The 72,089-nt window shown below is 43.9% G+C and overlaps 1 long non-coding RNA gene and 1 other non-coding gene across 7 annotated transcripts; one reads left to right on the top strand and one right to left on the bottom strand.

The window, feature by feature from the left end:
* Positions 1-40,247: 40,247 nt before the first annotated feature.
* TRNAG-GCC (transfer RNA glycine (anticodon GCC)) lies at positions 40,248-40,318 on the top strand. The gene has a single exon. It is a non-coding gene; the product is annotated as a tRNA-Gly (tRNA).
* A 7,430-nt stretch (positions 40,319-47,748) lies between these two features.
* Positions 47,749-50,352, bottom strand: LOC123106072 (uncharacterized). Of its 6 annotated transcripts, none has more exons than XR_006451189.1 (3): positions 48,463-50,333; positions 48,182-48,380; positions 47,749-47,965 (listed from the first exon to the last, which is right to left on the bottom strand). It is a non-coding gene; the product is annotated as an uncharacterized lncRNA (long non-coding RNA). The 6 variants fall into 6 exon arrangements; XR_006451190.1 differs by lacking the exon at positions 47,749-47,965 and having other exon boundaries at positions 48,096-48,380; positions 48,463-48,581; positions 48,718-50,339; XR_006451191.1 differs by lacking the exon at positions 47,749-47,965 and having other exon boundaries at positions 48,096-48,380; positions 48,463-49,336; positions 49,691-50,338.
* Between the last annotated feature and the right edge of the window lie 21,737 nt (positions 50,353-72,089).

Here is a 72,089-nt window from a genome sequence, read left to right as displayed (position 1 = left end):
TATCGTCCATGCTAGGCGGGTTATTCTCAAGAGGAGTGGACTCTGCTCCTCACTCACGAGAAAATGGCTGGTCACCGGGATGCCCAGTCCCATGCTTTAAGCAAATCAAATCAAAATAATTGCAAACAAAACTCCCCCGGGACTCTTGTTAGTTGGAGGCACTCGTTGTTTCGAGCAATCCATGGATTGATGCTTGTTGGTGGAGGGGGAGTATAAACTTTACCATTCTGTTTGGGAATCGCCTATAATGCGTGTATCATGGAAGGTATCGAGATCTCTCAGTTGTTATGTTGACAATAAAAGTATACCGCTCAAAATATTATTTATATCTATTTCAAAACCGAGCTCTGGCACCTCTACAAATCCCTGCTTCCCTCTGCGAAGGGCCTATCTATTTACTTTTATGTTGAGTCATCATCCTCTTATTAAAAAGTACCAGTTGGAAAGCACCACTGTCATTTGCATCCATTACTGTTAGTTTACATTGAGTATGACTTGACTGGATCTCTTTTACCATGAATTACAATTTCTAGTCAGTCCTTGATCTTTAAAGGTGCTCTGCATTTATGTTTTGCAGTCTCAGAAAGGGCTAGCGAGATACCATCTTGTCATATCATATCATGATTATTTTGAGAAAGTGTTGTCATCCGAGATTTATTATTATTGCTCGCTAGTTGATTATGCCATTGATATGAGTAAACATGAGACCTAAATGTTATTGTGAATATGGTTAGTTCATAATCTTTGCTGAAAACATGAATGCTGGCTTTACATATTTACAACAACAAGAGCAAACAGAGTTTGTATAAGTTTCTCTTTATCACTTTTAGTTTATCAACTGAATTACTTGAGGACAAGCAAAGGTTTAAGCTTGGGGGAGTTGATGCTTCTCCGTCGTATCTACTTTTACAAACACTTTTGCCCTTGTTTTGGACTCTAACTTGCATGATTTGAATGGAACTAACCCGGACTGACGCTGTTCTCAGCAGAATTGCCATGGTGTTATTTTTGTGCAGAAATACAAGTTCTCAGAATGACCTGAAAATCAACGGAGAATTATTTTGGAATATATAAAAAATACTGGAAGAAAGGTCCACGTCACGGGGCCCACACCCTGTCCACGAGGGTGGGGGCGCGCCCTACCCCCCTGGGCGCGCGCCCCTGCCTTGTGGGCCCCCTAACGCTCCACCGACCTCAACCTTGACTCCATATATTCACTTTCAGGGAGAAAAAAATCAGGGATAAGGATTCATCGCGTTTTACGATACGGAGCCGCCGCCAAGCCCTAAACTCTCTCGGGAGGGCTGATTTGGAGTCCGTTCGGGGCTCCGGAGAGGGGAATCCGTCGCCATCGTCATCATCAACCTTCCTCCATCACCAATTTCATGATGCTCACCGCCGTGTGTGAGTAATTACACATAGGCTTGCTAGACGGTGATGGGTTGGATGAGATTTATCATTTAATCGAGTTAGTTTTGTTAGGGTTTGATCCCTAGTATCCACTATGTTCTAAGATTGATGTTGCTATGACTTTGCTATGCTTAATGCTTGTCACTAGGGCCCGAGTGCCATGATTTCAGATCTGAACCTATTATGTTTTCATCAATATATGAGAGTTCTTGATCCTATCTTGCAAGTCTATAGTCACCTATTATGTGTTATGATCCGTTAACCCCGAAGTGACAATAATCGGGATACTTACCGGTGATGACCGTAGTTTGAGGAGTTCATGTATTCACTATGTGTTAATGCTTTGGTTCGGTACTCTATTAAAAGGAGGCCTTAATATCCCTTAGTTTCCAATAGGACCCCGCTGCCACGGGAGGGTAGGACAAAAGATGTCATGCAAGTTCTTTTCCATAAGCACGTATGACTATATTCGGAATACATGCCTACATTACAATGATGAACTGGAGCTAGTTCCGTGTCACCCTAGGTTATGACTGTTACATGATCGATCGCATCCGGCATAATTCTCCATCACCGATCCAATGCCTACAAGCTTTTCCATATATTGTTCTTCGCTTATTTACTTTTCCGTTGCTACTGTTACCATCACTATAAAACCAAAAAATATTACTTTTGCTACCGTTACCATTATTATCATATCACTTTGCTACTAAATACTTTGCAGATATTAAGTTTCCAGGTGTGGTTGAATTGACAACTCAGTTGCTAATACTTGAGAATATTCTTTGGCTCCCCTTGTGTCGAATCAATAAATTTGGGTTGAATACTCTACCCTCAAAAAATATTGCGATCCCCTATACTTGTGGTTTATCACACTACTAGGTAAAAGCCTAGCAGCTGCACGGGTTTTAGGCCTATCAGTAGCGTGGGATGGAGCATTACTGGTACGGCGCTACAACTAAAGGTTAGCAGTAGTGTGGGTAAACCCACGCTATTGCTATATCGACTTAGTAGTAGTGTTTTCTCCAAACAGCGCTACTGGTAACTAGTAGTAGCGCTTCTCCCAGCACGTGCTACTACTATTATTTCATATTTTATTTCTTTTTATTTCATGTTTTATTCATACACCTTTATAGAAGTTTTCATACAGCAGCATACACCTTTATACAAGTTTTCATACAGCAGCATACACCTTTATACAAGTTTTCATACAACAGCAATTTAGAGATAGTTTTTACATCATAATGAGTTATTACATCACTGGGTGAAAGAACCGTGGACTAGTTCCAAGTGGATGGACATCCACTTGAAACTAATCCGTGTTTCTTTCACCCAATGATATAATAAATATCATCGTCATCATCATCATCATATCATTAGCAACTTATCGTCATAATACATCATTGTCATATAATACCTCCTCATGATCATCGTTTTCATCAATGAGACATCACATAGCAAGTTGGTCACTAGTCATAATCACAACTACTCCTCATCATCAACTCTAACACATTGTACCACATAATAAATATTGTACCTCATAGGACCTACTACATTCTCTTAGGACCTACTATATTCTCTTAGGTAAAATAGCATAAAACAAGATAGCCCCTGACTCTCATTATGGAGAATGGAGATTATCCTATCTCCAATTCTTGCCTTTCGCACAATGTTGCTTCCAAGTAGCTCCTTACGACTGTCCATACATTTTTTCCATTATGTGATTTTCATTTCTCCACCTCTTTTAGAAATCCGATATGGACAGGTGAGATTCGTAGGATGACCTGGCTGTATGTTCAAAACATTAACGCGACCTTTCTGATACATCTGATGAGGCACACAATCATCCGAGATTTTCTGTTGAAAAACATAGTAATAACTTCGTAGTTAGCAATGTAGTTAAGTTTTAAAAGAATTTATGCAAAAGATGCACGGATGTCGTAATAATAAAAAATCTTACCATGGCATCTCCATGGATGTTACCGTATATCAACACGTGCACTAGTGGCACGTATTGACCATAATGCGGATGAGTTTTATTATAGATATTGTAATTCTCAAGATCAGTACAAAATGCGACCAGATAATTTTTCTCCTGATAAGTTAACTCAGAGCCATCGGTGTAGTAGGTTCTGTCTACCATGTTCCGCACATTGTTTGAACAATTAAAATAAGCTGTCAATGGAAATAAGCTGTCAACTATTTTGAAATGAACAATATAAATTAGTTAATAACTATTTTTGAGAAACTCACATAGCGGTAGAATTGGAAGCGTATCAACAAGGACCCAAATGTCCAAATTGTCTTGGTCGATGTCAGGATCACCAAGATCCATGGTGACAAACATACCCTCTTGAAAATCGTACATCTTGCAAAGTGCTTCCCAACCCGGGCAACCAAAATGGGACACACTCTCAGAATTGTATAGATTTACCTCAAAATCCATACCATGATGGGTCCTTAGGTTAATTTTCTTTGTTTCATTCCTCTCATGATCTTCAAAATCCATCCTCTCCAAGACATAGCGTCTTGCATGGCATGGGATAAGCTATTCGAATTGTAAAAGACGAAAATTACACGTTGAAGTAGTAGAAGTTGAGCTTAATTACGAAAAAACACTTTGCGTTGTAGCTTACCGTATCACAATCGAAGGCCTCCTCGAGCTTAATGCTGAAGCGCCGATCTTCGTCCAGGTGAGGCCTGCCGCAGAAACCCCGGTCGTCGTGGCACCAGGACCACTCCCTCGGGAGACTTTCGTCGTCCGAGTACGACATTTCCTATGTTCATAATTCAAATATTAAACTTGTACAATTAAATATATGTACTAAACGAGTACGACATTACACCCCACGGCAACAGTCGGGATTCTTCGGCCTCAACAGACTTAAAGTCAACCCGAAATATCATTTAATTATCTTTCTAGAAAATCCAGGCCACTCGATATTTCCTACATATTCTTGCACAAGTCATGCCAAAATTCACGGAAAATTCCGGCATGACCTTTGCTAAAACAAGACATATCGAGCGCCTAAAATTTGCCGTAACGGAAATTAATCAACACTCCGGCAAAACATAGGCCACTCAGAGTAACATGAACATGAACATGAACATGACCGGCCACTTGGGAAACCACATATCCTATTTGAGCAACACAAGATATACATGTTTTTACCTACATCATATCTTATAGGACTCATATTAACATGGAGATTTGGCTGGTCTCACCTTGAGGTTGGAGGGGGTCGGTGACGAGGACGACGGCGGGGATAATGGAGGGGCTCCTTGATTTCTGCAAAAACAAAAGCCCTATAAATAAAACCCTAGCGAACATCGATGCGGGAATAATTGCTTAAACTAAAAAAATAACAACAAATATGACATGTTCAACTAGTTTTATTAATTCAAATAGTTCTTACTAAATATAAACTTACTATAAATATAAATAAACTAAAAATAAAGTAGTTCAACTAGTTATATTAATTTTCTTACTAAAAATACATTAGTTCTATTAATTCAACTAGTTCTTACTAAAACTAAACTAGTTCAATTAGTTTATTAATTTACTTACTAATTATTTTAAACACGTACTAAAATAGTAAAAAAAACTACATTATACAAAGTAGGGAGGAGGGGAAGGGAGGCGGAAGAGAGAGGAGGAGGGGGAGGAGGCCGGTGGGATCGGAGGAGGGAGGGAGCGGCCAGAGGAGGAGGAGGGAGGGGGCGGGGGGAGGAGGGGAGGGGGCGGCCGGAGGAGGAGGGAGAGGGGCGGTGGGAGGAGGGCGATCGGAGGAGGAGGGAGTACCTCGGTGAGGAGCAGCGCGGCGGCGGCGGACCACGTATAGGTTCAGCGCGGGCGAGAGCGACTGAGAGGGAGTGAGTGTCCAGGGTGAACCGCTCCAGGATAAGCTAAGTAAGTAGTAGCACGTTTCAGAGAAACGCGCTACTGCTACGGGCCGTAGCAGTAGCGCTGGTCAGCGGTACGCGCTACTGCTAAGTGGGACTAGCCATCTGCGCCCAGTACAAATATAGTAGCAACACGGTTTCGTGGAACGCACTACTGCTAAAGTAGTAGTAGCAGCGCGGTTTATTTAAAAACTCTACTACTAAGTAGCAGTAGCGAACTGTTTTGTCCAGCGCTACTGCTAAGATTCTATGTATAAGGTTTTCCCTAGTAGTGTAAGTGTGCACATCTTAATTCTTGGCAACTTTTTCCTCACCTCGAATTCAGATTCCAATTCCTTTGTTCTTTTTACTTCCACCGTCCTCTCAAAATGCATTGATGGAGTCCTAGATTAGGGGATCTCTGGACAGCCGGACTATATCCTTTGGCCGGACTGTTGGACTATGAAGATACAAGATTGAAGACTTCGTCTCGTGTCCGGATGGGACTCTACTTGGCTTGGAAGGCAAGCTAGGCAATACAGATATGTATATCTTCTCCCTTGTAACCGACCTTGTGTAACCCTAGCCCCCTCCAGTGTCTATATAAACCGGAGGGTTTTAGTCCGTAGGACAACATACAATCATACCATAGGCTAGCTTCTAGGGTTTAGCCTCTCTGATCTCGTGGTAGATCAACTCTTGTAATACTCATATCATCAAGAACAATCAAGCAGGATGTAGGGTATTACCTCCATCAAGAGGGCCCGAACCTGGGTAAACATCGTGTCCCCTGCCTCCTTTTACCATCCGCCTTAGACGCACAGTTCGGGACCCCCTACCCGAGATCCGCCGGTTTTGACACCGACATTGGTGCTTTCATTGAGAGTTCCACTGGGTCGTCATCATAAGGAGGATGACTTGTCTTGTTGTCAAGGACAACATCACCTCTAGGGGAGCCCTGGCTGTAGGCCAAACTCTCCGACTAGGCGGCTTCGTCATGACCGCCCGCTCGGCCGCTGCGCCGACGATGACTTCTCGGGTCATCGAAAATAGCCTCCACATCGTCTCGAAATTTGCCGAGCAGATGGATCCAATAGAGCTCTCCTCTTTGAACGAGCTCTTGGATCGCATCGCCGCTCTGGGAGTCACTACGGACTACGATCGAATTGGGCTTAAACCCGACCAAAGGGAGATTAACTCTCCGCCGACCGCCCATCAGATAGCGGTGGTGGAGGAGCAATGCGATGATTCTCCCTCTATCCTGAGGACGAGCTATGTCCAGATTCCCGAGCTCTTCGAGTCAGATACTCGCTCATGGGAGGACACCGCCTTAACCCTGAACCCAGAATCAGGCCGCATACCGAACCCACAGGCAACATCTCGGAGCCCGAACTCCCAAGATCAGAAACTCCCCTGCCCCGGGATCACAGATTGGGTCAAGGTCTGGACTTGAATCCACCCACCCACCCAGATACAAACGATCTTTCCCACATTAGGCAAGCGCCCCAAGAGACAGTACATCACTATTGTGCCAGATTCCTCCTTGTAATGAACAAGATCAAGGACTGTTGCGAGGAAGACGTAATTTCGTTCGTTTGCAACAATTGCACGGACAAGGGAATCCTCAACGCCATAAGTCACCGTGACATAACACACTTCACTGACTTGGCGGCCATAGTACGGAAATACTGTGTGATGGAAAGTGCCTGGAAAACCCAAACGCAATTTTGGGATAATCTGGCTCTGACAAAACCCCCAGTCCGAACTAAAAGGGTGTACTCTCATAAGTCGCCTGACTCAATTACAAAGAAGCAAAAGCCCACTACAGGGCATGGAACTGTATTGGAGGGATGGCTTAACGGGCCCTGCAAAATCCATATTACAGCGGGTACCATATCAACACACAACCTTAGAGCATGTTGGGTACTCCGGCAGGTGCCCAAGAGCGGTGAGGATCTCCTCATCCAAAATACCTCAGAGCACCTTCCCATGGATAATAATACAGTATTAACGGTCTTCGAGACCTTCGCCTCAAATAATAGGCGTAAGCGAGCACTCCGCAGCCTTGCCGAAGTCTGCCACGTGGCAACAATAAATCCATGGAGCGACACGACTATTACCTTCAATGCCAGTGACGAACCTAAATTCCGAACAGCCCGAGCACCAGCCGCTTTGGTCCTTAGCCCAATTGTAGACGGCTTTCGGCTCACTAAAGTGGTCATGGATAGCGGCAGCGGATTAAACCTCATTTATGAGGGCACTCTTCAAAAAATGGAAATAGACAACAACCGTATTGAGCAAAGCAGTATGACCTTCCGAGGAATCATCCCCAGTCGGGAGGCACGTTGCGCTGGGAAAATCACACTTGATGTGGTATTCGGCACTCCGGAGAATTACAGGTCTGAAGAAATTACATTCCAAGTGGCCCCGTTCAGTAGCGGATACCACGCCCTTCTAGGGCGGGAGGCATTCATGATTTTTCAAGCCATACACCATTACGGGTACATGAAGCTCAAAATGCCCAGACCCAATGGAATCATCACTCTAGTTAGTGACCCGGACATAGCACCCCACCCCGAGAACAAAACAGCCGCACTGGCCCTCGAGGCACTATCCGAAGCCCTTGTGGCGGAGGAGTTAACCGTGCTGCGCTCCATGGTGGACAGGGACGACATGATACTAGACAAAAAGATCCAAGTCCACCTCCTTTAAACCAGCGGATGAAATAGTCAAATTCCGAGTCCATCCAACGGACCCCGCAAAAACAGCATCCATCGGGGCACAGTTAAACCCCGCTGTTGACGCCGCACTACGGGAGTTTCTGCACGATAATTGGGACATATTCGCCTGGCATCCTTCAGACATGCCAGGAATCCCACGCAGATTGGCCGAGCATAGCCTTAATATTTTAAAAGGATTCAAGACGGTCAAGCAGACTCTTCGACGTTTCTCTGAACCTAAGCGACAAGCCATGGGAGAGGAGCTAGCCAAGCTACTGGAAGCCGAATTCATTAGAGAAATAAAACATTCGGACTGGCTAGCAAACCTGGTGATGGTACCAAAGAAGGACAAATCCTGGCGCCTATGCGTCGACTTCAAAGACCTTAATAAGGCTTGCCCAAAGGATCCCTTCCCACTCCCTCACATCGATCAAATCATCGACGCTACCGCAGGACACGAATCATTGTTCTTCCTTAACGCATACTCCGGTTACCACCAGATTAAGATGGCGGAGTCTAATCAAGTCGCAACGGCATTTATCATGCCATACGGCCCTTTCTGTTTTAACACAATGCCCTTTGGGCTCAAAAACGCCGGTGCGACATATCAGCGGATGATCCAGACATGTCTGGAAAAGCAGATCAGCAAGACTGTGGAGGCATATGTAGACGATGTGGTCATTAAAACCAGACATGTCGACTCCTTAATAGACGACTTGAGGCTCACGTTCGCCAATCTCCAAACATACAACATTAAGCTCAATCCGGAAAATTGTGTTTTCGGTGTCCCCGCCGGAAAGCTCCTGGGCTTCATCGTCTCCAGTAGAGGAATTGAAGCAAATCTGGCTAAAATACGAGCTCTGTCGCAGTTGGCTATCCCAACTGACATCAAGCAAATCTAGAAATTAACTGGATGTGTGGCGGCTTTAAGCCGCTTTATCTCCCAATTAGGAGAAAAGGCACTCCCCCTTTATCGCCTTCTTCAGTGCACCGAACACTTCGAGTGGACGGACGCAGCCACGGCCGGACTGGAAGAAATAAAAGCCATCCTGGCCACCAACCCAATCTTGGCCGCGCCAACTATTGGCGAACCAATGCTATTATATATAGCGGCAACTCACCAAGTTGTAAGCGTAGTGCTCGTCGTCGAACGAGAGATGGACGAACATAAATTCCCACTTCAAAAGTCGGTATATTATGTATCCACCGTCCTCACTCCATGCAAATCACGATACCCACATTATCAAAAGATAGCATACACGGTATTCATGGCATCCCGGAAATTACGACATTACTTTCAAGAGTGTTCAATTACGTGACCTCCGAAGTACCACTCAATGACATAATAAACAACCGTGATGCCACGGGCCGGATTGCCAAATGGGCTATCGAGCTCCTCCCGTTCGACATAACATATAAACCACGACGAGCCATTAAGTCGCAAGTACTGGCCGATTTCGTAGCCGAATGGACAGAAGCCGAACTCCCTAAAGAGTATGTCGCATACTCTAATTAGATCATGCACTTCGACAGCTCTAAAATGCTGGTTGGTCTGGGGTCTGGCATCGTCCTGACGTCCCCCACCGGAGATACAGTGCAATAGGTACTCCAAATACTATATACAGACTCCAATAACGCAGCCGAATACGAGGCCCTATTACACGGTCTCCGGATGGCAGTCTCCATGGGCATTCAATGCCTGGAGGTGCGTGGGGACTCGAACCTTGCAATATCACAAATAAATGGAGACTTCGATGCCAAGGATCCAAAAATGGCGTCATATCGCAATGCCGTCCTCAAAATGTCAGCTCGGTTTGAGGGGCTTGAATTCCACCATGTGGCTCGGGAAAAGAACCAGGCAACGGACATCCTTGCCCGTATCGGCGCTAAACGCGACCCTGTCCCACCGAACATCTTCCTGGAAAAACTATTTAAACCATCCGTGGTATGGGAAGGGGACACCAACAACAATAGTCTGGATCCGGCCACAACCCCAGATACCGAACACTTTGACACAATCGAAGGCTCGGCCATCGAAATAACACCTTCAGCCCACGTAATAATGGACATTATCGCCCCATGGACAGAACCATTCCTGGCCTACCTAACCAGGCATGAATTACCCGAGGACCAAAATGAGGCACGCTGCATTGTGCGGTGATCTAAAGCATACAAGGTCCACGAGGGAGAGCTTTATAAGAAAAGCACTACCGGAGTCCTTCAAAGGTGTATCTCCAAAGAGGAAGGGCGGAAGCTTTTGGCAGAAATCCATGCCGAACTCGGCGGCCATCACGCCACAGCCCGGGCCCTTGTAAGCAAGGCCTTCCGTACATGTTTTTATTGGCTGACGACCCGGGCAGATGCGCAGCATCTGGTCCAGCATTGCGTTGGTTGCCAGCTATTTGCAAACCAAAGCCATATGCCGCCTACCGCTCTCCAAACAATCCCCATTACTTGGCCCTTTGCGGTCTGGGGGCTTGATATGGTCGGACCCCTTAATGGGGGAACCCATAAGAAAAAATACTTATTGGTCATGGTGGACAAATTCACCAAATGGATAGAAGCCAAACCTATCAAAACGGCTGAATCCGGACCGGTGATAGACTTCATATCCGGGGTTGTACACCGTTACGGCATCCCTCACAACATCATCACTGACAACGGCATGAATTTTACAACCGACGAGGTGAAACTTTGGTGCAGCAACATGGGCATCAGGCTCGATTATGCTTCTGTCTATCACCCGCAAACTAACGGTCAAGTCGAACGTGTGAATGGTCTTATCATGAGTGGCATTAAACCCAGATTAGTGCAGTCCTTAAAGGAATCAAACACGCACTGGGTAGAGGAGCTCGACTCCGTACTATGGGGGCTGCGGACCATGCCGAACCGCACTACCAGATACACACCATTTTTTATGGTGTACGGCACCGAGGCGGTGCTGCCTTGCGACATAATTCATGACTCACCTCGAGTGCGCATGTACAAAGAAAGAGAGGCTGAGGTCGGTCGGCAGGACAGTTTGGATGCCCTGGAGGAGGAGCGCGACGTGTCAAAATCCCGTTCTGCATTCTATCAGCAACAGGCTCGAAGGTATCAAAGCAGAGAAGTGCAGGCCAAAACCTATAATGTTGGCGAACTAGTTCTACGCCTGCCGGAGAAGAAAAAGAACAAGCTCAAGCCCAAATGGGAAGGTCCATTCATTATCGACCAGGTTCTGACCGGTGGAGCGTACCGTCTGCGGGATGCATCGGACAATCGACTCGAGCCAAACCCATGGAACGCAGCCAGACTCCGAAGATTCTACGCCTAGCGCCGGACTCTATGTTCGTCTCCTTACCTCCATCATTTTTTTGCACATCTGTTTTTCTCTCTTTCTTTCTTTTGTTCTTCTCTTCAAGGCCCTAAAGGGCTAAACTTGTGTCTTGGTTACACAATCTTGACGCGCTAACCGCGCTCATTATACCTGGGGGCTTCTTATATAGAAGCTTAAACTAATTATTTTTCCGGCTTTATGCCCCGCACATGTGTTATTCTTCCGCATGTACCTTTTTTCGCCATTATATGCATCGATATGACTTAAGATTTGGCCAAGCTGGGTTGCCTGGCTCTTGTATTTATGCCTTACGTTCCTGTTAATTCGGCTAGGGCATAAGGGGAGCACCTCTGCGATTGTTACTATCGGGTCAGCTGGATGTGTACCTCAGACTGGGTGAAGCCAAAAGCTAGCGTTCTTAAGGAAATATTCGGTCGGTGAATAAAAGATGACTTTCATTTAATTTACTACATGCCCCCAGATGTTTTTAGCCTGCGTCTTGCAGTTCGGACATGCAAATTAGGACATGCGTACCTAGGGAAAGGAACCCTTAACGGAACTATTCTCCCTGGAAGATGTTTCTTACTATCCATGTAATATAACATAGCTAGTTGGGTACTTGTCTGTTCAAGCACTTATGACCCCTACGCCTGGTTTCCATGCATACCCCGGTTTTTACATAACCGAGCGGGTATTTGGATACACTCCGGACTATCGGGTCCAGAGGTCGAAGCGAAAAGGTCCGCCATGACAAATGATTTACAATCCGGCTAGGGACATTACATATGTCACTTGAAGTACACAGTCAATAAGACTGGTTGAATTCTTCTTCTATACCATCCAACAGGTTGTCTAGCCTACAATCCTGTTGAGAATACTATGCGGCTAATTCTACTTGATCATACACTAAGCTGACAGGGATCTCTTTCCCATCGGGTCCCACAGGTCCGACCTCGGCCATGTGGTTTGGGTCCGCTTTGGTATATCGTGTCTTCACCATAGCCCAGGCTTCCCTTGCACCTTGTCGGCAGGCTGATATCTTCCATAATCGGAAGCGCCGCCGTGCTCCCTTAAGCTTCTCTATAAGCTCCCCCATGCCTACGGGTGGGGACGCGGATGGCCACAAGGCTTGGGCAATACCCTGCATCACCTGCCGAACTTGCTTGTGCAGTTGTGAGAGCTCTAGCAGAAGATCACCCGAAGACCCGTGCATCTCCTCCGCGGGACGACCCGTCAGCATACCTGCAGACATAACGTTGTTAGCCGACTTCTTCGCCGAACTCCTTTAAAAAAGTTCGTTCAAGCACTTACTAAAACTGTCGCGCCGAAGCCGTTTATTCTCCTTCACGGAGTCTGCAAGCTGGGCTTGGACATCTTTCAGTTCCACGCCCAGCCGGATATTGGTGTCTTGGAGATCATTTTTCTCCTGCCTGACTCACGTCAGCATGCGTTCGCCAGCATTTTGCTGTCGATCATCACGTGCCGCAATCGCCATCACGGCCTCCGGATTCACTCCGGGGCCACCTGCAACATCTATTGTTAGGTTTGCACACATGCCGCATACTACCTGGTACCCGTATTCTTTGCATTATATACAAATGTTACCAGGGGGACCCTTCTCGGACTCCTTCAACGCGGCAACAGCGGCCCCTAGCTGGGCCTTACACTCGTCCAGCTCTTGAGACAATTGGGAATTCTTCTCTGTAAGAACCTGCACAAATAATGATCCTTAAATTAGTTGTGTCAACTGTTTCAAGTCTCGGGGGCTACTGATACATATAATCGTTAGATTTGCTTACCCGTATATCCCTTACATACTGGTCCGTGGCTCTAGCTAGACCATTTTGAGCAGCACGGATGTACGCATCTCCGGAATTGAAGGCATCAAATGCCTCTGGTGAGAAACAAGCGTCACAGAGTATGGCCCGGCGATGCTTGTGATTCATGGCGCTCTCCACTTCTGAATTTGTAGCGGATAGTCCATCCACATCCTCTGTAGGAGGAGCATCCGAAGTCCGCCCCGTGTTGGCTTCCGCCTCTATGTCCGGCCCTGGAGCCCGACTGGTGGAGGCGTGATCGGCAGCCTCTCCGGATATAGTCCGGCGAGCGTTTTTTCTATTAAGAAACATGGACGTCAGTATATTTTGAGAAAGATGACAACCACGGAGCGAGGTTTTGTGTCATACCTCTGCACCGACATCTCCGTCCTGACCGCCTTCCTTTTCGGCCTACCCGGCCTCGGTGCCTCTTGTTGGCGAGTTGCTGCGGGTTCGGCATGGCGTCCCGAATGCCTTCCCTGTAAAACACCATATGTGTATGGTAGGTGAAGTGCATAAAAGGGGATCCTATTTTTTGGAGTTGGGATTTTGGTTTTTCTTACGTGCGACGCAGGGAGTAGTCTGGGATAGTCGGCCGTTATGGCCACCATGGCGTCATCGCAACTCAATTGATAGAATTGCCTGTCTATCAGCTCCACAAATATGTCCGGATCCTCTTTGAGTCCGGGATCGAGGGCTCGGTTAGGGTCCTCCGATTGTGGAGGTGGGCTGTTGACCTCCCTTACAGATTTTCGCAGTTCCTGCCATGAAATGGCAAGGTGAGTACCTACGACGAAGAATGCGGGAAGGATGGGAGTAAAGAGGTACAACTCACCCAGGTTGGAGGGTTGTACATGGAGAATCCATCTCGTGGCTTGATACGGATTAACTCCTCTTCTTCTCCCTTGAATAACTCAGACATAATTTTGCTAAAGCAGCAGCGGAGTCCGATCCCTTACGCCTACAATGGGTGGCATCATCTTCCCCGTTAAAACACCACAGGGTGTGCCCTCGATATTGAAGTGGCTGCACTTCCCGCATTATGCATATTGACATAACCTCGATTATTGTCAATCCTGACTGAGCCAGTTCTTTAATTCGATTCATCATGTAAAGGACTTCTCCGTTGCCTTCCTCCTAGGGGCTCCGTGGGCGCCAGCTTCGACGTTTCTTCAGAGGAGCATTGTTGAACTCAGGAAGACCCTGCCGAACAGGATCTGGAAGGGGAACGTCCTCCATATAAAACCACTCCGAAGGCCAGTCTTCAGACGTCTTCTTCGGAGTACCGGACGGGTATCCGGTCTCGGCAATGCGCCATATTTCAGCTCCACCCACCTGATAAAGTGACCCCTTCTGTGTGCGGGGCACAAGGCAAAATAACCTTTTCCACAGCTCGAAATGAGCCTCGCAGCCCAGAAACAGCTCACAAAGGGCAACATAACCAACGATGTGTAATATGGAAGCAGGGGTGAAATTATGGAGTTGGAGGCCGTAAAACTCCAGGAGCCCGCAGAGGAACGGATTAATTGGAAATCCGAGTCCCCTTAGTAAGTAAGGGACAAGGCATACCCGCTCCCCCTTAGAGGGGTTGGGGAAGCTCTCCACTTGCTCCCCGCCATTGTAGGTGGCGAGCCCGGCTCGGACGGGGACCATATACGCTGGAGGGAGAAATCCCTGGGTTTGCAGCTCTACTAATCGACTGTGCAGGACGGAACACCTCTCCCAATCACCGGGCTTAGGGCTACGGGGGCGGGAGGAGGAGTTGCGGTGGTCGGCCATGATGGAATGGATTTTTTCAAAGCGCGCTCCGATGGATTCTCGCCGTGGGAGGATGGTGTGGATTGGATCTAAGAATCCCCTTCCCTTTAATATACAACTTATTTACCTGGCTAGGGGGGCGAATGTAAAAATGCCCTAGCTCCTCGCATTCGCTCGACGCATGGAAGATGGCCTTTATTGGGCACAGAAGCCAAGAGGTCCAACATTTATGGGAGCCGGACACTAATTAACAGATATTCAAGATTTAAAGAAGAACCCGCCTTGCAATGCCGAAGACAATACTGCGCGTAGGACTCATCGTCATTGAAGCCTGGTTCAGGGGCTACTGAGGGAGTCCTGGATTAGGGGGTCTCCGGACAGCCGTACTATATCCTTTGGCCGGACTGTTGGACTATGAAGATACAAGATTGAAGACTTCGTCTCGTGTCCGGATGGGACTCTACTTGGCTTGGAAGGCAAGCTAGGCAATACGGATATGTATATCTCCTCCCTTGTAACCGACCTTGTGTAACCCTAGCCCCCTCCAGTGTCTATAGAAACCGAAGGGTTTTAGTCCGTAGGACAACATACAATCATACCATAGGCTAGCTTCTAGGGTTTAGCCTCTCTGATCTCGTGGTAGATCAACTCTTGTAATACTCATATCATCAAGAACAATCAAGCAGGACGTAGGGTATTACCTCCATCAAGAGGGCCCGAACCTGGGTAAACATCGTGTCCCCTGCCTCCTGTTACCATCCGCCTTAGACACACAGTTCAGGACCCCCTACCCGAGATCCGCCGGTTTTGACACTGACATGCATCAAGAATCGCACAATATGAAAATTTGATTTCAAATGATTCTTCAACGCATTGTTGAAGCTCTCACTTAATTGTGTGCTTCTCACTCCCAAACTAAAGACATCTCTAATATAACATTCAACCCACTTTTCTTTGACCTTGTATAGATACTATCCAGCCAGGTTTGCTTATGCACTTTTAGCCTCATATTGCCAAACGCTTCTTCAAATGCTATCTTGTCCTCATAGCCATACATACAAGCACTAAAATCAGTGAGAATATGTGACTCTTCTTCTTCTTCCTCCACTTCATCTTCCTCATCACCCTTCACTGGAGATAAATGCTTGCAAGCATTCTGCATTATGTGAAATGTGCACAATCTGTGATATGATTCCGTGAAGACTATATCTATGGCTTTTCCTATTGATATATCTTGATCTGTATAGATAATCCTAGGCTGCCTTCCATTATGTGCAGCTAGAAATGTCTCAAATAGCCATATAAATGAGTCACGGGTTTCATCAAACATCAATGCAGCACCAAAAATGGTTGTTTCTCTAAACTGGTTGAGCCCAAGAACAATATCAAATGGCCTATACTCTTTATTTGTGCCAAATGTAGTGTCAATGTGACAACATCTCCGAAGTGCGCATAGTCAAGTAGCATTTTAGCATTAACCCAGAATATGTTGGCTATATTCTCCTCACTGATTAGATCGATTGGTCCTTTAGGAGAACACTTGTATGCAACCGGATATATATGCTAGGTAGCCGATTCAGTATAAATGGCTCATCGTACACGCACAAAGAATTTTGGTCCGCCTCCAAGAGTACATGCACGTATAGACATATGATAGCAACACACTCCTAGGATTGTATTACTTCAATCTAGTTGATTAATGAACTTAAGTTGCCACATGCTCTTGATTAATCATGCACCCCATGGTTAAATTAATCCAGCCATTGAAGGCCAGCTGATCGATCTGTTTCTTGCGCCTGCCTAGTTAGCATAGCAGTACGCAAATGTGCTACATAGGTGCGGACGAACTGACCTTGTGCGTAGAAGCTGCATGCACCCGGCGGCCGTTAGGTCATGTAGCTCAGTGAGTTTCAGATGTCACCCAGCGTTACAATCGGTCTGTAGTATAACAACACCAGCCAAACACCTAGGTAGTTTTGCTAAAACTGAGAAAAACCATGGTTTCAAGAAACTGTAGTATTCGTTGTGTGCACATCTGAATAATGTGGTTTTCAATTACCATGGTTCTCTAAAAACTTCGTTGCCAAACTAAGCCTTAGCTGGTGAGTGTTTGTGACCGAGATGACTGTCGCTTCCGCATGGATCCACCTCCTAGCCGTTGACCACTTCATTGGAAGGTTAGCAAGGCATTATTTGTTCAGGTGTATGCGATTGTTAGCTAGATGTTCATGTTTGTGGTTTGTTTGGCTTGTGATGTAGGCACATGTAACCTTGATGGGCAAATATGGTGAAGACTTGAAGTTGATATACTAATGTGATATATGAAGCTATATTCAAGGGCGTCACACAGGTTTGGAATTTTCATTCACATCTGCACCTCACTTGTTACCTGTGCTCTTGCTTCAGTCATTTTTTTGTAATCATATTCCTATATACTGGGCATCATTCAGTATTGCCAGTTCTTTCTATTAATCACCATTTTAAGAATCATTGCTTGATATACTGGTCTTTTATATGTACCATCTTATTTATCATCTGAAAGCATATTCTACATTACCTTTTGTCTGATGTAGCACTACAATTTTTTTACTGTACATTGATTTATATCTAAAAACTTTAATTATGCTTTGTTTTATATTTCCAGTTCTTTCAATCAATCACCTTTGTAAGACCCACTGCTTGAACCATTTGATACTGAGATCTCAGAGCATATTTTACATTTCTTTTTTCTCATGTACTCTCTCGGTCCCAAAATAAGTGACTTACTGTACATTGCTATATATCTGAATTTTCTTCATTGTGTTTAATTATGGAAAGTACCTTCTTTAACTAAGCGAACAACCTTTCACTAGTTGAAAACAGGACTTTGGTCCAGGCCGGCTCAGCCCATTAGTCCCGATTCAGTCCAGAACCGGGACCAATGTGGGCATTGGTCCCGGTTCGTGAGCCCAGGGGGCTGGCCGGGCCACGTGGGCCATCGGTCCCGGTTCATCTGGACCTTTTGGTCCCGGTTGGTGGGATGAACCGGGACCAATGGGCCTCGCTCTTGGCCCACCACCATTGGTCCCGGTTGGTGGCTTGAACCGGGACCAAAGGCTCCCCGTTAGTCCCGGCTCATGCCACCAACCGGGACCAATGAGGTGCCTATATATACCCCTCGCTCGCGAGCAGAGCACCCCAGTGCTCTGTTTTCTCTGGCCGAGGGGGAGAGGGCTTTGTGGTGCTCTAGCTCACCTCCTATGCACATGAGGTGTTCGATGGAATGCCCGAGCCACACTACTTAAGCTTTCTCCTCTCGAAGCTCGACCTCCAAGCTCCATTTTCCTCGAGATTTGTCTTGATTTAGCGGTCCGTCACGCCCCGTCCCCGTCTTCAGCGCCGTCGATCACCTGCGCCGATCTCATCACCGACACCACCGTGGTGAGCCTCTTGTTCTTATCTTCTTTCTGAAAGGAAAAATATTCTTACTTGTATGTTTAGATAGATACTTGTATCATTTTCTTACATTTATTATTGCATCTTATATAGTGCGATGGTTTTAGTATCCGCCTCCGTCGGCCCTTGTCCTGTCTATGATTCGGATGTGGTATGTATATTATCTTTATAACTATTGGTTCATTTATTGTTTATGAAAATTATGCCGACCAACGTGACATAGATTTTATTTATCTAGGATGTATGTGAATCGGAAATGCCAACCGACCCTATTGTCGAGAGATTAAATTTAGTTGAAGAAGAAAACAATTTGTTGAAGGAAAAAAATTGAGGAGGAGAAGATGATATTGGAGTTGCATGTTGCGGATGTCGTCGATGATCGCAAGATCAAGATGGATGCAATGCGCTTGAAGATTAGAAAAATTAGAAAATATGCCATTCATACCGAGGCTTGGTATCATTATGTCGTTGGATCAATTGTTACCTTGGTTGCGATTATGATCACATTTGTTTTCGCATTGAATTTTTTTACATAGTTTCAATGTATGGTTTAATTAATTAGATGCTCTGGAGAACTATATGTTGTTAGATGAGAACTATGTATGCACTTTGGTTTTAATGTGATGATGAACTTCTATTAATTTGGACACTTAATTATATATAATGCACGCAGATGAACTGGCAATGGATGTACGGTGACAGACACACCCGCGAGTATATTAAGGGCGTGCATGAGTTTCTCGATGCGGCTGAGGCAAACAAGCAGAATGGTTTTATGTGTTGTCCATGCACTGAATGTGGGAATACGAGGTCTTACTCTAACCGGAAAATCCTTCACTCCCACCTGCTTTACAAGGGTTTCATGCCACACTATAATGTTTGGACGAGGCACGGAGAAATAGGGTTATGATGGAAGATGGCGAAGAAGAAGACTACCATGACAACTATGTGCCCCCTGAATACGGTGATGCTGCAACGGGGGGAGCTGGTGAAGATCAAGAGGAACCAGACGATGTGCCTAATGATGCTGCAACGGGTGAAGCTGCTGAAGATCAAGAGGAACCAAATGATGTGCCCGATGATGATGATCTCCGCTGGGTCATTGTCGATGCAAGGACGCAATGCGAAAGTCAAAAGGAGAAGCTGAAGTTCGATCGCATGTTAGAGGATCACAAAAAAGGGTTATACCCCAATTGCGAAGATGGCAACACAAAGCTCGGTACCGTACTGAAATTGCTGCAGTGGAAGGCAGAGAATACTGTGGCTGACAAAGGGTTTGAGAAGCTACTGAAAATATTGAAGAAGAAGCTTCCAAAGGATAATGAATTGTCTGACAGTACATACGCAGCAAAGAAGGTCGTATGCCCTCTAGGATTGGAGGTGGAGAAGATACATGCATGCCCTAATGACTGCATCCTCTACCGCGGTGCATACAAGGATCTGAGCGCATGCCCGGTATGCGGTGCATTGCGGTATAAGATCAGACGAGATGACCCTGGTGATGTTGATGGCGAGCCCTCCAGGAAGAGGGTTCCTGCGAAGGTGATGTGGTATGCTCCTATAATACCACGGTTGAAACGTCTGTTCAGAAACGAAGAGCATGCCAAGTTGATGCGATGGCACAGTGAGAACCGAAAGAAAGATGGGAAGTTGAGAGCACCCGCTGACGGGTCACAGTGGAGAAAAATCGAGAGAAAGTACTGGGATGAGTTTGCAAAGGACCCAAGGAATGTATGGTTTGCTTTAAGCGCGGATGGCATTAATCCTTTCGGGGAGCAGAGCAGCAATCACATCACTTGGCCCGTGACTCTATGTATGTATAACCTTCCTCCTTGGATGTGCATGAAGCGGAAGTTCATTATGATGCCAGTTCTCATCCAAGGCCCTAAGCAACCCGGCAACGAAATTGATGTGTACCTAAGGCCATTAGTTGAAGAACTTTTACAGCTGTGGAATGAAAACGGTGTACGTACGTGGGATGAGCACAGACAGGAGGAATTTAACCTTAAGGCGTTGCTGTTCGTGACCATCAACGATTGGCCCGCTCTCAGTAACCTTTTAGGACAGACAAACAAAGGATACCACGCATGCACGCACTGTTTAGATGACACTGAAAGTATATACCTGGACAAATGCAGGAAGAATGTGTACCTGGGCCATCGTCTATTTCTTCCGACCAACCATCAATGTCGAAAGAAAGGCAAGCATTTCAAAGGCAAGGCAGATCACCGGAAGAAGCCCGCCATGCGCACCGGTGATCACATGCTTGCTATGGTCAATGATTTACACTACGTAATCTTTGGAAAGGGTCCCGGTGGACTAGCTGTTCCGAATGACGCTGAGGGACACGCACCCATGTGGAAGAAGGAATCTATATTTTGGGACCTACCCTACTGGAAAGACCTAGAGGTCCGCTCCTCAATCGACGTGATGCACGTGATGAAGAACCTTTGCATGAACCTGCTAGGCTTCTTGGGCATGTATGGGAAGACAAAAGATACACCTGAGGCACGGGAGGACCTGCAACGTTTGCACGAAAAAGACGGCATGCCTCCGAAGCAGTATAAAGGTCCTGCCAGCTACGCTCTTACGAAAGAAGAGAAATAAATCTTCTTTGAATGCCTGCTCAGTATGAAGGTCATGACTGGCTTCTCATCGAATATAAAGGGAATAATAAATATGCCAGAGAAAAAGTTTCAGAACCTAAAGTCTCATGACTGCCATGTGATTATGACGCAACTGCTTCCGGTTGCATTGAGGGGGCTTCTACCAGAAAACGTCCGATTAGCCATTGTGAAGCTATGTGCATTCCTCAATGCAATCTCTCAGAAGGTGATCGATCCAGAAATCGTACCAAGGCTAAGGAGTGATGTGGCGCAATGTCTTGTCAGTTTCGAGCTGGTGTTCCCACCATCCTTCTTCAATATCATGACCCATGTCCTAGTTCATCTAGTCGACGAGATAGTCATCCCGGGGCCCGTATTTCTACACAATATGTTCCCCTTTGAGAGGTTCATGGGAGTCCTAAAGAAATATGTCCGTAACCGCGCTAGGCCAGAAGGAAGCATCTCCATGGGCCATCAAACAGAGGATGTTATTGGGTTTTGTGTTAACTTCATTCCTGGCCTTAAGAAGATAGGTCTCCCTAAATCGCGGTATGAGGGGAGACTGATTGGAAAAGGCACTCTTGGAAGAGACTCAATAATATGCAGGGATGGATATTCTTGGTCTCAAGCACACTACACAGTTCTACAGAACTCTACCTTGGTGACCCCGTATGTCGATGAACACAAGAACAGTCTGCGCTCCAAACACCCGGAGCAGTGCGACGACTGGATTACATGTGAACACATCATGACTTTCAGCAATTGGTTGGAAACACGTCTCAGAGGTGACAACACTGTTTGTGATGAGTTGTACTTGTTGTCCAGGGGACCATCTTTGACTGTATTGACTTACAAAGGATACGAGATAAATGGGAATACATTTTACACAATCGCCCAAGTTCAAAAGAGCACCAACCAAAACAGTGGTGTCCGCTTTGATGCAGCAACCGAGAGCGGAAAGGACACATATTATGGTTACATAGTGGACATATGAGAACTTGACTACGGACCTGATTTTAAGGTCCCTTTGTTTAAGTGCAAATGGGTCAATCTGTTAGGCGGTGGGGTACAGGTAGACCCACAGTACGGAATGACAACAGTGGATCTGAAAAATCTTGGGTACACTGACAAACCGTTCGTCCTAGCCAATGATGTGGCACAGGTTATCTATGTGAAGGACATGTCTACCAAACCGAGAAAAAGAAAAGATAAGAAAGCGAATACATCATACGATGATCCAAAGCGCCACATAGTTCTTTCAGGAAAAAGGGACATCCTGGGAGTGGACGACAAGACAGACATGTCTGAAGATTATGAAAAGTTTCATGAAATTCCTCCCTTCAATGTCAAGGCTGACCCAAGCATCCTGATAAACAATGAAGATTATCCATGGTTACGGCGCAATAAGCAAATGACACAAGCGAAGAAAAAGTGAAGACTTTCTCCCGCAACTATTATGATGATACCATGCCAACTTTGTAACACACGAACATGCTACCATTGTTCGTTTTGTACATGCACATGCTATGTGGGTGAAATTATGATACCATCCCTACTTTCAACTTTTTCAGAGTTCATTTGAAAGTGATTGTCCATTTTGTACACGAAGTGCATCAAGTTTTCTCTATAAGCGCATCTATTCTCATTTTTTTAGTAAGTTAATCACAAACTTGTGATTCAAACAATTTTCAAAGAATTCAAATTTTAGCTATTCAAATTGGAAAACTAATGACACTAACAGAAAGTTTATAATTTTTCTAAAACTAATGGCACTAACAGAAAGTTTATAATTTTGCTAACCTAAAAGCAAACCGAATTAAAAATTAAAGTAAAAAAAAAGAAAATAAATGATGCAAAAAACAAATCAAAAAAAGGGAAAAAACTATTTTTATAGTAAAGTTAATCACAAAATAAAATAAATAAAGCAACAAATAAAACAAAAAAAAACTAAAAAAGTGTTTTCAAATTTGAAAACTAATGGCACTAACAGAAAGTTTATAATTTTTCTAAAACTAATGGCACTAACAGAAAGTTTATAATTTTGCTAACCTAAAAGCAAACAGAATAAAAAATTAAAGCAAAAAACAAAACAAAATAAAAAATGCAAAAAACAAATCAGAAAAACAGGAAAAAACTATTTTTATAGAAAAGTTAATCACAAAATAAAATAAATAAGGCAACAAAGAAAACAAAAAGACTAAAAAAGTGTTTTCAAATTTGAAAACTAATGGCATTAACAAAAAGTTTATAATTTTTCTAAAACTAATGGCACTAACAGAAAGTTTATAATTTTGCTAACCTAAAAGCAATCAGAATTAAAAATTAAAGCAAAAAACAAAAGAAAATAAATAATGCAAAAAACAAATCAAAAAAACAGGAAAACTATTTTATAGTAAAGTTAATCACAAAAAAATTATAATTTTTCTAACCTAAAAGCAAATAGAATTAAAAATTAAAGCAAAAAACAAAACAAAATAAATAATGCAAAAAACAAATCAAAAAACAGGAAAAAACTATTTTTATAGTAAAGTTAATCACAAAATAAAATAAATAAAGCAACAAAGAAAACAAAAAAACTAAAAAAGTGTTTTCAAATTTGAAAACTAATGGCATTAACAAAATGTTTATAATTTTTCTAAAACTAAAAGCATAAAGAATTAAAAAATAAAGAAAAAAGAAAGGAAAAATAAATAAAGCAACAAAAAAACAAAAAAATGCCACCTACTAGGCCACCACGGCCTGAATACGACTAGAAACCCTACCATGGGCCAGGATTCAGGCCCGCAACAGGCCCAGTAGGCCCACAGGCATTGCAGTGACAGATTAGGCCCGAAAGCCTGCAGTTGAGAGGAGCTCGGGAGGGTGGGCGCAGCAGCGCTTATAAACCACTCCCAAGCCCACTCAACTAGCGAGGTAGGCCTAAACTTCTGGGCGTGGGGCGGCACAAGGCCATTGGTCCCGGTTGGTGCCACCAACCGGGACCATAGGCCTCTGCTTCCGCCCTTTCGGCTGCTGAAAAGAGACCTATGGTCCCGATTGGTGCCACGAACCGGGACCAATACTCTGTGTACATAAGCAGGACTTAGGAAATTTTCAGTTTCTCATTGACCATTTGCCCCCGACGCTGCCAGGCTGCCTGTGCTCGCCGTCGCCCCGCGCCCCTGCCCCGTGCTCGCCATCACCGCCCGCTCCTCGTCGTCATCGCCCTGCCCCTGCCCCGTCCCGCCCCCGCGCGCCGGCGCCCTCACCGCCCCTGCCGTCGCCTCGAGCTCCCCTGCTCGCGCGCGCCGCCCCGCGCCCCGAGCCCCTGCCACGGACTCGCCGTCGCCGCCCGCCCCTGCCCCGACGCACGCCGCCCTAGACCGCCCATGTCGCCGTCGCCCGCGCCCCTGCCCCGATGCGCGCTGCCCCGGCCCGCCCTCGCCGTCGCCTACGCTCCTGCCCGCCTCCTCATCTTGGTCCAGCCGCCGGCGCCCTCCCTTTGCAATTTTTTTCCATATATATGCTTGTTTTATATATATATGCTTGTTTTTTATATATACATATGCTTGTTTATATATATATGTAATGATTTTTTTATAGAATATGATGTTTTTTTCATAGATGATCACATATATGATGTATGCACGAATGTGGATGAAATATGATGTTTTTTTGTTCATAGAACATGATGTTTTTTAATTCACATATTTTTTTGTTCATGAGAGAGGCGGGGACGTTGAGGGATCATAGATGTATTTTTTCAGAATTTTCTCTCGTGCATAGACGGATTTTAGACCACGGGAGCACCCCCTCTCTATCGTTGCAAAATTTGCTAAGTGATATTAAGAAGGAAGGAAAAGAAGTATAGGAAAGAAAGAAAATAAGAAGAGGAAAGAAAGAAGAAGAGGAGAGGAAGAAGAGGAGAAATAAATAAGAAGAAGAAAAAAGAAAAAAAAGAAGAGGAGAAGAAGAAAGGAATAGTGGAGAAGAAGAGAAAATAGAATATATTCTATTTTTTCTTCTTCTCCACTATTCCTTTCTTCTTCTCCTCTTTTTCTTCTTCTTTTTTTTCTTCGATCTTCTCCTCTATCTATTCCTTTCTTCTTCTCCTCTTTCTTCTTCTTCTTCTTCTTCTTCTTCTTCTTCTTCTTCTTCTTCTTCTTCTTCTTCTTCTTAATTTTTATCGGGAACGAGGGTGTCGAGGATCGCTGAGGGGTCGAGGGTCGGGAACTAGGGTAGAGGGTCGAGGGTCGTTAAGGGGTCAAGGGTCGAGGGTTTCAGGGTCGAGGGTTCGAGGGTTCTATAGGGTCGAGGGATTGAGGGTCGAGGGTTCCAGGGTCGTCTAGGGGTCGAGGGTTCCAGGGTCGTCGAGGGTTCGAGGGGTCGAGGATCGCCGAGGGGTCGAGAGAGGTTTCCTAGTGTCAAAGTATTGAAGAAATCCATGGCTTCATCATTAGCCGGAAGTAACCAGGGCATGACGAAGTCCTCCAAAGTTATTTTGGAATGGTGTCCCGGATAGGATAATTTGCCTTTTTGTATGAATTTCAGCAAAGGCCTTCCAAATAACGATATTTGGAAGGTTCTTGCTGAACTTTGTACCAAAAAGCGAATTATCCTACCTAGGACTCCGTTCCAAAATAACTTTGGAGAGCTTCGTACCATCATGCACCTGCTACTTTCGCCTAATGATGAAGACATGGTTTTGTTGAATCCTTTGACACTAGGCAACCTCCCGACCCCTCGGCGATCCTCTCGAACATGAGAGGAAGAAGAGGATCGCCTAGGGGTCGAGGGTTCCAGGGTCGTCGAGGGTTCGAGGGGTCGAGAGAGAGATTTCCTAGTGTCAAAGTATTGAAGAAATCCATGGCTTCATCATTAGCCAGAAGTAACCAGGGCATGACGAAGTCCTCCAAAGTTATTTTGGAATGGTGTCCCGGATAGGATAATTTGCCTTTTTGTATGAATTTTAGCAAAGGCCTTCCAAATAACGATATTTGGAAGGTTCTTGCTGAACTTTGTACCAAAAAGCGAATTATCCTATCTAGGACTCCGTTCCAAAATAACTTTGGAGAGCTTCGTACCATCATGCACCTGTTACTTTCGCCTAATGATGAAGACATGGTTTTGTTGAATCCTTTGACACTAGGCAACCTCCCAACCCCTCGGCGATCCTCTCGAACATGAGAGGAAGAAGAGGATCGCCGAGGGGTCGAGGGTTCCAGGGTCGTCGAGGGTTCGAGGATCGCCGAGGGGTCGAGAGAGAGATTTCCTAGTGTCAAAGTATTGAAGAAATCCATGGCTTCATCATTAGCCGGAAGTAACCAGGGCATGACGAAGTCCTCCAAAGTTATTTTGGAATGGTGTCCCGGATAGGATAATTTGCCTTTTTGTATGAATTTCAGCAAAGGCCTTCCAAATAACGATATTTGGAAGGTTCTTGCTGAACTTTGTACCAAAAAGCGAATTATCCTATCTAGGACTCTGTTCCAAAATAACTTTGGAGAGCTTCATACCATCATGCACCTGTTACTTTCGCCTAACGATGAAGACATGGTTTTGTTGAATCCTTTGACACTAGGCAACCTCCCGACCCCTTGGCGATCCTCTCGAACATGAGAGGAAGAAGAGGATCGCCGAGGGGTCGAGGGTTCCAGGGTCGTCGAGGGTTCCAGGGGTCGAGGATCGCCGAGGGGTCGAGAGAGAGATTTCCTAGTGTCAAAGTATTGAAGAAATCCATGGCTTCATCATTAGCCAGAAGTAACCAGGGCATGACGAAGTCCTCCAAAGTTATTTTGGAATGGTGTCCCGGATAGGATAATTTGCCTTTTTGTATGAATTTCAGCAAATGCCTTCCAAATAACGATATTTGGAAGGTTCTTGCTGAACTTTGTACCAAAAAGCGAATTATCCTATCTAGGACTCCGTTCCAAAATAACTTTGGAGAGCTTCGTACCATCATGCACCTGTTACTTTCGCCTAATGATGAAGACATGGTTTTGTTGAATCCTTTGACACTAGTCAACCTCCCGACCCCTCGGCGATCCTCTCGAACATGAGAGGAAGAAGAGGATAAAAAAGAAGAGGAAGAATAAAAAAAGAGGAGAAGAAAGAATGGAGGAGTTCTTCTCCTCTATTCTTTCTTCTCCTCTTTTTTTTTTCTTCTTCTTCCTCTTTTTTTTATCGGGAACTAGGGTCGTCGAGGGACATAGATGTAGTGTCGTCGTTGTCGATATATACCCCCTCTCGATAGCTTCAACACGTGGGGGGGGGTCGATATTACCCCCTCCTTGAAGCGTTCTCGAGGCCACCCCAAACCCTTGAAGCGTTGTCGAGGCCACCCCAAACCCTAGAGAAGCAGCGTCGAGGCCACTAATTAATATATATGATTCCTTACTATGATTAGGTAGCTAGTTCTACGTTTGCCACTAATATATCCATCTGTCATGTTTGAATAATAATTGCCATGTTGTAAATATTTGTAGAAACTATGGACACCGCCCGAGATGAAGCAAAAGAAGCATTGTTGAGGGACATAATCGCAGAAGGAAGTGATGTCGTCTCGTTGTTTCTCAACGACACCGATGGTCTGGAAGGAGAGGGTGAAGAAGCTGGCTACGGTGACCTAATGCCGGTGCAAGAAGAAGAACATGAGGACGGCTCCGGTGACCCAATGCCGGTGCAAGAAGGAGACCGTGATGACGGCTCCGGTGACCGAACCGAGTCCGGCCAGGTATATATATTAGTTAAGTCTATGCTGACTAGCTGATTGATGCATTCATTGTTTTGGTATGTACACATATTAATTAAGTCTTTGTTCTTTTTTCTAGCCCTCCGGATCGAGCACAACTTCGGTAAAGAGACGAGGCCCGAAGAAAAAGTTGAGCTCGGATGAAAAGTTTGAGATCATAGCAATCGCGCCCGACGGCCAACCGATTGAACCCATCCGAACAAAGAACGCATTTGTTGCTCAGTGCGGGGTTCTGGTTAGGGACAAGATCCCGATAAGCATCCAGCAATGGTTTAAGCCGGCTACAGAAGACCCTGAGGTGTCTTATGTCAATGATATGCAGAAAAATGATCTTTGGACTGAGCTGAAGTCAAATTTCACCCTACCGCCAGAGGATAATCCAGAGAACCCAGTTAAAGAGCAATTAATCAAGTCTTTTGCTCTTAAGAGGATGGCAGAACTATTCAGGAGGTGGAAGAAAGAGCTGAATAAGTTTGTCGAAAATAATGAGACACCAGAATTCAAGGGCAGATATGAGAAGATCAGAGATCACTGGCCCGCATTTGTGGCCCACAAGACATCGGAAAAGAGTAAGAAGATGTCGGCGACAAACAAGCAAAATGCTGCGAAGAAGAAGCTTCACCATCGCACGGGGTCAGGTGGCTACCTCGTAGCCCGGCCTAAGTGGGCCAAGACTGAGAATGATCTGGTTGATAAAGGGATCGAACCAGAGACAATTAGCTGGCCAGACCGTTGCCGGACTTGGTTCTTCGGGGCTGGCGGAACCTTGGACCCTGTAACAGGGAAGTGCATTTGGACGAACGATCAAATGGACATACCAGTCAGGAAGCTTAAGCAGTATATCGAAGCAGCGCAGCAAGGGAAGTTCTTTCCAGACAGAGAGAACGACGAGCTCACAATGGCCCTCGGGAATCCTGAGCACCCTGGACGGACACGAGGCACGCCAGGCTCCATTCCGTGGAAGGTTGGGTTTCCGGACGCAGGCGGTTACAAATCCCATGAGAGGAGGAAAAAAGTGCAGCAGACCCAAATGCAGGCGCTGCAAGCAAGGGTAGACGCGATAGAGGAACGAGAAGCAAATCGCAGCAAACGTACTGCCGAAGCTTCCCCCGAAGCTACCCCGCCATCTCAGCGCAGAAGCAGCGTGGCTTCCACCGAGCTGCTTCAGCCGGAGCATGCCTTGACGGCTCCTGCCAGCTATCCCGTGGATGCTATCACGGAGTCTCAAAATTGCCACCTTATGACGCAATGGATGAATTTGAAGGTCAAGGCGGCTGTTGGCTCTGTTTATCCTACTGAACCCGGCGCAACTTTTCACTGCCGGCCGATTCCAGAAGGATATGCTAGGGTGATGGTGGATGAAATAACGGAGGGATTTGAGGACCTCCAGCTTGACCACCCTACCGGTGAAGGGGAGACTCGGCTGGGGTCTGCTCTGAAGACTCCATGCCTATGGCGGAAGGAGCTCATCAACCTTCCGAACTGGACGCCTCCGCCTCCTCCTCCTCCTCCTCCGGCGAGTCAGGGCACTCCGCCTCCTCCACCGCCTCCTCCTCCGGCGAGTGATGATCAGGGCCCTCGGCCGGCTCCTTCTCCGGCGCGTGGCGGCACTCCGCCTGCGCCGGCGCGCCCGAGCAGCCAGCCTCCTCCTTCTCCGCCTCGTCAGCAAGGGCGGAAGAGACCCGCCGCCGCTCCGGCAGCTGCTCCGGCGCGTCGTAGTCCTTCTCCTCCGCCTCGTAAGCAAGTAAAGAAGACAACCGCTTCGTCTGCTCGGCCGCGTCTAGCAGTACAACCAGAGGCGGGAGGACATACAGATTCGGTCCTTCTCTGAAGAGTCCACAGAAGTTACCATACGAGAGGACCCCGGAGGAGAACGCGAAGATCGCGCGAACCGAAGTGGATGACTGGTTTCAAGGGTTGAAAGCAAAGAGACATCCACCTCCGGAGGAGAAGGTAGATCCGGTGAAAGTGAAGCGCACTCTGGCTGCCCTGGCAAAACCACCCAAGTCTCCGCCGAAAGGCAACTATGAGCGCATTATTGCAAAGACATGGGCCGAAGCGGAGCGGTCGGGAAGTACAGTCAGTGATCAAAGGCTGAAAGAACGACGAGCAGCTGGGAAACAAATTGCCCAGCTCGGCGAACAAGCGAAGCAATCGTGCCCCCCGCTCAAGGTGCCTAGCGACATCGTCGATCCGAGGATGGTGCCCGGTTATGGCAATGTTGACGATTACCTGCCCGACGATGTACATTATGATCCCATGGAGGTGCAGATACACAGATACGAGTACGGGAAGCCTCTCGTCAAAGATGAAAAATCTTTAACAACGATGATGCGAAGATTACATGATTGGTACTTGAAAATCTGCAGAGAGTCTGGGGGGAGGAGTACTTTGTATGCGAGAGTTAAACCGGAGCATGACCTCGTTGGAATTGAACTGTTGCCTATTCCATTTGAGGAGTTCTATCAGTTTTTCAATCAATTGGCCCTCGATAAAACAACGATCACCTGCTACTGTCTGTAAGTACTACTACTTCTGTCATTAAGTCTCTCTATATAGCTCATCTCTTTCATTGCATGTATTTATAATTATCCTCACTATATTATGCAGATTGAAGATCGCCGAATTGAAGAAAAGACAAATCGGTGATATTGGGTTCGTTAACACATATCTCATAGATGCAACTGAGGTTGAACATCGTCCCGAAGATACCGAGGCCAACTTGCTACGATCATTCAAAAAAAATGAAAACAAAGATATAATACTCTTTCCTTACAACTTCAAGTGAGTGTTACTGTCTTGTGCATATTCGGTTTCCCTTATATATTAGTCCAGGTTATAGTAATGTAATTGATGAGTTATGCATGCGTGTGCAGTTTCCACTATATTCTCCTAGAGATTAGGCTTGAGCAGGGAGTAGTAACCGTCTTGGACTCTAAACGAAAAGATCCCCAGGAGTATGCGGACATGACTGAAATCCTCAAGAAGTAAGTTAAATCGATCATTATCCACCATATCAGCAACTTTGTTCATTTCCTGATATCAAGTAATTGTTTTCTTTGTCCGGCAGGGTTTGGAGAAAATTCACCAGAAAAGTTCCGGGACTGCCGAAGGAGCTGGAATTTAGACACCCGAAAGTAAGTACTATAGTAGCATGTTCCGCGCATCTCCTAGTGATTCAAGCGCTAGTTTCATCAATACCATTTAGCATTCTTGCTTATCAGTTTGATTGACCTCTATTTCTTGTAAAGTGGTTGTGGCAGGAACAAGGGAATGATTTCTGTGGATACTACGTCTGCGAGTCCATCCGCCACACGACCTGTGAGCGGGGCGGGTACTCTGACGAACAATATGAAGTACGTAAATAACAACATTCACAATTTTATTTTATTACCATCATTTGTGTTGAGTTTCATTCATTCATATATATATATATGTATTGACCCCCTTCTTCAAATTAGATGTTTCGGAAGCGGGATGAACTCCTAGCACCAGCTCGCATGCGAGCAATTCAAGAGGAATTGGCGGCATTCTTTCTTGACCACGTGATCGCTGAAGACGGAGAATACTATGTGGACCATGAGTCCGTATGATTATATTTGTAAGAGATAATTATTGTATATATGTAGCCGGTAGTGTCGGATAGATATACGAGAACTTGTTGTTCGACCAATCTCTCGGAGAAGGAGAGGTGGTCGATATCACTTCTCTCTGTATGCATATATGTTCATGACGATCTTCTGTTTCCTTCGTTTGCTTACTAGCTAGCTAGCGTGTCTAGTCCTCTCTATACGTATGTATAGTACGTAGCGTCGACCAAGCACGGACATAAGAGAGGACACTTCTCTCTATTAATTATAGCTAGCTAACACAATATATGAAACACCTAAATTAACCCCCCAAAACCCCCAACCCCCCCCCCTTTCAAAAAAAAACAAAAACCCCAGCCACAGAAATGCTGACGCGTGGATGCCTATTGGTCCCGGTTGGTGCCACCAACCGGGACCAAAGGGTCTCCTGCTTGGGCTCCGCGCACAGGCCACGTGGAGGCCCATCAGTCCCGGTTCTGGATTGAACCGGGACTAAAGGGACAGGGCATTAGTACCGACACTTTAGTCCCGGTTCAGGAACCGGGACTAAAGGCCCTTACGAACCGGGACAACAGGCCATTTTTTTACCAGTGTTTTGTTGATTGCTGCGCTCATATTTTTTTTGCAATAGTTTGGTTTTATTACTATTGGTGGCAGGTACGACAAACTTGTCGGCATGTTCAGTAACAAGCAAGTCCCCACTGTTGGCGTCGATCTTGGAATAGAAAGAGTTTTCGCAATCATTGAGCAACATGAGAAAGAAAATAACCAGGTATTTTCTCAATGTTGTGTCATTATGTCGTTGTTGCGGCAATGTAGCAGAACTGATATTGGCCCTCGAATCGCAGGTTATCCGGGCTAGCGTGACAGAGGTTTTGGTGTCGATTCTAGGGAAGGACCTTATATTGGCCGCCGAGCTTGCGAATGAGTTATGGAGTTATAGTAATGTAATTAATAAGTTATGCATGCGTGTGCAGTTTCCACTATATTCTCCTAGAGATTAGGCTTGAGCAGGGAGTAGTAACCGTCTTGGACTCTAAACGAAAAGATCCCCAGGAGTATGCGGACATGACTGAAATCCTCAAGAAGTAAGTTAAATCAATCATTATCCACCATATCAGCAACTTTGTTCATTTCCTGATATCAAGTAATTGTTTTCTTTGTCCGGCAGGGTTTGGAGAAAATTCACCAGAAAAGTTCCGGGACTGCCGAAGGAGCCGGAATTTAGACACCCGAAAGTAAGTACTATAGTAGTATGTTCCGCGCATCTCCTAGTGATTCAAGCGCTAGTTTCATCAATACCATTTAGCATTCTTGCTTATCAGTTTGATTGACCTCTATTTCTTGTAAAGTGGTTGTGGCAGGAACAAGGGAATGATTTCTGTGGATACTACGTCTGCGAGTCCATCCGCCACACGACCTGTGAGCGGGGCGGGTACTCTGACGAACAATATGAAGTACGTAAATAACAACATTCACAATTTTATTTTATTATCATCATTTGTGTTGAGTTTCATTCATTCATATATATATGTATTGACCCCCTTCTTCAAATTAGATGTTTCGGAAGCGGGATGAACTCCTAGCACCAGCTCGCATGCGAGCAATTCAAGAGGAATTGACGGCATTCTTTCTTGACCACGTGATCGCTGAAGACGGAGAATACTATGTGGACCATGAGTCCGTATGATTATATTTGTAAGAGATAATTATTGTATATATGTAGCCGGTAGTGTCGGATAGATATACGAGAACTTGTTGTTCGACCAATCTCTCGGAGAAGGAGAGGTGGTCGATATCACTTCTCTCTGTATGCATATATGTTCATGACGATCTTCTGTTTCCTTCGTTTGCTTACTAGCTAGCTAGCGTGTCTAGTCCTCTCTATATGTATGTATAGTACGTAGCGTCGACCAAGCACGGACATAAGAGAGAACACTTCTCTCTATTAATTATAGCTAGCTAACACAATATATGAAACACCTAAATTAACCCCCCAAAACCCCCACCCCCCCCCCCTTTCAAAACAAAAAACAAAAACCCCAGCCACAGAAATGCTGACGCGTGGATGCCTATTGGTCCCGGTTGGTGCCACCAACCGGGACCAAAGGGTCTCCTGCCTGGGCTCCGCGCACAGGCCACGTGGAGGCCCATCAGTCCCGGTTCTGGATTGGACCGGGAGTAAAGGGACAGGGCATTAGTACCGACACTTCAGTCCCGGTTCAGGAACCGGGACTAAAGGCCCTTACGAACCGGGACAACAGGCCATTTTTCTACCAGTGTTTTGTTGATTGCTGCGCTCATAATTTTTTTGCAATAGTTTGGTTTTATTACTGTTGGTGGCAGGTACGACAAACTTGTCGGCATGTTGAGTAACAAGCAAGTCCCCACTATTGGCGTCGATCTTGGAATAGAAAGAGTTTTCGCAATCATTGAGCAACATGAGAAAGAAAATAACCAGGTATTTTCTCAATGTTGTGTCATTATGTCGTTGTTGCGGCAATGTAGTAGAACTGATATTGGCCCTCGAATCGCAGGTTATCCGGGCTAGCGTGACAGAGGTTTTGGTGTCGATTCTAGGGAAGGACCTTATATTGGCCGCCGAGCTTGCGAATGAGTTATGGAGTGCTGGGATAAAGGCAGAGTTCAAGCTCACCACCAGGGAGCTGGACCACATAAAGTATGTGACTCAGACAGGCATTCCGTGAATGGTGCTGGTCGGTGAGTCTGGATTTCGTCCAGGTGTTGAAGCAGAGATTGTCTAACCCTTAGAGAGGAAATCTTAAATGTAGAGCGCGTGTGTACTAGGCGATGCATTGTTCTTGGTTTCTTCGTGCGTTCATTTTGTTGATGATGAGGTGTGTACACAAGACAGTGTGGCTCCTCGATTTATACACATGATCACAAATTGTTGGAATTGTTGCCTTATATGTCAAGTGCTTGTTGTGAGTTCAAAACTTACAGTAGAGATGGCGTATTAGCTACCCGATCCAGAGCCGAAGCTTTGTTGGCGCACGGTATTTTTTGTACGATTATTGATTTGCTAGCATATATTCTAGACTAAATTTTGTTAGCCTGCTGCACTTTATAGCGCTTTTATCTGGTTTCTTTCTTAGTTTCGTATAACATCTTAATTTATTTATTTTATATGACGTAAGATTGTTCCGTTCACTAATGTTTCTCCATGTTTATGAAGAAAAAATTTGGGTTCAGAGCACCTTTCCGTGTTATTTATCTGATTTTTGTGATTTCCGATGTTCAGGTCAAGGCGAACTTGAAATGTGGCCACCTTTGTATGGCCAATGGCTTTGTAGGCTTTCAGTATTTGGCGTCTGTCGCCGGGTTTGTTCCGCCTCAATCAGGATCTTCTCAGCACTGCTCTGATGTTGTGAAAACTCACGCACGCCGACAGCCGCCTCCATGCTCCAACTGCCGCAGCCTGCAGGTAGCCTCTCTGTTCTTTTTTCTCGACCTTTTTGCTTGCTCTGCTAAAGTGTTATGCGTGTGTTTGGCTGCTTGCTACTTGCAAAGAAATTGTATGAATGGCAGCAGGGTGTAGCAACAGCCAACATTAGTTCGGCTCAATCCCAGCAGCAAATTTCTTTGTTGCTCTATTATATATTTATATTCAACCATATGTTTATATCTTTCTGGTAATGCATTTGGTTTCTAAATTGATATTTAAAAAAATTGCATTGATCCTCGGTGGTGCGCAAATTTTATTACACGTCCAGTTTCTTTAGTGTTGCAGAAAAAGTTGACTGCTGAATACTGATGCATACTAGGCAAACAACTTATTTGCCCATTGTCATATATCAACCTAGCTGAACTAAAAATGACATGCTCGGTCAAGCTTTGCTGGGTAGTGAGTACTTTTTAGGCGGTTACCAAGTTTGTTTAAAACATTGTTTTATGGTTGAGCTGGCTAACTAACAGTATGTCATGTGTCAGTTCAAGAAGTTAGCTCAGGCTTATGAGGTTATGAATGATCCTGAGAAGCTGGGAGGTCGAGGACTGCATGATCTATTGGACATCTTCCGGTCATTCTGTGTATAAGATAGCTATATAATTCCAGAATCATCGGTGGTCTCTATCTCGAAAGCTTGCAGGTCTGAAATCCTCCTTTGTGATGCCAACAAGTGGTGAGTTTGTGGCAATTGAAGTTAGTGGTTGTGTTCCAGCACAACATTAGTAACTTCATAATTTTCTGTCACTCGATCCAATGTAATACTCATCCGAACTCTACAATCAGTTCTTGTTTCAGCTCTAAAATGCTTTGGCTCACGATCGGTTTGGCCTTTCCTTCGAAGACCCTCATTGGAGCAAACAAATCTGCATGAAGTCACTTTTCCATCAAATTTGCTTTTGTTGGTGCACCTCTTCCTCACATCAAAGCCTATGTGACCCCCCATATATTTATATTCTACCCAAAACACCCAAGCCTCATCCGAATATCTGAATCTCATACCAATTTGAGGTGTCCTCTTGTCAATTTCTGCCATTGCACAACACTTTCACAGTTGCATAATACCCAAGTTTTGCCGAAATTCATAATAGCATGTATAATTAGTGGCAGACCTATATGGCTACTAAATAATACAATAAGACATGTACAGATGAAAAAGAAAGGAAGGTCTCTAAATTGAACTGAAGGCTGCCATCAGTACATATATAGGATTGGGCTTGATGTGCACGTTAGTTGTTCATAAACTGGAACTAGTCATCATGGCATGACCAGCATAAATAAAAATTGCAAAGATCTAGCAAATGTGCATGTTTCTTGTCCTCTCTAATTTGTTGTCCTCTCTAAAAAATCGAGTTGGTGATGATGGTGTACCTGCCATCTTACAATATAGGCCGTCCGATCTATATCTGGCGGATAGAAAGCAAACTATGGCAATTTTGCAAAAAGATACCCGGACCTCTCTCCACATTTATAGATAAGGCCTTCCCTCGTTCATCCTTATCTCCCACAACCTCATTGTTGAGCAATTTAAAAAGGAAGCCTCTGGAACAATCTGGCATGGTGGCCGTTGCCGGTGTCGTCCATCCTCATGCCTCCGCTCAGTCCGACCTTGTAGTTGATGCTAGTTGATGCTAGTTCGTTTATTCGGTGGAAGATTATATTTTCAGATCCTTAATGATAATTAATACTCCTCTGATCTTGATCATAAATATGTTTTGTGAGTAGTTACGTTTGTTCCCGAGGATATGTGAGAAGTCTTGTTATAAGTAATCATGTGAGTTTGGTATTCGTTCGATATTTTGATGAGATGTATATTCTCTCTCCTCTAGTGGTGTTATGTGAACGTCGACTACATGACACTTCACCATTGTTTGGGCCTAGGGGGAGGCATTGAGAAGTAATAAGTAGATGATGAGTTGCTAGAGTGACAGAAGTTTAAACCCTAGTTTATGCATTGCTTCGTAAGGGGCTGATTTGGATCCATATGTTTCATGTTATGGTTAGGTTTACCTTAATACTTCTTTCGTAGTTGCGGATGCTTGCGAGAGGGGTTAGTCATAAGTGGGAGGCTTGTCCAAGGAAGGGCAGCACCCAAGCACCGGTCCACCCACATATCAAATTATCAAAGTAACGAACGTGAATCATATGAGCATGATGAAAACTAGGTTGACAAATATTCCTATGTGTCCTCGGGAGCGCTTTGCTTTATATAAGAGTTTGTCCAGGCTTGTCCATTGCTACAAAAATGATTGAGGCATCTTGTTGCACCTTGTTTACTTTTGTTACTTGTTACCCGTTACGAATTATCTTATCACAAAACTATTTGTTACCGATAATTCCAGTACTTGCAGAGAATACCTTGATGAAAACCGCTTGTCATTTCCTTCTGCTCCTTGCTGGGTTCGACACTCTTACTTATCGAAAGGACTACGATAGATCCCTATACTTGTGGGTCATCAGTCGTCCATCCTCATGCCTCCGCTCAGCCCGACCATCAATCATCACCATGCCCCACTCCTCCTCACCTTATCTCTCCTCTTTCTCGAGATATAATTAGTTTTTACACATGGGATTACTCCCGCATGGGTCAATCACAACAGGTGTTTTATAAAAAATGCATCTTGATGTTCCGTGCAATGCACGGGCATCTTGCTAGTATTAATCTATACACAACAACCTCTTCTGGGCTGGATGATAAACTTCGCATCTCGGATATTTGCTAGATTTGCACGAGCCATTTTGCTGCCAACTAAATTGTTCAAGTGAGTTGTAAATGCATGTTCTGCATGAAAAGGAACAATATATTCTTGTTACATGTCAGTTATTGTAACTTTGTCAGAAGATGTATCAGTTGAACAATTTCATATATAATTTCTGTGAATTGAGTTCTTATATTCTTTTGAGGAATGAATTCTTATATTTGATCCGCAAAGGTTCATCTTCGTTCCAATCCAGGGGCACAACGGGTACAATTCTCGGTTCCTTCTGCGCATGTTATTTTCTACTGCTGTTTGTTCAATCGATTTCAGTTTCGAATGGAGTAAAAAAATCGGTTAGTAAATATGTATTGCATATCGTGAAAATATATCTTTTTCATCAAATTATTGGCATACACAAGATTGCACATTTATTTTTTATATAGTTGCACTGCACGTCCATTTAACAAACCCAAAGAAGGAGAAAGTGATAAACTATAAACCAAAGCCCAAGGAACTCACTACACAGCCAAGCATCCCAACCACACAGAGATATTTTTAAAATCATCCCCAAAAACAGATACTGCAGGGACAACCATCACGTCCTCGCATCCGTCGTTTCAAAGGCATCTTCAACCAGACATCTGTTGAATGTCCGGCCTCCATCCATGGACATTACAAGGGCGGGCTTCATTTGCTACTTGCTCGAAAAAAATGACCCCCTACATCAGTGCATCTTTCATGTTATGTCTGCAGGATCGACCAAGAATTCAACCAGTAAGCTACCATGTGTATGAATAAAGAAGGATCTGCAACTTTAGCTACCATGTTTATATTTTGACTGCATTTCTAAAATGATTGATTTTGTTCTACGGTGGAAGCCGCTCAACGCTGCAGAGATCGGGATGTGTTCTCCGACATGCCTCTAGGATCCGAGCCTCACTAGCTGCTCCTTGATCTTTTGACCGTTCCATCATTTGTGCCTCTCTGTTTCAATGTGTACATTTGGCTTTATTTGTAAAACCAGAACTCAGCCTAAGTGATTGATAAAAAAATGGAGTGAAATGTATTGTTATCTGTTTGCCGTCACATATTTTCTTGCTCACCTGAAGATCGAGTTGTATATCTTAATTTGGTTTAGGATCTTTTATTTTATTTTGCAGCAGGAATGTGTTGAAGGAGTTTATAATTGACTCATCAAAGTCAAACGTCATATTCTGCTCACGAGCTCATTTGAGCCTGTGATGAACAGTAAAATCACAAAAATACAGAAAATAAATTCATAAAATTCTGATTTTTTTTGTGGTGAACTTCGACAAATGTTTTCGGTGCTTGCAACATTTCATGGTGAAATGACATTCGTAGAAGTCGTGACAAAAAAATCAGCACTCCAAAATGCTTTTGAAAACAACACTTTTGGAGCCTCGGTTGTGCCTTTTTTTTTTGCCACGACTTCCACGAATGTCATTTCGCAATGAAATTTTGTGATCATCGAAAACATTTGTCAATGTTTGCGCCAAATAAAATTCATTTTTTCCAATATTTTCGGATTTTACTATTCATCGGAGCTCATTTGAGCTTGGGCACAAAAACACCACGTCCCATCAAAGTGGGTAGCACAAACATGTAACCTCAGGTCGACGCTGAGTTTACTGCCTAGCATGTTCTCTGGATTAGTTCTTGCCGAATTATGTGCCATGTCATGGCTCATCTGCAATCTGTCTTTTCTTTATGACACGTTGGCGCCTTCCCTTCGTCTGCTACAACTAGAATGATACAGAAATACATGCCCGAATGTGGATCGAAGTAGCACTAAAATAGGTAAATACATGGTGTCTTTTATCTAGCCAAAATTTCCAAAGAAATTACACGTCCAAGCACCAGTGGTCTAGTGGTAGAATAGTACCCTGCCATGGTACAGACCTGGGTTCAATTCCTGGCTGGTGGATTCTCTATTTTTTTTCTTCATATTTGTGTGTCCTATTTCTACAGACTCGGGTTCGATTCCCGGCTGGTGCATTCTCTATTTTTTTTTTCATATTTGTGTGTCCTATTTCTACAGACTCGGGTTCGATTCCCGGCTGGTGCATTCTCTATTTTTTTTCTTCATATTTGTGTGTCCTATTTCTGCTTTGCACTCACTTCATCACTCAAATCTTGATGTCAGGCACAAAAACAAATGCATTGTGGTCTACAGGTTTCCTTGCTCACCTCAAGATCGAGTTCCATGATTTGGTTTAGGATCCTTTTCTTCTTTCCGGCAGCATAATGTGTTGAAGGATGTAAATGGACTCATCAAAGTGGGTACCTATTTATATTTTTTTCTCCGAAAAGGTTTGCTAGATCTGAAATTGGTGGAATGTTCAAATAAATCACTCATCAAAGCACCAGTGGTTTAGTGGTAGAATAGTACCCTGCCATGGTACAGACTCGGGTTTGATTCCTGGCTGGTGCATTCTCTATTTTTTTTCTTCATATTTGTGTGTCCTATTTCTACAGACTCGGGTTCGATTCCCGGCTGGTGCATTCTCTATTTTTTTTCTTCATATTTGTGTGTCCTATTTCTGCTTTGCACTCGCTTCATCACTCAAATCTTGATGTCAGGCACAAAAACAAATGCATTGTGGTCTACAGGTTTCCTTGCTCACCTCAAGATCGAGTTCCATGATTTGGTTTAGGATCCTTTTCTTCTTTCCGGCAGCATAATGTGTTGAAGGATGTAAATGGACTCATCAAAGTGGGTACCTATTTATATTTTTTTCTCCGAAAAGGTTTGCTAGATCTGAAATTGGTGGAATGTTCAAATAAATCACTCATCAAAGCACCAGTGGTCTAGTGGTAGAATAGTACCCTGCCACGGTACAGACCCGGGTTCGATTCCCGGCTGGTGCATTCTCTATTTTTTTCCTTGGCCTGCTTAGTCACTTTTTTGTTGATATAATTTTAAGTTACATACCTGTCAATAAGTGTTGATATAATTTACACTACATAGCATAAATTCACTTGTTCATACAGTTTACCTAATAAAGTTTCCTGCATTTTGTATGCAAACTGAAGAAATTGTTTGAAGGAGTTGTTGAGTTTTGTTTTGACAATAAGCCTCCTCTTTATTAGCTTTTGATCGGGCTTAAATCTGATATCAACAGAAGAACTAGCTCAATAGGAGCGAGCCTCTTCGACCCACTCATTACATATGACTGAATTCTTGAACAGAGGAACTAGCTCAATAGGAGCCTCTAGCTGATCTTGCCAACTCATGAACTAGCCTCTCAGGACAGTGATCGAAAGTAATAGAGTGAATTCCACTTTTTACTCCTTAGTTGTGCATTTTGACACTAATTACCCTGTCGAATGAAAAATCGTCAACATCACCCCTTTTAAAAGCTTTGAAACCTTGTTTTTTATGCGTGTCTATTGGGCAAGGTGTAAGGTGTTGACCAGAGTTTAAAAATATCAAGACGAGGAGGAGGATTTGAACATATGGGTAAGAGAAATCTGAACATGAATATCGATTATGCCCTCAGATCTTTACGCATTTTACCGTGCCACGCCGGCGTAACATGCCGGTACTATCTAACAGAAACAAGCAAAGTGCTAAACTGGGGTAAAACTGTGTTCAAAATCTTCTAAATGAAATATTTGGTAGAAGTTGCACTAAATAGGGTAATATGTGTCACAAATGCAGAACTATAGAGTAAAAAGTGGAATTCACTCAAAGTAATATGACTGAATTCTTGTGACAAGTGATAGCAATCGTCGAATGTTGCTGCACCATCCTCCTCTCTTCAATGTCGCTTTTGGGTCACAGTCGGTATGAAGTTTGTAGCTAAAGCCCACACGGACAAAGCGATTTCCTTTGCGTCCAGAACTAGCTCACAGAGGTGGTGACCGTCCTGGTCATGCACGATCCTTTTCCTCATCCTCTTCTCCGTTGTGACGATATGATCTTCAGATATTGGCCACCATAGTCTTCTCGCGTAGCCCGTCAATTTCTCATTCCGTCGTAGATTCAAAGTCTGTCTGGGTTTGCGACATCGGAGTTTGGCGCGCCGACCACGTATCCATGAGGGAGGAAGATGCAGTTTACTTCTCTGATGGCCCATTTGTAATTTTTATTTTCTTTCGAAGTTGTGTGGTCTGGGCCGGACACTCTTAAACCATGGCACTTTGTAAATAAAAAAAATGAACTGCTATACTGTATGTCGGCCCCCTCACCTCGGTGGGCTTGGGATTCTTCACTTGGGAAAATTTGCGAGGGCTCTTCGACTGAGATGGCCTTGGTGGGAATGGAAGGATCCCACCAAGTTGTGGGTGGGCCTTGGGAGCCCGTGCAATGACGTTGACATAGACCTCTTCTACGCCTGGACTGTTATTTCTGTCGGTAATGGTGGCAAGAAGCTGTTCTGGGATGCTCCGTGGTTTTTTTTTTAGGGCAAACATAACTTATATTATTTCAACAGTGCTGGGTATATCCCCAACGGCACAAGCGGCCACTCGGCCAGGTACAACTGGCCCCCACTCACAGCATTGGCTTTCTGAATACATACGACCAATAGAAGCAAGTTCATGTGCTACTGTATTAGCTCTATGCCCACATGACACCACCTCCTGCTTCGAGAACCACAGCTTAAGCTGAAGCTTCATGTCCTCAATTACAGCCGCATAGGCAGACGCATCCACCTTCCGCAGGTCCAGCGCATCAGCCAGCAGTTGTGAATCCATCTCAAAGATCACACGCACACCGCCCAAGTCTGCAGCAAGAGAAACTGCTTGGGACATAGCATAAATTTCAGCTCCAAAAGCATCCTCAACATTGTCTTGGCGCCCCGCCCGAGCCGCAATGATATTGCCACTTTCATCCCTTGCTACTACGCCCCACCCAACATGTGTTTCTCCTGGACTAAACGCACCATCAGCATTTAGCTTGATCATATCATGCGGCGAAGGCTTCCACTTGTCAAGGCATTTGGATTTGTCCACCGGAGCGAAAATCTGCACATATTCCTGGGTATTGAAGCATGCTTGACACTGTTATTCCACCATGCCCACCAGAAGGTTATGATGAGGGTACGTTTTTCCTCATCTAGACGCCACAGGAAGTCAAACATTTCATGCACAGATGTAATTCCTTCAAGTTCAGCTCTTTCCTTCTCCAAGCTTAGATCCCTCCATATTTCTTTGACAGCCTTGCACTTGATGAACAGGTGAGCACCATCCTCGTCTACCCTCTCGCAGAATAAGCATTTCAGGTCTGAGATGGGATGCTCCGCGGTTGCAAGGGAAAAGGCAAAGGATATAGCCCCACTCATTTTCGCAGCCTCCAAGCGAAAAGAGATGGGTGGTGCGGGATGCCTTGCAGGACCAAGCATGGGTGCACAGGATCAACACGTCCATCAACCTCACGATCAACCATATTATTGAGTTTGTAGATCTTTGGATCAGGCTCGGCAGGTCTTTCTCGTTGAGGATATTGACGACGACATCTCTTGGAAATTTGAGGCGAATGGAGAATACTCAGGTGCTTCTGCGTACACATACAGGGTCCAATTCTTGGGCTCAATGACGACTTCTATGAACAAGAGCATCTGGAAGGTTTGGGCACCCCAAAGGTCAAGTTCTTCTCTTGGTTGGTGGTCCAAAACAGAATTTGGACAGTCGACCGGTTGCGAAAAGGGGCTGGGAAAATTGGGGTGATACCCTATGCAAGCTTGCCAACGAAACATCCGCCCGCCCGCCTTTTTTTTCACGAATCTGGACGGGTGCGTGATTGACAAGATGGAAGAACCTGGTGCTAGTTTCTACAGGATCTCGTCGAGATCGGAATCGTGGCCGTGCTTGGAATTTTTTTTTCAGGATACAGGCAAGTTGTTGGTGAGGCGTGTCAACACGCAGGACCGCGTACACTAGAACTACCTTGGCGGCTGACTACTACCGCTTCCGTTGCTGTTGCTTGATGTCTAAGGCAGTGCATATGTTGCTGAGCCTTCACTACTGCCGCTTGTACTTCGACTGTTTTTTTTTTTGGCTGATCGGAGGAATCTACATGGACTCCGCGCACCAGTGCACACATGCTGTCAGGAAAGGAATACTCTTGCATCGTTTAATTGATTTATTTATCAGATCATTATTTAATGTTCTAACTTGTTTGGTTGTTAATCCACTACATGTAAGCGACCACGAGGAAAGTACATATCCTCGGAAGACATTTAGGAGGACTCTGAATCATGAATACGTGGAAGGATTGCACCAAGCAAATGATTTACACACTGAAATTGCTATGGTGAAAATAATGTCCGGAAAATTACATATAACCTAGAAAGGGATTTAAGAGAAGAACACGTATTATTATTGAGCATCACTTGTTTGTGCAGGAAGATGAGAGTCACTCCCAGGACAAGGAATTTTTTTTCTTCATTTGTCGTATGCCTAATGGTAATATTTGCACTACATTTATTTATTTGGGGCTATTTTTTCAAGTATAAATGGATTTTGGCTATGTCTTATTGCTGGAAAACAGTAGCAATTTTTATTGACATGCTAATAGTTCCAAAGGAAATTATATATGTTTCTATGCTTTGTCATTAATGCTAAATTTGAGGTACTTTGGATTGGAAATTATGTCATCAAACTCCTTTTGTGGAGGAAAACTATTATTGTTATAGGACATGTTATTTAACTTAAAAGAGAAGAGTGGAAATATTGCTCAATGGTTAAATTAATGCATTACGGTTTTTCACACAATGGTCTATCTTTCTTGATGTCCATTGGAAGTTGGCAAACCAAATTGTTTATATTTGGCAAAGATAACTCCATATGGAGGAATACCGACAATCGGAACACATGTTTGGAATCTTATTATCTACATCATCAATGACCACTAGTGCAGAACCGGACTATAGCACCGGTTCGTAAGGCCCTTTATTGCCGGTTCGGTAACCGACACTAAAGTGTGGGGACTAAAGGTCCCCCCCTTTAGTACCGGTTCCGCACGAACTGATGCTAAAGGGCAACTACGTGGCACGAGCCAGCTCCGGGGGCAGGGAGCCCTTTAGTACCGGTTGGTGACACCAACCGGTATTAAAAGGTTGGGGTTTTTTTGGGTTTATAATTTCTTTTTTATTTAATTTTACGTTTTCCATTTAATTCTTTTTCGTTTGCTGGTATTTTACGATACTGCATATTGTACACGTTATGCATATATATAAATAGAATTTCGAGTAGAACCGATCATATATATTCTGATCACGGGATCAGAATAATATTCTGATCACAACCTGACTTGCCCCGCTAGTAGTACGTTGAACTTCCCTGTGAACTAGGTTGAACTTCCGTCAACATTGCCCAAATGGGGCTTGCGATATACCGTTGGAAAGCTATAGACACCAATATCATGACCCAACTTAAATTTTTGGCAAAATATAAGCGGTTTAAGAGCAGTTTTGAAAACCGTTTTTTCTTCGCACAAAAAACGTGAATCGTATGTTCGATCGCATTTCTAAACTGTTTATCGGAATGAGGCATATAATATGGCGTTGGAAAGCTGCTGCAAGACCGCTCCTTTCACATGTTGAAAGTTTTTCTCTAATTCCCTATGGTTAAAGAGTAATTTGAAAAAAACATAAAATTTTGTAAACCGAACAGCTGAGTTTATTTTTTCGATGTCATTTCTAAACGGCTAATCCAATGGAGGCATATGATATGGCGTTGGAAAGCTTATGAAATTGCGCTACTTTTTCATCTTGAAAGTTTTTTTTCTAATTTTGAATAGTTTAAGAGTAATTTAGAAAATGGTCCAAGTCCTACCGAGTTCGTATTTTCGAGCTAATTTTTTTACCGTTCGTCCGAATGCAGCAAATGATATGGCGTTGGAAAGCTTGAACAAATGCGAAACTTTTTGGTATGTATTGTTTCTCCCAATTATTTACGGTTTTAATTCAGTTTCGAAAATGATGAAAATCGTATTTTCGCCGTAAGTTTTACAACTTTATCGGAATGGGGCAAATAATATACCGCTGAAAAGCTACGGAAAATGCGAAACTTTTTCATGTTGATGGTTTTCTCTGATTCCTAGCCGTTTTCAAGTAATTTCGAAAACGGCGGGATCATGTGTTCTGCCTTTATCGCGAAACAGATTCTTCGAAAATGCACCACGTGAAGAACCTGAACTTCTCGGCGAGTGTACCTGAACTTCACTCTGTTTTTCACGTGATTTTTTGCTCGTAGGTCTCCATCCACTCAACGCAATTGAGCAAGTGATATACCAGTGGAAAGCTGCTGTAAGCACATAACTTTCCCATGTTGATCGTTTTTTCATACCCGTGATGATTTTAAAAGTTTTTCATCTGAAATTCATTCAGCGTAGGAGTTGAACTTCATGATGTTTTCACGTTGAACTTCTGTGACGTATTTTCGTTTGTAATTTTCTCATCCATTTTCATCAGTGTTACACAAATGATATTTCTTTTGTACAAACCTCTATCACAATAAATTTTTTTAACTTTCTTCGACCGAGGACTTGAACTTATAACAACAAAACTTTTAGCCTTTGCATTTTTATTCTTTTTAATACAAATTGCACACCGTGTAGAACGTGAACTTCTGGTAGTTTATCAACCTGAACTTCTCTCGGTTACGTGAAAATATCTAAGTATTTTATAAATATTAATCTGAATTTCTTAATCCTTTTTTTGTGAATTTTGAAGCGCTTCATTTTTAAAAGTTGAACTTCTTGTTATTTTATTTTTGGACTTCTTGCTTCCATTGTTTCATAACGAGGGAAATTTGAGTTTTCTATAATCATCGAACTTCTCCATCTTTTTAATATGGACTTCCTGGTTTTTTTTCTTATTCTTTTTTATGAATAAAAATATTTTAAGACACCAAAACAACATTTTTGTGTGTTTTTTTGCATTGGTTTGCACGTCAAAGCACGTCATCTTTAGAAATTGAACTTCTCCTTTCCTTTTTGTTTTCTTTCAACATTGTTTAGCACGTCGAACCACGTCATCTTTAGAAATTAAACTTCTCCTTTCTTTTTGTTTTCTTTCAACATTGGTTTGCACGTCGAACCGCTTCATATTTAGAAATTGAACTTCTCCTTTTATTTTTGTTTTCTTTCAACATTGGCTTACACGTTGAACCGTGTCATCTTTACAAATTGAACTTCTCCCTTTCTTTTTCTTTTCTTGCATGTTTTACCTTGCATGTTTAAATTTATTTTTGAACTTGCTGAGATAACACACTTGACCTTCTCGAACACAACATTTTGACCTTCGTAAAACATAAATTAAAGCCAAACTTTTGACCTAGAGAGCATGTACAATTTTCTCCATTTTTTCAAGAATAAAAGTTGAATCGCCCCGTTAGTTTGACATGAACTTCTGCTGCACATGAATAAGCTTTTGAAAACACGCAACTTTCCTGCTCCGTTAATTAAATTTGAACTTCTAGTTTTTTAAGAAACGGGTTTTTTTTAAAACTTTTTTACTTGTTCATTTTATTCTAATTTGAACTTCTAGTTTTTTATAACGTGGATTTTTTTCATAAATTCTTTTGAAATGTTCCTCCTTTTAATTTGGACTTCTCCGTTTTTTAAAACGATAAAAACCATTTTTATAATGGTTTTTGAAGTACTTTTTTATTTGAACTTCTTGCTCAATTTTTTTGAACTTATTGCACTGGCCGCTCTCCATTTTCCTCGTACTAATGCTCATGTGCACAGCATGCGTGTGCACATAGAAGAATTATAGGCAGCCACACACTGATGCTGTTGGATACCTACTATTGCTTTTTTCCTTCATTTAATATACACATTGAACCATATAGGTTGTCAGGATGAACTTCTGTCTTTCTGCTCCAGAGAAGAGCGGTGCATCGGTGAATAATGCAAACTACTGGGCGTCATGAGGCCCCAAAATATGGATACAAAATTTTGACAACAAGTGAATTGCTCGACATAATAGGAAGGGCTTCTCTTTTAAAATGAAACTGATGAGATTTTTCATTTTGCAATCAGGTGGTGTCACTGAAGGACACCGCTGCCTATAGATCCTCTCGGACGACGGAAATTGAAGAAGAGACATCAGCTATAGAAGTTTAGCTATCTGATTCATTACTACAAGACAACAAGTTGATGTCCATCGGCACAAGAGCAGCAGGTTGGCGATACAGCAGTGAACGACATGGGCCTGCATCATTGGACGACCAATGGTGGCAAAGATGAACGGCCTGGGATTTGCACATCTCGTAGAAAGGTGTAGAAAAGGTTAGAAAAATACACAAAAACCAGTTTAATACATGTTTTTTTGGCTGGACAAACTTCGTGCATTAAAAAAATAACTCGGTTTGAGTAAAATATGCTACTGTACATACATACACATGTCCATTACACTTTGGTAAAATGATTAGATGCTACCACCAATGGACAATTTGAAACCCTATGTTTTCTCTTCACCACACACCCTCTCCCCATCTTCTCGAGCGCTACGGTGTCCGCTCAACTTGGCACCGTAGATGAACAAAGTATAAAATTTGTCTCTACTGCAGTTAGATGAACAAATGATTAGAGTTGGTTCCAAATGACCATGTTCTGATTCGTATGGTTCACTCTGGTTTGGTTCTGACCCTTGGTACTTTTCTCTGCTATTGTAATCACAGGAACAGGAGCGCAGAGACAAACTTATATTATTATGGTTCCACAACAAGGGGGAACCCATCCAGCATTACTACAAGGAAATAGTAGAACAAATTATTTACCAACAATCGCGACAACACAGCAGGGAAGTTGAAGAACCGCTGCTAGCTCCGAACCGAGGAGTCGAGGATATCACCACAGAGGACTAGATAGAGGAGTGCAAGTGAATCAACCTTTCTCTTCAAAAAATTAACAATCCAAACTTCAGAAAATCAACAAACTAAACTTCGGAAAGCAAAACAAATTGAACTTCACAGGGCCCTGCAAAATATACACGGTTATAGTCCAATTTAAAAACTTCAGAAAATCAACAAACTGAACTTCTAGAGGGCCAGATGCTGACCTTTCTATTCGCAACGTTGTTGCTGACCCGTAATTGAAGGTAGAGGATGACGGCCAGCACCTGGACGGGTTCTAGCGGACGGTGTAGGCCATCGATGGAGGAGGGGCGAGCTAATCTCTCTCAGAAAAAACAAGGATAACAACATCAACTAATCTCTCTCACACACTCAAGCTGAACTACAGAAGCACCATCGAGAGCAAAATGGGTAGGTGAGAACTCATCTATATGCACACATGAGTATATTCTTTGATGTACCTGAATGTTCGCAGCTGTTTTACATGAACTTCTTGTGTTATGCCGGACAGAGCACTGAGCATGAGAGGGTGTCTTCGTGCTCGTCGCTGTTTCTGCTGGCGGTGAACGTCTTAGCGCTGCGTAGTTGAACGGCCGGAGGTGGCAGCGACGAACGACCTGAGCTTGATGGGCCCCACTGGGAGGAGGCTGTGTGGTGTCCAGGATAGAGTCGACCTTCTTCAACAAACCAATTTGAACTTCAAATAAACCAATTCATCAAAACACTTTTTTGAGCATATCAAACACTCTTGAGAGCACAATGTTTCACTACATTTTTTTCACAAACATTTTGCTGCAAAAAATGGCATTTTTTTGTAAACAAGTACTGAATCATCATAACACAAATTGCTAAATGGAACAAATTCCGGTGGAATTTACGGCATTGTTGAGCTACATATCATGAAAAAGAAAATGTGCACCCATGTATACACACACAAAGCATCAACCTCCAAATATTCTAACTTTTACCATTGATATTTCTGAACTTTTTGGGCATGCTCCCAGGTTTTCGAATGGAATACAGGCACGTCCATGCACGAACAGCCAACATCGGCCATGGCAATGTCTCTTCTCCGGCAAACTGAAATTCACTCATGTGTACAGAATACATGATTTGAGTCCTCAAAAACCACAAGAGGATCCTAAAATAAAATTTTCAACCCTGATACACACTCATCTCATAGTAAATCTTTTCCAATATTAGATTAGTAGCATCATGTACAGAGAAAATTTGGCCATAAAGTCAATTAGTACACAAGAAGATTGCTATATGTTTCAACAAATTGAGAGAGAGAGCATAGGCGTGGGTTCTTGGTGGCATCCATGAATAAATTTTTAAGCGAGTAATGCATGGGACAACCGTTGTACTGACAAGCTCTAGATGAGAGACAACTTGTAAGGGCAGTGGCCGCGATTAGCATCGGCCGGGCAATACCTGAACTGCAGGTGGGCGTGTTGGTGCGCGGCCGAGGCGGTTGGAGGCCGATTATTCTCATAGCTCGGGCAACCATCAGCAAGGAACGTCAATGGATCTCTGCAAGAGAAGATGATCCCTATCAGCACGGACCAGCTACAGGTCGAGACCGCCCCCTGCTGCAGGTCGAGACCACCACCAGTTGCAGGTCGACATCAGAGGGATGGGGAGGCGATGGTTGGCCGGGAGACAAGCGGGACGGGGTGGGGTGGCTGTAGTTGGCCGGAGGGCGCGTGCGACGGGAGGGGAAGCTGTGGTTAGCCGGAGGGCCGCTTGTCAGGGCCCGGCGGCGGCGTGAGTGGAGGTAGGGGCCCGGCGGTGACGCGTTTGGAAGTCGGGCCTCGACGGCGGCGTGGTTGAAGATTGGGCCTGGCCGCAGCACGGTGGTGGTAGGGGCCAGCGGCGGCGCAGTTGGAGGTGGGGGCGACCGACAGCGCGATTGGAGGAGGGGGTAGCCGACTGCGCGATTGGAGGAGGGCGGCGGCCTGTTGGGTGGGCCGGTGGGAAACATGGGTGTTGGGGCGGCTGGCGGTGGGGCTGGGGTGGCCGGCGGCGAGAGGTGCGCCGGCACCAAGGGCGGCGGCGGTTGTGGAGGGGGCGGGGAAGGTGGGGATCGGGTGGGGGATGGGCTGGGGGAGTGATCAGGGTGGGTGTTTTCTTTTTCCTTTTCTTTCCATGGTTTTCTGAGTTCGGCAGACCCCTGTCGCGCCCTTATATGGCTGGTTGTGATCCAAATAACTATTCTACCGCCCTTATATACATTCTATGATATATATATATATATATATATATATATATATATATATATATATATATATATATATATATATATAATTAGCTAGCTATGTACAATTTTTTCTAATTGGTGCCTTCGGAGCCAGTGGCATTAGCCTAATTGATACTTTCGGAGCACGATGACAATTGGAAGTGGTTCATGGGGCGGTAGCGGGTAATAGTATTCTCCATTCGTATCTATGACCTGGTCGAGCAAAAATCCCGCTATTTCCTCTTGAATTGCTTGGATGCGCTCCGTTGGTAGGAGCTTGTCCCGTACCTCTCTGAACTGTTAAGGAGATCAATATGCATGTGTATTAGTTGTGTGACTAGATATCGATAATGGTGTAAAAATTGTGAATAGTGTTCTGACAAACGTACCCATTCCTGTCTTTGAGATCTGCTCCTTTCGGACGCCATCATGCGAATGTTCTCGCAAACGTAGTATCCACACAGATCATTCCCCCGATGCCTACTTCAGGGCCTTTACGAGAATGAAATTTGATCAGATAATAATTAATCAAGCATGATAATTAAAGAGATGGCAGCTAGCTAGCTAGTACTACTTAATTACTTACCTTGGGTCGATACCATTTCAGGTTTTGTTTCCATTGGCCTAGAGTGACGTTGATGAACTTAGCCCAAGCCCTGCCCGCCGACAAAGAAAATTGATAAAGGGGTTATTAAATAGTTGTTATCAGGAAATGATGAACTAATTAAATAGGCTGAGATATAGTTAATAATGATTGAAATTACATGTTTACTATCCCCTTCACGATGGTGTAGTCACTTTGTTTCTTAAGTAGTGAGTCCAGTACTTCAACTGTTTCTTCATCAACTTTAATGATTAACAAGATGCAGTGAAAACTGCATGCACACACGTTTTCATGTCTTAATTAAGCGGGCATATATATGTAAGCAAAAACATGTAGCTAGATAGTAAGCAAAGACAGAATTTATAGTACAAGACAGTGTGACTCACAGGAAGTTATTAGGAAGTACTATATCTTCATTGTATTTGAGGCGCTTGAAGAACTCTAGCATGCTTTCCTCTACACTTGCTCGATAATATGTATCTAAGTTCCATGTGTATTCATTAATGGTACTTGGGTCAATGAACCCAATGCCATAGCGTGCACCTTTTTTCATTTCATACATCTTCATCCTGCATAATACCACTGAAAAGAATATAGTGAGGATAATTACAGGTAATGATTGATCAAAATGATCACTACAGGTAGCTTGAGACTTAAATTACAGAAAGAAATCACTTACAGACAATAGCAACTGACGACAAATTTGTCGAGTGCGTCTTAATTGTATAATTAAAATAGTTCTGAATACTCAACAGACACAGCTTTCTCATGAAAGTAATGATCCTTCTTGACATTCACCATGAGGGACTCTCGATTGGAAATCTTGATAATGTTCATGTACCATTGATGCAATTCATACATTCTCGTTGGGAGCTTCTTGACCTTGTCTGGCTCGACCAAAGGTTGGCCCCGGACATATTTCCGTTTTATTTCCTCCTCTCTAAGCGGAGACATGGGCTCGATACTGAGGAGTTGTCCAACAGTGATCATGAGCCTTTCAGCCTGCTCAATATGCTCCTCGGTTATTACCACATCGCCCAGCTCGGGAACGTTAACGGTTTGCCCACAATAATATTGGACGCACATACTCTCATGTGTTGTTGGCACAACAAGCGGGGGGGGGGGGGGTTGATTGCACCGCCTGTTCTCCTAGCCGGGGAACAATTTTACCGCTCCTTTTGCCAGCTGATTTGCTCGAGCTCGAGCTCGCCTCATTCTGTAGACGTGCTCGATTTAACTTCCTGAGGTGGCGCTCATAGTCTGTGTCAACAGGCTTGGGAGTTGGTGCTCTAGCCATACGAATGAAGTGGTCAATCTTTTCCTCTGGAACTTTATCCCTTGGCAGCGGTGGCGGTTTTGGTGCAAAATGGGCTTCCACATGGGCCTTCACTATGGTTGCGTTTTCCTCCTCGGACTTGTCGTAAGACCTCTGTGGAAGAGGCGCGAGGCTTGGACCATATTGAAATCGCTTGCCTCCGCATGTACCTCCCGTACTACTTCGACTTGTACCGCTACGCGCCATAGTTGCGGAGGCTCTCTTCCGTGATTGCTGAGGCGGCGGAGACGGCTGACGTGGCTGAGTTGGAGGAGGAGGAGTGGCCTAAAGCTGTGCCAGACTTGGAGGAGGAGTCACCTGAAGTTGTGCCGGACTTGGAGGAGGAGTGATCTGACGCTGTGTCAGACTTTGAGGAGAAGTGGCATGACGCTTTGTCGGACTTGGAGGAGGAGGAGTGGCCTGACGCGTTGGTGGACTTGGAGGAGCGGGAGTTTGCTGACTCGGTGGCGAACTTCGACGAGGAGTCGGCTGACGCGGTGTCGGTGGCCTTTGAAAGATGATGCAATCCTTTCTCCATAGGATGATACGATGTTTGGCCTCTCCTAGTGTGTGCTCCTCGTCACCTCCAGGAATTTCAAGCTCTAGCCCTGAATATTGGTCCACCACCTCATCAACCAAGACACGAGCATAGCCCGCTAGAATCGGGTTGCAATGGAAGGTTGCCTCGGGGGATTTGTAAAAGCAACGGCGTCCGCCACCTTCATGGATATGTTCTTCATTTTGAAATGTAGCTCGCAGTTAGTGTTCTCCATGATGTCATCCACAGGGTATCTATCCAGCAATGTGTCGCCCGGGGCGGAACCCACGCTACTTCTCGGCATGGATGGGACGGTGCTATCCAATGCTGGATCATCCGCTAGCTGCTGCCGCTGCTGAGACCCCCTTTGCTGGCTAAGTGAGTCGATCTGCTCCTGCTGCCGCTGGAATTTGACTGCCAAGTCCATGTGCGCTGATTCTAGGCCTTGAAGGCGTTCATAGTCCTGCTTCCTCTGCTCCTCCTCCATCTTCCTCTTCTTCTCCTCCGCAATCTTCCTTCTCGCACGTTTTCTGTAGTCGACGTTCCAGTCCGAATACACCTCATACCACAGAATAACGCCCTTGCCTCGTGTTCTTCCCGGGTGTTCATGATTTTCCAGGGCACGCGTAAGCTCGTCGTTCTCTTTGTTGGGCTCGAACACCCCCGATCGAGCCTCTTCTATTGCAACAAGTATCTTATCTCCGGCTCCGTTCAAACATGCCTTCTTCGAAACTAAGCCTGTCTTCGGGTCCAACTCCCCCCCATGCGCATAGAACCAAGTCCTGCACCTGGGGGGGCAGCTCAATGTAAATGGAGTGACACCTGCATCCTCCATCTCTTTCTCAGACTTATCCCACTTAGGCATTGCCACCGCGTAGCCACCTGGCCCCAGCTTATGGAACTTATCTTTTTTTTTGCAGCATTGGCCTTGTTTATTCTCGACCGTTCCTTAGATAATTCCGATTCCTTGAATTTCACGAAATCGTCCCAATGAGCACTTTGCTTCTCCAGTGTTCCCTTGAATACTGGAGTCTTCTTTCCTCCCTTCACGTACCGGTCCCATACACGTTTCTTGTGGTTGTTGAATGCAACCGCCATCTTCCTAAGAGCAGTGTCCTTGACTTTCTCCACATCTGCATCTGTGAAATGATCTGGTAGGGTGAAATGTTCCATGAGAGTTTCCCAAAGTAGAACTTTTTGTCTGTCGTCGACAAAAGTAAGATCTGGACGTGGCTTTGCTGGCTCTCTCCATTCTTGAAGGGAGATTGGGAGTTGGTCCTTCACAAGAACTCCGCACTGATGAATGAACTTGTCTGCAATCTTCTTAGGCGCTAATGGTTCGCCATTAGGTTTGATGGTCTCGATATTTTACTTTACGCCCTCCTTCAACTTTTTGTTCGGGCCTCGTACTGTCCTGCTGCCTGAAGATTTGCTCGATCCGGATGGCTGAAAGAAGAAAGATCGATTCGTTAATATATCTTCAAGTTATTTAAAACATGTGATGATCACCAGATGCCTGCTTATATAAATATACCATGCCGGTCTTTGTTGTTTCAAGATCAACATTTTCTTCATCATGTTCATAGTTCATGACTTCATCAATTCGGTCGTCGCGATCGAATATCATATCACCCTCCCCGGTGTTGTTTAGATATTCGGAGCCGTCATAATCTTCTTCATTCTGATCATCATCTGGCCTGCGAGGATTGCGTATGATATTGAACAGTGCCTCTTCTCCCTCTCTGCCGGTATTGTCCGCCATAGCTTTTATTTAACTAATCCAAAAGAAATATATTCAAATTACAATGCATGGATGCAATCAATTAATAAGGAAAAACTGAATCAATCATAGTACATAATAAGCATCATCGAATATAATCTCGAATACGTCGTCTCGAATAATAGATATAATCTTGAATACATCATCTCGAATAATATATATAATCTCGAATAAATCATCTCGAATATTATATATCGAATACATCACTAGCTAGCTAGCTAGCTAATAAAGATAAAATACTAGAGAGTAATCTAGGCCACTCGCGGTTCCTGAGGCGCGGGCGGTGGAAAACCAAAGTGAAGGAACCATCACTGGATCATAGCTGGGGTGATCTCCCCAAAGAACCTGCCAGGTATTGGAGAACGTGACGTCCACAGCAGCCATGTAGCGATGGACGTGGTTGTCCTCCTCCCTGACACGACGACGTACCACCTCCGGCGGGGCCGGCTCCCTCCGCACCGAAAGTGGCCCACGCGAACGCCATCAAAGGAGATCAGGGTCGACGACAGGACCCAGGGCCGGGTTCCTCACCAAGCGTCGCGCCCCTGAAGGTAGCACCTCCCAGTGCCAGCCCTACGGAGCCCAATCCCGGACATGGGTCCTCTGAAGCAGGACGTCGTCGCGAACGGGTCGACGGCGAGGATGCGGGCTGGGCATCGTCGACAACAAATACTATATGCCGCAAAAGTAAAGTAACATTTTTTAAATGATGGATTGTGATTTCATATATGCAAATTCTACATTTTATAACTAAAAATATAATAAACTAAAAAAACATTGACCATATCTAAAACTAACATTTCTATAACAAATTTTTTCTTTAACATTTCTAACATTTCTATAACATTAATATAGAAAAAACTAACATTTCTATATATAACTAACTTCTATATATAACTAACATTTCTATAACATTAATACAGAAAAACTAATAACTACTAACTAATAACAGAAAACTAAAAACTAAAAACAGAAAAACTAAAAACTAAAAACAGAACAAAAATTCGGTATGTGTGTGTATGTGTATGTGTGTGTGTGTTGTGCGTGCAGGCGACGGTGCGGGGACGGGGACGCCCGCGACGGCGAGCCAAGGCGACCGACGGCGCTGGCGGCGCGCGCGGCGGCTTTGATTGGAGGGAGGAGAGGGGGGACTGGGGCTCACATCGCGGGCGAGGTCGAGGCGACGGCGACGGCGATGCGGGCCGGTGCGGGACGGGGACGCGGGCCAGTGCGGGGACGGGCCGGCGACGCGGACGACGCGACGGGGGCGGCGCGACGAGGACGGGGGCGGCGCGGAGTCGACGGGGATGGCACGACGGCGGCGGTGACAGCGCAGGACGGGGCGGCGGCGATGAAGCAGAGAGAAGTGAGAGGAAACTGACGAAATTTTCGTAAGTGCTATATATATAGGAGGAGCCTTTAGTACCGGTTGAAGCCACCAACCGGTACTAAAGGTCAAATTTAGCCAGGCCAAGCGGCGGGAAGAGCACACCTTTAGTACCGGGTGGTGGTTGGAACCGGTACTAAAGACCAACCCTTTAGTACCAGTTCCAGCCACCAACCGGTACTAAAGGTGGTGCTCTAGCGCAGGTGCGATGCGGCAAGTTTAGTCCCACCTCGCTAGCCGAGGGGCGCCCGCACTGGTTTATAAGCCCCAGTGCGGTAGCTCTCTCGAGCTCCTCTCTTAAGCAGGCCTTTCGGGCCTACATCTGCTGCTATGCCCTGATGGGCCTATTGGGCTACCGGGCCTGCATCCTGGCCCAATTAGAATTTGGGTTTCTAGTCGTATGCAGGCCGCCGTGGCCCAGTAGGTGGGCTTTTTTCATTTAGTTTTTTCTTTTCTGCTTTATTTATTTTGTTTTATTTATTTTAGTTGTTTTTTGCTGTATTCAGAGTTTCTTTGTGAATATTTTTACTTTAGGTACAAAAAATTAGAAACTTTCAGTTAGTGCCGGTAGTTTTCAAATTTGAATAGTTTAAATTTTGAATTATTTGAAATTTGTGTGAATCACTAGTTTGTGAATAACTTAACTTTAAAAATACATTTTTTAGTGATTCTTTTTTATTATATTTAATATTAGTGTGTTTTATCATTATATTCAATTTGGTAATGCTTAGGTTATTTAAAAAATGAAGTGCCTTTGTAATAGATGAGTTTTCATCCGAAACCCTGATAATTCGAAAGAGATTGTCCATTTTGTACACGAAGTGCATCCAGTTTTTGCCGTAACCCTCTCTACTTTTTTGCACATGCTATGTGGGTGAAATTATGATACCATGCCAACTTTCAACCTTTTCGGAGTTCATTTGAAGTGTTTAAATTTAGCTGAAAAAATCAGCAAATGCATGAAAGAATTTGTTTGCACATAAAATTTCTTCGCGTTTCAAATGCCAAAACACATAACTACCCTAACTATTACAGAGATTCCCTCCTGGGTGTGAAACATAGAAGAAAGTGATGATAGTGAAGCCGATCACATCCCAGATCTTTGGGTGTGAAACTTTTTCTTCGCGTGTGTCCCTTTGCGCCGTAACCATGGAAAATCTTCATCATTTAACGGGATGCTCGGGTCAATATTCACTGTGAATGGAGCAATTTCATCAAACTTTTCATAATCTCCTGACATGTCTGTCTTGTCATCCACTCCCATGATGTTTCTCTTCCCAGAAAGCACTATGTGCCGCTTTGGCTCATCGTATGATGCATTCGCTTCCTTATCTTTTCTTTTTCTCGGCTTGGTAGACATGTCCTTCACATAGAAAACCTGTGCCACATCATTGGCTAGGATGAATGGTTCATCTGCATACGCAAGATTGTTGAGATCCACTGTTGTCATTCCGTACTGCGGGTCTTCCGTTACCCTGCCTCGTGTCATATTGACCCATTTGCACCGAAACAAAGGGACCTTCAAACCACGTCCATAGTCAAGTTCCCATATGTCTTGTATATAATCGTAATATGTTTCCTTTCCCGTCTTGGTTGCTGCATCAAAGCGGACACCACTGTTTTGGTTGGTGCTCTTCTTATCTTGGGCGATCATGTAAAATGTATTACCATTTATCTTGTACCCTTTGAAAGTCATTATAGTCAAAGATGGTAACTGGGACAGCGAGTACAGGTCATCTTCAATAGAGGCGTCATGCATGGTACGTGTCTGCAACCAGCCGGCGAAACTCCTGGTTTGTTCACATGTAATCCAGTCATCAGACCGCTCCGGTTGTTTGGAGCATAGAAAATTCTTGTGTTCGTCCATATACGGAGCCACCAAGGTGGAATTATGTAGAACTGTGTAGTGTGCTTCAGTGAGAGAATGTCCGTCCATACATATTATTTGATCCCCTCCTAGCATGCCTTTTCCATCCAGTCTGCCCTTATGCCGCAATTCAGGAACACCAATCGGCTTAAGGTCAGGAATAAAGTCAATACAAAACTCAATGACCCCCTCATTTTCATGGCCCTTGGAGATGCTTCCTTCTGGCCTAGCACGGTTATGAACATATTTCTTTAAGACTCCCATGAACCTCTCAAAGGGGAACATATTGTGTAGAAATACAGGACCCAAAACGTTAATCTCTTCGCATAGGTGAACTAGGACGTGCGTCATGATGTTGAAGAAGGATGGTGGGAACACCAACTCGAAACTGACAAGACATTGCACCAAATCATTCTCTAACCTTGGTATGATTTCTGGATCGATTACCTTCTGAGAGATTGCATTGAGGAATGCACATAGCTTCACAATGGCTAATCGAACATTTTCCGGTAGAAGCCCCCTCAATGCAACCGGAAGCAGTTGCGTCATAATCACGTGGCAGTCATGAGACTTTAGGTTCTGGAACTTTTTCTCTGCCATGTTTATTATTCCCTTTATATTCGACGAGAAGCCAGACGGTACCTTAATACTGAGCAGGCATTCAAAAAAGATTTCCTTCTCTTCTTTGGTAAGAGCATAGCTGGCATGACCTTGATGTATGCCGTCTTTTCCGTGCATACGTTGCTGGTCGTCCCGTGCCTCAGGTGTATCTTTTGTCTTCCCATACACGCCCAAGAAGCCAAGCAGGGTCACGCAAAGATTCTTCGTCACGTGCATCACGTCGATTGCGGAGCGGACCTCTAGGTCTTTCCAATAGGGCAGGTCCCAAAATATAGATTTCTTCTTCCACATGGGTGCACGTCCGTTAGCGTCATTCGGAACAGGTTGTCCGCCAGGACCCTTTCCAAAGACTACTTTCAAATCCTTGACCATATCATGTAAATCAGCACCAGTACGGTGGCGAGGCTTCGTCCGATGATCCGCCTCACCTTTGAAATGCTTGCCTTTCTTTCTTACGGCATGCCTGCTCGGAAGAAATCGACGATGTCCCAGGTACACATTTTTCTTACAATTAGCCAAATATATACTGTTGGTATTGTCCAAACAGTGCGTGCATGCGCGGTATCCCTTGTTTGTCTGTCCTGAAAGGTTACTGAGAGCAGGCCAATCATTGATGGTCACGAACAACAACGCCTTTAGGTCAAATTCTTCCCCCATGTGCTCATCCCACGCATGTACACATGTTCCGTTCCATAGCTGTAAGAGTTCTTCAACTAATGGCCTTAGGTACACATCAATATCGTTGCCGGGTTGCTTAGGGCCTTGGATGAGCACTGGCATCATAATGAACTTCCGCTTCATGCACAACCAAGGAGGAAGGTTATACAAACATAGAGTCACAGGCCAGGTGCTATGGTTGCTGCTCTACTCCCCAAAAGGATTAATGCCATCTACGCTTAGACCAAACCATACGTTCCTTGCGTCATCTGCAAACTCCTTCCCGTACTTTCTCTCGATTTTTCTCCACTGTGACCCGTCAGCGGGTACTCTCAACTTTCCGTCTTTCTTACCGTCTTCTCTGTGCCATCGCATCGCCTTGGCATGCTCTTTGTTTTGGAACAAACGTTTCAACCGTGGTATTATAGGAGCATACCACATCACCTTGGCAGGAATCTTCTTCCTGGGCCGCTCGCCCTCGACATCACCAGGGTCATCGCGGCTGATCTTATAGCGCAATGCACCGCATACCGGGCAAGCGTTCAAATCCTCGTACTCACCGCGGTAGAGGATGCAATCATTAGGGCATGCATGTATCTTCTGCACCTCTAATCCTAGAGGGCAGACAACCTTCTTTGCTTCGTACGTACTCTCGGGCAATTCGTTGTCCTTTGGAAGCATATTCTTTATCATTACCAGCAACTTTCCAAATCCCTTGTCAGATACACCATTCTCTGCCTTCCATTGCAGCAATTCCAGTGTGGTGCCCAGCTTTTTCTTGTCACCTACGCAATTCGGGTACAACAATTTTTTGTGATCCTCTAACATGCGCTGCAACTTCTTCTTCTCCAAATCACTTGCGCAGTTTCTCTTTGCATCGGCAATGGCCCAACCTAGATCATCAACGGGCTCATCTGATGCCTCTTCTTCAGCTTCTTCCCGCATTGTCGGCTCAGCTTCTTCCTGCATTACCTGATCAGCTTCTTCCCCCATTGTTGTATCATCGTATTCAGGGAACCCATGGCCAGGATAGTTGTCGTCGTCCTCTTCTTCTTCATTGTCTTCCATCATAACCCCTCTTTCTCCGTGCTTGGTCCAAACATTATAGTGGGGCACGAAACCGGACTTAAACAGGTGGACGTGAATGGTTCTTGACTTAGAGTAATTTAGATCATTCTTACAGCCAGCACATGAACAAGGCATAAAACCATCCGCCCGCTTGTTTGCCTCAGCCGTAAGCAGAAAAGTTTGCACGCCATTAATGAACTCAGGAGAGCATCGGTCATCATACATCCATTGTCGGCTCATCTTCATTACACAACACCGAAAAAGACCAAATTAATACAAGTTCATACATAAAGTTCATACAACACTTAAATGCAACAAACAAATAACTCTCTAGCTAAAGAATTTAAATGCAACAACAAATGCGATCAAGATCGCAACTAAGGTAACAATTGATCCAACAGCATAATGATACCAAGCCTCACTATGAATGGCATATTTTCTAATCTTTCTAATCTTCAAGCGCATTTTCTCCATCTTAATCTTGTGATCATCGACGACATCGGCAACATGCAACTCCAATTCCATCTTCTCCCCCTCAATTCTTTTCAATTTTTCCTTCAAATCCTCATTTTCTCTTTCAACTAAATTTAACCTCTTGACAATAGGGTCGGTTGGAATTTCCGGTTCAACTACCTCCTACATACAAATATCTATGTCAACTTGATGGGCATAATTTTTCATAAACACGAAATGCAACAAATAGTTTTAAAAGAGAATATACCACATCCGAATCATAACCCGGACGAGGGCCGACGGGGACGGATATCAAAACCATGGCACTATGTATAACAAACAACGTATGGGTAAGATAATTATACGAGTAACTATATATCCAAATCACACAAACATCAATTTTTTATACAAAACATTCATGAACAAGAGGCTCACCACAAGGTGGTGCCGGCGACGGGACATTGCGGGCGATCGACGGTGGTTACGACGGAGATTTAGAAGGCACTGAGTAAACCACACCTACATATGCAAACTAAGTGTTATTTTTGACCACAAATTGCATATAAATCAAATACTAGCACATATATATAATTCCTCCCAAATTACTAAACTCACAAATCAATCACTATATAAAGCATTGCAAGAGCTAATCTAGCAATGAGAGATGAAAGGACAAAGTTGCTAACCTTTGTGATCATTTGAATGGATGGGGGCCTTCAAATCTTGACAAATTTTGGGCAAAATGTGTGATGAGCTTGAGAGGAAGAGGGAAAGAACAGAGAGGAGAGGGGAAAGGGGAAGAACAGAGCGAGCTCGGGTGGACGAAGGGTTTATGTAGGACGACCTTTAGTACCGGTTCGTGATACGACCGGTACTAAAGGTGCTGGAGGGGCCCCAGACTGACAACATCCTGCCACCACTCACTTTAGTACCGGTTCGTGGCACGAACCGGTGCTAAAGGTTCGCCACGAACCGGTACTAATGAGTCCGCCCGCCTAGCCGTTGGAACCGGCACTAATGGACACATTAGTGCCGGCTCAAATTCAAACCGGCAGTAATGTGCTTCACATTTGACTCTTTTTCTACTAGTGGACTTGGTCACATATCTTGGAACTAAATGAATTGGCTTATTGATTATGGAATTCTAGACTTTAGTGGGAGGACTATGGTACCTTGTGAAGCATATATGATGGTATTTTTGGTTTATATACACCTTTTCTAAAGGTGGGAAAATAAAAAGCTTCACATCATTATTTACTTTGGTAACCTTATGGTATCTTTCTTTGCACTCCCGCTAGAGGCCAGGTTATTTATTTTTATCTCATCATTGATTATTGCACTTGATATGGTTATGTTTATACTATTTCAAAATACAAGCCGGAATGTTTTATTGTGCTTAACACATGTTATACTGAAGTGGATAATCAGTTGATTAAATAATATCATAGTTTCAACAACTGATTGGTGGGGGAATTACACTTCAGGAATATATCATTTGTATGTAAAGAGCATGGAACTATTCACCGTTGTAATATACCGTACACTCCACAATTGAATGGAGGAATTAACTGTCTTGCATACCCCCTTGTTTCTTTGGAAAGAAGCATTGCATACTATCACTTGTTGATATCATTCTCCATCTACTACAGTCACTTGGCTAGAAGGAAATCTTCTATTTTGGCATGAAAGTCTCGGTTATTACAAAGCGCACACCAGGTAATTTTTATGGTTATTCTAGTGAATCAAAGGGTGTTTCCTTAGTTATCTGGAAAAAGAATACTGGTGGAAAATAGGAATACAATCATTTTTATGATCAGGGTGGAATTATTGACAATCATACTAAAATATAATCTTGACCCCAAGGAAACTACAAGTGACACTCCCAACATGACATGCTTAGGATAAGTGGGAGGAATAAGCTTGGAATATCATGTTTGGATAATTTTTATGTGTTGTTGGCGGATGTCACTCTAAATTTTAGAGGAATCACTAAATTCTCTTATGTTTGTTTATCAATGTCAACTATGGGTGGAAGAATAGAGGGAAGGAATAAACTCAAACGAGGAAGAGCATAGTTTGGGAACTTAATATCATACCAAATAACCACAAGCCTACTGTCCGGAAGTGATATTTTTTGTAAGGATATTTGGCTCACTGGAATATTATAATGTCACTCTTGTTATTCAGTTATTCATACAGAGGGAAATATACTTTGTGGAAACTCTCTCTCCTGGAATTTTGGGAAAGAGGAACTAAAGACATGGTATGCAAATTGAGTATATTCATGTATGGTCTTATAACAATCTTCACATCAATGGAATAGCAAGTCATATATATGGTTTTCAAAATGAAGCAAGGCGGTCATCTACAAATGTAAGTGTAAAGTATTTTGCATTATTATTGTATACGTTAACATTGTTTTGTTGTTTGCAATGATAAAGTCACATTGATGGAAGTGAAATCTTGGTCATCTTTTAACTTTCATATGAAAGGAACATTTGAAGCATCCTATGTTTTCCGAGTGGAAATACATAGAAAATATTTTTAAGTGTTTCTCTATGGAAAATTGCAAATCTATTAAAATACCTTTGATAAAGGGAATCATACTCAGTGAGGAACTATATTTGAACTCCTAAGAAAAAATGGAATAATAAATGGTACTGGAATTGATATGTATCTTCATTATATTATCATACCTTAGCTACCGGAATTTATGCTGCATTCAAGCAGTGGAAGGAAAGACGAGCAGCTAAGGGAATATCACACATCATATAAGATTGTGGAAAGTGCATCACAACCTGTCAATTGTTCTGAATTTTTTATTGAAGGTAAACACATTGAGGAAACTATTACTCTATCTACAAGATGAGAAATAAGTTCAGGTACGCATATTCATTTTTTGTAGTGCTAATACGGTGCAGGTTCACTGACCAAATTTCTTTCAACACATGGTTAATTATGAAACTTCATTTACTAATTGGATTCCATATTTATGCGGTTTTGAAAATTTATTCAACATGGTTATCTTATACTTGACTCGATGTGGAATTAATCATATTATTATATATGTGGTGGAAAATAATTGATGCAGAATTTCACTTGAGGAAACAAAATACTCAAGGTGCCTATAAAGGTGGAATTACACCTGAGGAAATAATACTCGAGGCGCCGAGGACAGCTATGCTGGAATAACTAGGTGGAAACTAAAGGTCTCTAGTGATCTTAAGTGTACAATAAGGAAACTTACTGAGGGAAGGTATCACTATATATTTCTTTGGATTTTCAACGTAGTGTTAACCTGGTTGCTGCCCCCTTGACTAAGCCTATTAGTCACGAGGTATTTGGTAAGCATGTTAAGGCTATGGGTTTACGAATATTTGAATGATCGTTTTGGACAAGTGGGAGATGTTGGAATTATGTGTCCTGCAACTATATTCAAATTACTAGGAATTACTAATATTCGGAATACCTCATTATGGAATTATACATGTATTTGTGCGTGGAATTACTTTGTCTGATTATCATGGAATTATCACTTGTTGGAACGTACTTAAGTTTAATATGCTTAAGGAAGCTGGTCGATTATCAGTGGAATGCAATATACTATTTATATTGAAAAGACTACCCGGGTACACTGATGATTGGAAGGAGCTAGATCGTATAATTAGATTACAGCCCTAATGTTGGTCTACATAATTAGAGAAATTTACACTCTATTATGACGCGTTGCTCACAAGCGCGTGCTCCAGGGACATAACGGGTAGAATCCGTTAACAGACAAATATGATCGTGGTTGGTAATTTGATCTGGACTCTATCCCGGAAACTAGTGGAAAACTAGGAATCTTATATCTATATAAGAGGTGGACTCTTTGGAAAGACAGTATAAGAAGGTCCCTACCCCCTAGCCTCAGATATGCGAATTGTAAGCGGCACCACGGATAAGCGCAGAGGAATTAGGGGGTCGACCGAAAAACCTAAATTTCTAACACGGATTTGGCGAATGGTGAAGGAGTGGTTGGGATTAGGAGCACTGGAGATTAATAGGTGGGCGGCTGAGCAGAACACAAAGAGTTGGTGGACCAATATGTCGAAGGCTAATACCGCGCATCGGAAGGCCATGGCTTCCCTCACTATGCTTGTGTGTTGGGTTGTTTGGAACGAGAGAAATGCTACAGTGTTTAGAAAGAAGTCCACGCCTCCCTTCTACATCCTCAAGCTCATCCAGGACGAGGCCAAACTATGGGTCGCTGCAGGGGCTAGGCATATGAGTGTCATCATGCCGCGAGAGTAGTCCTACTTTTTTCGGTGGTATTGTATCTTCTCTGACGGGCTATGTTGTGGAGCCGATGTATTGCACTATGAACTCTCTTCTCTCTTAATTAATGAATGAGGCAAATCTTTTGCCTCGGTTTCAAAAAAATGTTAAAAAAGTTTAAATATATAAAAATGTATTGTATTATGAAAAAAATGAAAAAATGATCACCACATATTTGAAAAGGTCATACATTTGGAAAACTATTTATTGTTAACAAATCTTGGTGCCGGTGAAATGATTGCTTGTCCTCATATGCTTCAGCGTGTTTCACATTTTCAGCCTTCTGGCTGCGTGGGTCTACCCCTTTTCTCCGGAAGAGCAATGCTATTCATAAGTACTGGTTTAAAACAAAACCTAAGTCGGTATAAGCCAGAAAAGCCCGCTACATGTAAGTTATTACAAACAACACCCATTCTTTTGCATTTCCGATAAGGTTATCAATCAACATCAAGGCGCCAAGTAATCCTCGTACATCATTCCTCCCAACGACGCTCTTGTCTGAAACAGCATGATCTGCCATATAGAACAGTTTAGTTGAGTATTCGAAACGGACATACCCTGCTCACTTTCAAGGTCCATGGATGACGTACGTGTTGATTGTTTCATATACTTATCTGTACCATGTATAGTTTCCTAGGACCTTCCAGCTGCCAGATTAGATACACTAGGTTACAATGTTACGTACATTATAGAACAACCTGATAACGGCCATTACAACCGGAGGCTCAAATCATGCCATCTTTTCGAACTTGACGGTTCAAATGCATGTGAGGCTGCGTAGACCAGCACCGGGTTTTTTTAGAAGTTACACTATTAATTAGGCAATAAGAGTTTTTTTAATGCAATTAGTCAGTAAGAGTTGATGTGGTGTAATGTAGACGTTATCACATCAGCTGAACCCTCAAGGTTTCCACCTATCACATGGATCTATTTTATTTCGAAATCAAGTTGCTGTAAATAATAGAGGGCCAAAAATACCTGAATGAAAAGGTCCACATTTTCGTGACTAAGGGGTCACTTTAACTGTTTACAAGAAATTTCTACCACAACATCCTTTTACTGTTTACAAGAAATTACTAGTTGTATAGAGATATATATGCAAACACCGAGAGATAATCCATTGTATAACACAATTTGTTGTGGTTGCTGTGTGTCTTCAAAGTGTACACACCCTTAGATTCTACCTGTGGATTCTAGGCGTTAAAGAAATCAACATCCTTTCATTGGTGAGAAAATTTTCACCCATAATTTAGAGCTGTTTTACGGTGATTGGGTTAGTACTCGGAGTACTTAGCAGTACTTACATGTCTGATCATGTTTTTTTATTAGCCGTCAGATCTTTCGGGGAATTTTAATTGATTAAATTTAATATGTTAATTGCGATAAGGGCATAATGGTCCAGGGGGAAATATCTTTTCTTGAACCGATCACCTGAGGACCAGATCCATGTCTACTCGATCCAGTTCAGAATCCTCCTCCGATCTATTCGTCGCCGCTCGCCGCTCTTGACCTTCTCCGTCCTCGACCTGCCCGGCGAGAGGAATAAATTCATCGTCCTCGTCCTCCACCCAACCAACCCCAGCCCCCCACGCCGTCACCGAAGAAGAAGAAGGCCGGATCTACGCCGGCTGAATCGGCGGCGACCGTGGCGGGCGATCCCATCTCTTCGCGCGTACCATCCTTAAGGTATGAATTCGGCTTGGCGTTCTGCTCGTTCTCTTGGCCGTTGCGCCCCTCCACCGTGCATGTAGTACAAACTCAACCCCACAAGATCCGGGTACGGACTAGAACAACGAATGGAAAGCTTCATCGTGGCATAGTTTCTCTTGAGCTAATCGCATCATGTTTGTTTAAGTAAGATGTTGCGGGCATTGCTTACTTCCTTTGGTACCGCAGAAAAAAGTGACTTACTTGACGTTTGAGATGAGATATACTAAAGGAAGATGAGATACTGGTTCCATAGTTCACTTAATTTAGTTTATTAAAGTCATCATCACTTTAGGTTTGCATAGTGCATGAAATATAGTTTAAAGGAAGATGAGATACTACTTGTTGGACGTTGATGATTGGTTTCCCTCACATGTCAAACGAGCAAAGTCTTTTCCATGCACTTGTCTTTTCCTATGAGCTATTTTACACCTGCAACATTGATAAACAGAAAGATGTTGATGATTGGTTTCCCTCACATGTCATATGCAGGAAGACATGGCGTATGCAAGTGATGAGAGTATGTTCGAGTATCTAAATGTTGTCAGCAAGATGTTTGATAGTGAGGCTGAAGGCTATGAATTCTACAACAAATATGCTCTTGAAAAAGGTTTTAGTGTGAGGAAAAGCTACGTTGAGTGGGATGGATCCAACAAATACATAATTTTAAGGAAAATTGTGTGTAGTCGTCAAGGGTTTCGCGAAGAGAAGCACATGAAAAGAAAGATGAAAGATAGAAAGAGGAGGCCACGAAGTTTAACTCGTGTTGGGTGTAATGCTAAATTGGTCATTACGAGACAGGAGGAAACCGGTCGGTGGTTTGTCAAAGATTTCATCGATGAGCACAGCCATCCTCTAGCCCCACGGGATCTTTCTTGTCTACTGCGTTCGCACAGATGAATTAGCGATGAGCAGAAAGCGGACATTGCGGACATGGAAAAATGTGGGATCCGCAAATACCGTATTATGGATATTTTGTGCTTTCAATACGGTGGATTTGATAAGGTTGGATGCATAAAGAGGGACGTTTATAATTTCTGCCATGCTAATAAGCAGGAGACAATCAGTGCCGGTGATGCTAATACGGTGATCATTCACATGATGGAGAGGCGAGAGCGAGATGTGGATTTTTTCTTCAAGTACTTGGTAGACGAGCATGGCCATCTGAAGGGACTGTTCTGGGCTGATAGTCAGTCGCGACTTGACTACGAGGCTTTCGGAGACGTCATTGTTTTCGATAGCACATACAGAACCAACAAATACAATCTGCCATTCGTGCCGTTTGTCGGGTTGAATCACCACCGCAGCACTGTTATTTTGGCTGTGGTATAATTTCTCATGAAACAAGCCAGGCATACGAGTGGATGTTGCGGACCTTTTCTGATTGCATGGCACAGAAGCATCCGATATCTGTGATCACAGATGGGGACCTTGCAATGCAGAGAGCAATAAGGGTGGTCTGGCCAGACTCAAACCATAGACTATGTATATGGCACATTCAGCAGAACATTGTACGCCATCTGCATGATGACGACGTAAAGGAGGAATTCAGATCTTTCATTTATGATACTTCTTCCATTGAAGAGCATGAGATAAAATGGATACAATTCTTACAACGGAATAAAGCAACCAATGAGGAGTCTTGGCTGCATCAGATGTATCAGATGAGAAAGTTGTGGTGTGCTCCATATCTTGAGGGGCGTTGTTTCCTAGGATTGAGCAGCAATCAGAGGAGTGAGAGCTTGAACTCTGTGCTACATACGCATCTTGAGGGTAAGATGTCGTTGTTTGAAATGCTAGAGCACTATGAGCGTTGCCTTGCGTCGCGACGGATTAACGAAGCTCTCCATGACGTTGAAGCCTTGCAGTCCGTCCCATTTACAGAGGAAAATGCTTCGCCGCTTGAGAAACACGCCGCAACAGTTTTCACACCTAGTGTCTTTAAGATGGTCTTATGGAGCATAGATGTTGTCAGCAAATGTCAGATCAGAGAGATACTAGATGGATCAGAAGATTCCACTTATGTTGTGTCCAAGTAGGAAAGAATGGATAAAAAGTTTGGAGTGCGCATTGAAGAGCAAGGAGGTCTTTTGCACAGGGTGAGTTCTTGCCGTAAGCTGGAATGCGCAGGCACACCATGTTCCCACATTTTTTACATATTGGGGATTTTAAAACAAACAATTCTGCCCGGTTGTTGCGTTCCCACTAGGTGGACTATGAATGCAAAATGTGCATACACACCTACCAGAAAAAACCAGATGTATGACTATTCGGTAAGCCTGTAGAGGTACCGCGAGTTGCGGAATTGTAGTCACGCCGCAAGTTTCAAGGCATGCCACTCTGATGAGGACTATCACCATCTAAAGATGCTTTTGCAAGCACAACATCATGGCAAGCAATCAAGTTTTGAACAAGCTGACAGCAAGGAGTCAACTAATGCTCAGCATTACAGCATTAGGTTTGGCCCGTTGATGCGGCACTCAGAGAAAGTTGATAAGGTTCTCGATCCCGTGCATGTGCCAGGACGAGGTGCACCGAAGAAAAGGCTGCAGGCAAAGACAAAGAAGTCAAGATCACAGAATATCTGTGGCTATTGCAAGAAACCAGGTCACAATCGACGTAAATGCGCTAAATTGCTAGAGGTACGAAATATGTTCATATTTATTTTTTACATGTGTTTTACTCATAATTGATGTCCATGTGATTTATTGTATTCTTCCGTGTAGGATCTCGAGGCTGAACTGTGATATCTACATACAACATGAACCGACGATGAGCCAGAGAACGTCGTGTGCCATTCAGCTTTGTGTGACGTGGTCTTTACATTTTATTTCATCGTGACAGTAATTTAGTGAAGTGTGGTTGTACTGCCATGTTACTGTATTAGTTCAACATCTTTCGTTTCCATTTTCTATGTGTATCATTTGATGTCCAACTTTAAGAATGATGATGTATTTCGAACGGGAATAAGGGCTAGCATGGAGCACTTGTTATTGTCGAGTAGAATAATTATTGTGATGTATTTCTGCACGCACACACGGCCGCCAGACGGATCTCCCGCGCGATTCCACGGTCTGCATGGCTGGCTCGGTGCGTGTCCATCGTTTAGGCGAGACTACCGACGCCATGCATGCATGGCAGGCCGTTTTCCTACGTCAACCCAAACACCGGCCCATCCGAGGTTGCAGCTCCGGACGGCCCACGTCGCGTACGATCTCGCGCGTTGTTCTCGTCTAACTAAAAATAGTCCCACCTCGCCCCTCGAGCAGCTCCTTTACCTGCTTAAATACCTTCATCGGGGTGATTTTAGCAAGCGTTGGTCCTCATTGTAGGATGAATATGATTCTTCACCCTTACTATGGTTGCCATGCATATTCTTCATTTACAGAGCAATAATGACTGGCGTATTTTTTAAATAAGCGGGGCCCACTGGGGTGTGCTTGGAAATCTTTGAGAAACCTCCATGCACGTTCATCTTCGCTGCATGCAAATCGGGCGGCAGCCGCTGTGCCAGTAGCTGTCAAGGCCTTGATGAATCACTATTCACATGCAGGTCCCCGACTCTTGAATGCAAGTCCCAAATTATCTTGTACATGGTGACCCACATGTGCCAAACATGTCTATGAAAGAAAATTTTGAAAAAAATTATTTTACAATGCCCCCTTGAGGGATAGACCGATGTTTTCAGCAGTCAGTCTAGAGGGCATTATAAATTCAAAAAAATACAAAAACTTGGAAACCTAGTTTTTTTGTGGAAGATATCATGTGTGCCAAAATTGAGGTGATTTGGAGGTGGTCGAAAAAATGCCGGCATTCCGGAGGGACCATTTTGTCTACTTAAGCCAGTTTTTGAAAAAGGTGAATTTTTCCACCACCTCCAAATCACCCAAATTTTCTTGTACATGGTGAACCACATGTGCCAAACATGTCTATGAAAGAAAATTTTGAAAAAAATAATTTTACAATGCCCCCTTGAGGCATAGACCGATGTTTTCAGCAGTCAGTCTAGAGGGCATTATAAATTCAAAAAAATACAAAAACTTGGAAACCTACTTTTGTTTGTGGAAGAGATCATCTGTGCCAAAATTGAGGTGATTTGGAGGTGGTCAAAAAAATGCCCGCATTCTGGAGGGACCATTTGGTCTAACTTAAGCCAGTTTTTGAAAAAAGGTGAATTTTTCCACCACCTCCAAATCACCCAAATTTTCTTGTACATGGTGACCCACATGTGCCAAACATGTCTATGAAAGAAAATTTTGAAAAAATTAATTTTACAATGCCCCCTTGAGGCATAGACCGATGTTTTCAGCAGTCGGTCTAGAAGGCATTATAAATTCAAAAAAATACAAAAACTTGGAAACCTAGTTTTGTTTGTGGAAGAGATCATCTGTGCCAAAATTGAGGTGATTTGGAGGTGGTTGAAAAAATGCCCGCATTCCGGAGGGACAATTTGGTCTAACTTAAGCCAGTTTTTGAAAAAAGGTGAATTTTTCCACCACCTCCAAATCACCCAAATTATCTTGTACATGGTGACCCACATGTGCCAAACACGTCTATGAAAGAAATTTTTTTAAAAATTAATTTTACAATGCCCCCTTGAGGCATAGACCGATGTTTTCAGCAGTCAGTCTAGAGGGCATTATAAATTCAAAAAAATTCAAAAACTTGGAAAATGCAGCATTAAATCAGGGTGTGTACAACTCTAGCTTGTTCTTGCCAACACTACTAGGAAAAGGCATGCTAGTGGCGCACCGATTTTGCCTTCTAATGGCGCACTACTGGTGCGCCACTGGATGTTGTTTTGGCTGATGTTGTTTTGGTGCTATTTTGGTGCCATTTTGGATGGCTGCAGTGACTGTTTTGGTGCCATTTTTGATCTCCTAATATGGTTGCAGTGATCATTAATTTTAGAGCAAAATATGGCTGTTATTTTTTTGTTTTGTTTCAGAAACAGGAGAAACCAAAGGGCCCACGTCTTCCCTCCAGAGTTTTCGAGGGCCAAAGGGCAGGACGTTTGAGTTTTCGAGGCAACTCCCCACGTCTCCCCTCCACTGGCAACTCGCCATGTATCCCCTCCACTGGCAACTCCCCACAACCACGACGCAGGTAACTCCCCTCCTATTCCATTGCCGCTCCATCTTCCTCCCTCTGCTTCCCTCCTCATTCCATTGCCGCTCCATCTTCCTCCCTCTGCCTCCCTCCTCATTCCATTGCCGCTCCATCTTCCTCCCTCTGCCTCCCTCCTCATTCCATTGCCGCTCCATCTTCCTCCCTCTGCCT

Source organism: Triticum aestivum, chromosome 5A (assembly GCF_018294505.1).
Source record: "Triticum aestivum cultivar Chinese Spring chromosome 5A, IWGSC CS RefSeq v2.1, whole genome shotgun sequence".
Classification (NCBI taxonomy): Eukaryota; Viridiplantae; Streptophyta; class Magnoliopsida; order Poales; family Poaceae; genus Triticum; species Triticum aestivum.
Note: the sequence above shows the minus strand (reverse complement) of the source record. Positions and strands in the feature narration are given on the sequence as shown.